Source organism: Psittacula echo (genome assembly GCF_963264785.1).
Source record: "Psittacula echo genome assembly, chromosome: 1".
Lineage (NCBI taxonomy): Eukaryota > Metazoa > Chordata > Aves > Psittaciformes > Psittacidae > Psittacula > Psittacula echo.
The window spans coordinates 143,682,115-143,754,203 of record NC_137735.1 but is presented as its reverse complement, the minus strand read 5'-3'; the positions used below and the strand labels follow the sequence as shown (position 1 = coordinate 143,754,203).

General features: G+C 38.2%; 2 protein-coding genes across 2 annotated transcripts in view; both read left to right on the top strand.

Annotated features, from left to right (window-relative positions):
• Nucleotides 1-739, top strand: part of MLC1 (modulator of VRAC current 1) — a gene marked incomplete at both ends in the record, with an annotated part of 17,770 nt that extends 17,031 nt beyond the window's left edge. The window contains one exon of the mRNA XM_080631464.1: nt 665-739. Within this exon, the coding sequence (XP_080487590.1) occupies nt 665-739 (75 nt within the window). The remainder of the gene's footprint in view (nt 1-664) is intronic.
• A 20,483-nt stretch (nt 740-21,222) lies between these two features.
• On the top strand, nt 21,223-65,498 carry IL17REL (interleukin 17 receptor E like; the record flags this gene model as incomplete). The annotated part of the gene is made up of 17 exons (XM_080636849.1): nt 21,223-21,579; nt 39,594-39,621; nt 45,283-45,432; nt 46,224-46,333; nt 47,758-47,872; nt 49,506-49,550; nt 50,483-50,622; nt 50,796-50,867; nt 53,108-53,162; nt 54,157-54,320; nt 56,602-56,649; nt 57,360-57,417; nt 57,750-57,895; nt 60,432-60,491; nt 61,463-61,520; nt 63,842-63,896; nt 65,471-65,498. The coding sequence occupies exons 1-17, from the start codon at nt 21,478-21,480 to the stop codon at nt 65,496-65,498; spliced, it is 1,434 nt and encodes a 477-aa protein (XP_080492975.1). The 5' UTR covers nt 21,223-21,477.
• Nucleotides 65,499-72,089: the final 6,591 nt, after the last annotated feature.

Genomic DNA, 72,089 nt, shown 5'->3' with positions numbered 1-72,089 from the left:
GCACTCCTGCAAGTCACAGTTTGGAATGTAGGGCATGGCACAGCTAAATAGATTTATTTTGGGGATTATTTCTGAAAATATTGCTAGTTTGTGAATCACTGAGAAATTGGGTGTGAGTTAAATGCTAAAAGGAGCATTTTGTCCAGGATAGCAACACATTTTTGCTTACATTTAGTATTTAAACACATGAATAATGTTACAGATGAAGTTGTCAGACCTGCTGGCTTCTCAGTAGTCTGTGTTCTTAGGCAAGACCTTAGCTTGCTTGCATGTATGTAGGTAAATCTTGCTTCAGTTGCACTGTAGGGAGTACTTCTGACTTTAGGTTTAGAGATTTATGTGCTAGTGCTTTCAGACGCATTTTGGCAAAAAATTTGAAAAAATGGCTCAAGTTACATGTTTAAAATAGGTATTTGGCCAAGTTTATTTGACCCAAATGTCTCATGTATAATGCAATGTATCCTATTAAATTCTGTATCATAAATGTGTGCTATGTAATATACAAAATTATGCAATTTACAATGCATAGAATAATCTAACAGCTCTGTAACTATTCATGTTTACTTTCCTCTAGCTTCTCTCAGATATGTATTTGCTTGAACTTTGTTTTTTAACCAAAGCACTATTTCACGTTTCCATTTGTCTGAAATTTGTTTACTTTCAGGTTTCCAGTAATACCTTAAAGGATTTTGATAAAGACAAAGCCTGGAAAGCAGTTGTGGTGCAGATGGCTCAGTAGTTTGGATTCTGCAAACAGACTATACAGTACAACTCAGTACAGTAAAACAACTGTTTGAATTAAGGCTTATAAACTTCTCAGTATATTATCAGCAATATAGTTGCAGCAGTAGGAACCAAGGAATAATACAGTAAATAATGTGTCTCTCTAATAATTTTTAAATATATTGATAATATTTTTAACACATCTGTCTTCTGTTAGTATCTGTATTCTAGTGTTGCTTTACAAGATACCTTTAGAAAAAAGATAATGAGTCATGGATTTATGCTGGTGGCAAAGTAAAATATGGCAATATGTAGTAGGCTTCATATGTTTGCAGGAGATTGTTATAACTGCAGTTATGCAGTCAGTGTAACTGATAAATGCTTTTGTAAAGTTATGAGTACATTCATGATTGATATTTTTGCTTATACTTCACTTTTGTAGGAGTTGTAAAGTTGTTTTGCATCTCATTGCTTTTATATAAATAAAAGTCTTTATTATGTGGAAATTCAAGACTGTGGGTTGACATTTGAATAGGAGAGGTGAAAGCAGAATATTCTCTCCCATTAAGCTTCCATTTCTGGACTGCTAAAGGGGGAAGGGGCTTTTACTGAGAGCACAAGCCACAACATCTGCTAGCCAAAAAACACCCAGAAAAACAAACAGAAGCAATCAGCCAAATAGCAGGAGATAATACTGATATTGAAAGAGTATTTTCATATATTAAAATGTATTTTTTGGTATGTTACTTTTAATTTATTTATTTTCCTAACTATCTTTAAAACTGACATAACCTAACTGCCCTTAAACAAGGGATATCCCTCATACAGACTGCCTTTTCCTCCTAGTTGAATTATATGTGTGATCACGTAGAATTTGAGAGCTGTAGAAATTTCCATGTTGATAGCCTTTTTCGTGTAACTAAGGAAATAGCTGCTGACAAGTTGGTGGTTTTCTTCATTGTTTTTCTGTTTTTATCCTTTTATTGATGGTTTATGAGAGATTCTAGACATTCGATTTCATTATTTTTTAATTAACCCAAATAATTTTTTCAGAGCATGCTGCAGAACTTCCCTCTTTGCTTTTAGGAAGGGGAAGTAGAGAGAAAGATACGTGCAGTGCAGAGCCTTCAGGTACATTATCATGTTTCTTTTGGTTTTGGGAAAGCTGACAATTATTATGACATATTAATACATAGAGAATACTCTTTCGAGTTTAGAGCAGACTTCTTAAAAGTATGTGTACCATTCCCCTCCAGCAGCTGAAAGTGGAGATTTTTACGAGGCTAATGAGCTGATCTGACTCAGTGCTGAAAGGGGTTGTCTTGTTTGACCTCTTCCCTTGTGCTAGCCATGGCTCCTGTCTGATTAAACTTGCAGAAAATATATCAATTAAAAACAAAAAATAGTTTCGTGCTGATTGAGCCAATTTAGCACACTGCAAACTCATAGTAGCCCTCTTTAAGATCTTGGATGTGACTTCATACCCTCTGGAGGTAGAATTGGACTTCTGCCTCACTGGAGGTAGACTGACAGTGCATTTGTCTTTTGTTAGTACTAATTTTCTCCCTTCCCATCATATCCTTTGCCTATTTTTTGCCTTGGTCATATGCCTCTTCTCTTCTCCATTCCCTGTTTGAAAACATTCCCTGGCACATGATCTTGCCAGGACTTACAACTTTAGACTGACCATATAATCAGTTGATTTGTGTGTAGATCACTGTCAATTATTGTTGGAGTTAGGAGTTTCTCAAATAAAAAAATTGCATGTTTTGTGATCTAGGTCTTGTGTTTCTGAAGAGAATCCATGATCAAACTAATGAAATCTAAATCAGTTTCAGAAACTGGAGTGATCAGGCTTCCCTGGCAACCCAGTGGGGTTATAATGATTTCCTGTTATTTTTCAAACGTTAGAAGTGCTTTTATTTGTTACTGAGTGGGAAGTTCCACAGGGAGAAACTGATAGGAGAAAAAGTTAGTGTCATCCATTTTATAAATAGTAGTATCTTACATAAAGTATCTTCAAAAGATGAGGTTTTATGTTTTCTCCCTCACCTCATGTTACCTGTTTAATGTTAGTATGGGATATTTCACAATAAACTGTTTTTCTGTCCCTATATTTATATAATATATATTTATATAATATATATAAATATATTTATATTACCTTATATATATAGGGAAAACAGCCAAGGAATGAAAGAACAGTGATAGAGTTGAATGTGTTATAATGAATCAGATCCATGCAAAAGGAAAATCATGCTGGCTAGCTTTAAGCAGTGAAGAAAGAAGTGCTCATGAAGACAGTTTATATTGGCCAATTACTTTCTAATCAGTGTTTTGTTAATATCAAGTTATGACCATCAAATATAAGCAAAGATTACTTTTTATACTTCCTTTTTTCAGGAAGGAGAGGTCTACAGGTCTAAAATATCCTTATGTAGTGCTTACTGGAGTTTTCCTGGGAGTAGTTTTTTAACATTTATTTTCCACTTAACCTTTCTGTTTCATTTGTTCAAAAGCCATACCCTCTTTGGTTAACAGTTTATAATGATTCTTTTCTGTCCGGTAGAGATGACCTGTTTCTGGAGAAAAATCTTTTAAAATCTGATATAGCTCCTTGTTGTGTTTTAACCCCAGTCAGTGGCTCAGCCCCATGCAGCCACTCGCTTACTCTCCCCTTGTGGGATGGGGGAGAGAATTGGAAGAGTAAAAGTGAGAAAACTCATGGGTTGAGATGAAGACAGTTTAATAGGTAAAGCAAAAGCTGCACACATAAGCAAAGCAAAACAAGGAATTAATTCACCACTTCTCATCACAGGCAGGTGTTCAGCCATCTCCAGGACAGCAGGGCTTCATCATATGTGATGGTTACTTGGGAAAACAAATGGCATCACTCCCACCGTCACCCCTTTCTCCTTCCCTCAGCTTCATATGCTGAGCATGACACCATATGGTGTGGGATATCCTTTGGGTCAGTTGGGGTCAGCTTTTTCAGCTGTGTTCCCTCCCAGCTCCTTGTGCACCCCCAGATTGCTCACTGGTGGGGTGGTGTGAGGAGTGGAAAAGGCCTTGGCTCTCTGTAAGCACAGCTCAGCAGCAACAAAAACATCCCTGTGATATCAGCACTGTTTCCAGCACAAATCCAAAACACAGCCCATAGCAGCTACTATGAAGAAAATTACCTCAGGCAAAACCAGAACACTTCTAATCCAGGAAGCACCTTTTATATAGATGCTTGGTAGTGACCATTTCCTTAAACAGAGTGTGGAGTGTTTAACACTTTTCTCCTGTGCTTATTGTGAACCATGGAGATTGACATCCAGATACTAAGAGTTTGTAGGGTTCCTCAACATCTGTATGTTCTGGAAAGAGAATATAAGAGTTTGAAAACACTCTGTGCATAGAATGATTTGCTGGTTTGTATTGCATGGTTCTGTTCTTTGTGCCACCAGACTTTGGGCATCCAGAAGGAACCTGGAAATGTGTGGCTGTATTACCAGCTGTGCTTTCCAGCATCTACAAGAGGCCAAGTGCATCTCCAGGGAGTGAGTTGCTAGAGGTTGCCCCAACATTGCATTTTTTCAGTAGTGCCACCAAAGGGGAGACGCTGATGGAGCGACTCCTACCTCTGTACCTCTACGCTGTCTGTGTAGGGTGTAGCCCACCTTTTTCACTGGCCCCTGTTGACAGAGAAGGGATCATGAGTGCTTCTTGGTTGTTCCCAGGCTCACTTTTTCACAAATAACTAGGATTAATATCAACTATTCTGGAGCTTGTTTTTCTAGACAGAGGCCTTGACTCACCCAGGCTCAGTTTTGAGGATTGTGTACTCTTTGCCAGCAGCCCTGGTTTAAATTATTATGTTCTGCTGCTCCTTTGCCCATTTTTTTTTTCTTTATTCTTCTCTTTTTTTTTTTTTTCCTTTAATAATGCATAGAGTTTTCAGCAACCTAACTTGGAATTAGATAATCTTTAAAGGTCCCTTCTAACCTAAACCATTCTGCAATTGTATGATTCTAATTTTAGGAAAAGAAAATCTTTAGCAGCTGTGGGTTGTACCCAATAATTCATAAAAGTTTATGGAAAAATTGTGGAGAAAAAGCTTCCTTGTACAAGAGGCTGGAGGATGGAAAGGGTGCCCTGCATTGTAGTTGTGAAGATCTTGGGAAGAATGGTAGGGTTTCTCAACAACTTCTCTAATGTGGGTGAGAAAATCTTATAGCAGTGATTAACACAAAGTGTTTAAGTATAGTTTGCTTGTTTGGCATTTCTAACTAAAAGGACTTGATGATGTGGGGCTGTTGAGAAATTCCAATGGTCCTGCTTGGAAAACAGAAGGTACAAGTGACAGAAGGAACAGAAGAGAGAGGATGTAATCTAGCTCCTTGTCACCATCGTATGGTAGCTGCTGGGAAGCAATATTACATGTGTGATGTGATTTCACCTGTTTGGGAAGGTGTCTTGGTAGGTCAGTGGTAATGAATAAGTATTGGTTTAAACACCTGCCTCTCTCAGATTTTTCACTACTTGTTCTGTGCAAAGAAATTAATCTGTATACTGTTCTGCAGGACTGAACACTGTATACACAGAGTATATCAATTCCAGCTTGATCTCAAAGTAAAACCACACAACTTGAGCCTCAAATGTTAAAAAACTCAGTCTCTTCCTTCAGTATAACTTTTTGTATTTCAATTTGGAAAGAAAGAGTCTGAAGGAAAAGGAAATATGGAGTATCTTTCAGAGCAAAATATTGCGAGTTTTAACTGTAGGCAAATGTATATGGGGCAGCATACCTCTGAGTAGCAACTGAAGTCATAGCTTGTGTGTTTCTTCCAGAGCTGCAGAATGTGATTTTTGCCCTCTCTAAATGATGTGATGTGTTTGGGATGCTTGCTTCAGGTGATGGTAGTTCCTTCCACAGTAGTGATCATTTTCTCTGCCCTCAAGCACCTGAGGAGTTACAAACCAGTCTGGCCAAGGCTTTAGCATCAGCATTCCATCTCTGTGGTGAGAGTAGCCTGATTTCTCATATTCAGGGCAGCAAAATCAGTTTTGTCTGTGCTCAGAGATACTTTGAATTAACCTGGTACACAAAGCTGCTAATGCACAATGTCTTAGGAACTGTTAGTTTCTTGCCTATTTCTTAATCCTCCGGGTTGCCCTTATTGTGTTCTCAAATTTCCCTGGTAGACTTTAAAATGATAACATTGATATGTGACTGTGGGATTTTATTTTTATTTTTTAAGGAAACAAAAATATCTTGTGGTAAGAAGCAACTTGTGTTAGCAATTCAGATTACATTCACGCCTTGATGGTAAGATTATATACCTATTGTTTTTCTATTTTGAAGTGTATCTTTGTTACCTGTAATATTTGTCATAACAACTATTTCTTTAATTTTCTCCCTGTCAGAAAATGTTGTTTGTTTTGGGTTTTTTTTTGCTATTACAGTTACAACAGGCCAAATTTTGCTGAGAACAAGACACACAACAGGTATTTACCTGAAGGCTGGCAGAAAGTGGTGCCAGTAAATACTTGTTTATGCTGGAAAGAACTTGGCAGTGTATCAGTTCAACATATCATTTTGAAGTAAATCAGGCATGTATAAATGTGAAAAGGATCTGCAGCCCTTCTTGAATCAGGTGTTGTATATCAGATTGAATTGCATGGGTAAGTACAGAGCTAGTAATGATGAACAAATTCGCAGCCATTAAGCAGTTAAGATGATCATTTGTACCCCTGAAATCAACATCTGTGGGTCATGGCTTGTCTTATTACATACTTGCAGAAGCCAGTGTCATGCTCCCTATTGTCCACAATGAGGGATGGAAATTCTGTGCATATTTTCTAGAAGTGAAGCTTCATTGTGTCTGGAGAGCAGGTGAAGCAATGAGTTCTTCTGGTGGTACAGACAATGTATAGGCAATACAGTGGGCTATATTATATTTAAAAGATTAGCTTGAGGTTATTTCATAGTCACAATGTGTAAACATGAACTGCTGCTCAGGTGCAGGTTTTAAGTGAACTTAAGAACTTTTGAGGAGGATAGAAGAGAGATGGTTTGAGGGCTTAAGGTGTGTTTGGGCCTACACTTAGCCCAGATATTTAACCACTTTCCATGACTGGCTTTGTTAAAGTAGTATGAGTGCTTGATGAGTGGGATATTTTTTTATGGAGCACTCTAATGTTGTATGGCTCAAAGACTGGTGACATTTACATGTGGTTTAGATTTGGGCTGTCTTTATAAGTGTGTACCTATATATAAATAATCTGCACATTTGCATCTACCAGCGTGAACACGTCTTCTGCAAGCATTGACTGTTGCGTGCCCCATATATCAAAGCTCTATGTTATAAAGACAGTCTAATACTCCAGAGAAAAACATGTTCTTCTGACTAAGTGATTACAGTAGTTCATCCTTTCTGTGAGTTTATACAGAAATAGTGTGTAAAACTCTTCCCAGTCTAATATTTCCAAGGGTTTGAATCTATATGATGATAATACAAGTTCTGTTTTTGTATAACTCTAGAATTATAAGAAATGAAGATGTCTCTTTGTTCTTGGCTGTAAGAAAGGGTGCTGTAACTGCCATACTTGCATTATAACCAGATGTTGAATTGTTATGGAAAAACTGATTCCTTCACAGCTAAAGGAAGCAGGTTGCTGAAATCACATGGTTTCCAAGTTGCAGATGGCAATTACAGGTGCTGCGGATTTACATAGGAAAGGATCCAATTTCTTTGTAAACTTGATCACCAGTGAGATAAGAAGTTGAAGGTCCTTTACTATGCAGGGCCCCAGTCATCAGTCAGATCTTTACATCAGTATGGAGCCTGTGCACATAAAATTATTAATAAGGTCTATGTGAAACTTCACATTTTGCTAAGCTTATGACGTATTCAAAATTAATCTTTGGAAAGAGGAGACAGATGGAAAGTTATCTGATTGTCCTTCTTTGTAGCTGTAATTGTCAAAGGCACAAGGGTTTTTCAGATATTTATGTCAGCTTTTTTGTATTCTAACATGAATGTAAATATTGCAGAGATGTCCCGAATGCTTCTAAATTAGATTCTCACTTACATGTTTTTGCACAAAGCCAAGTATGTTAATATGTACGATGAGATTTCAGGTAGCTTTTTTAGATTTGGCTTCAGAATTAAAAGTTGGCTCTATTGTTGGCTTCTGATAGAAGACAGTAATTCAGGTGCTTGAGAAGTAACTTGCAATTTTAATATTTCAATAACGGTTTAACAATGGCAGAGGAGTAAGGACAAGAGAAAGAGGGCAACCATAAACAGTGGAATTCTAGGGGTTAGATCTTGGCTTGCTGTAAATCTTTTCTTGGCTTAAGACCTGTGTTTGTTTTTTTTTTTTTTTTTTTTTTTTTTTTTTTTTTTTTTTTTGAGAAAGCATGGTAACATTCATGCAAAGGGCTTGGACTGATTCTCCTGCAGTGCATAAAGGGCAGCTGGGTGGCAGGAGGCTGAGGCCTCCCACCTCTGTGCTGCAGTACAGCTTTTTCCCATATTGTCAAACTTGCTGGGTTACTTTCATTGTAGTACCCAGGTTTGGAAATTAAGTTCTGTTCTCTAGGTGATGAATGGAAGAAAAGGACCTCCAGAGGGCTTCAGATTCTATCTTCCTCTTTTCACTAGGGAGAGAGTCAAAGGAGATCAGTTGCTTACTGAGGCTGTAGTTTTGTGAGATGGTTTGAACTGAGTTATGTGCTGAACTAAAATTTAAAGCCATATTTTACTTGATGTCCTCTCCTTCCCCAGTGTCCATTCCCAGCCCTGCACCATTGCTGTTTGTTTGCCCTGAGTCAATTTAGGTATTAATTTCATTTCAGACTAGATTTAACTCACTAATGCAGCAAATAGATTGTTTTTTCTCCTTGGAATAATTAAATTAATTCATTTATAATTAAATGAGTGCCAGAGTCTTTGCAATGGCAGAAGGAAGAGAGAAATTTTGAATTGGAAGGATGAAAGACCCAGGAAGGAGGGAGAGAGAAGTAAGCTTCCTTATCTCTCCAATGCTTAGTTCCAGCCATGCATTCCTGTAGGCTTGTAGGCTCTTGTGTATCTGAGCTAACTTTCTGGCCAACCCAAAGGAAGCTGTTCAGTTCATTGGGATGGATTAATTTTTTAATAGGTCAACAAATCTAATCACGTTAGCAGGTAGTCTGACAAACAGGGCTGAGATTGAAGGAAGCAGGACTGCCTGTTGTGGCACCAAGCAGCTAGAATTGGCTCATCTGTATGATTGTATCATAAAAGCATGAAATGAGATCCTTTTTACACTGGTATGCTCAAGCAAATCCTCCTACCCTCTTTCCCTGTTCTTAGGGTATTTACATGGAATATGAAAAGTGGGTAAGTCTTTCCATCCTTTAACTGTTTAACCAGGAGTATTTTTATATACCTATAACTTAATGCAGGAAGGTACTGAACACTTGCCCGTATCTACTAAAGTGCCTTTGCATGTGTCATATATAACATGCTTAGCTCTACTGAAGTAATTAAAACATGCCATTAAAACAGGTCCTAAAATACTGTGTTGAGTTGGGGTCAGAAGACTCAACGCCTTGCAACATCAAGTACAATCAGACACTTTCTGATGTTTCACTGTGTATCTTCACATCTTTGAGAAGATACGTATAAGCAAAATCTATTGGTTTAGATATGCTGGTAAATCCAGAGTAATGCTTTTATCATGATATTGGAAAAAACCAAAAATGTTAATCCTTAAAATACCTTATTTACCTCAGAAGCTTTCAGAAAGGTGAGGTAGATTCCTTTGTCATACAGCTATCTACTCCAGCATTTCAGCATAACTTACTTAACTAAAGAGTTTGGCTTTAAAGAGGCAACATTTTCTTTCTATTGCATGAGGGAAAAGAATGAAATTTTCTAGCTTTTGAAAGCAACCTTCTTGTATTAAGTTGCACAAGTTCCATGACTGTTGTAATTTTTACAGTGCCTTTGAGATGGATCAGCCTGTGGGTCTTGGTCATAGCCTGTCAGTTATTTGAAAAGTGCATGCATGTCTTTTTTGTTACTTTTCTAATAGCTATGCTGCTCATGTGTACTAAAGCTGAAGATAGCTTCAGCCTCTGAACACAACACCTTCCTTTTTATGTTTTCAGGCTAAGAGTCTCCCTGCCACAGAAGGGTATTGCTCCCATGACAGATGCTTCAAGCACAGCAAAGAATTACAGGGGAAACAAGTATTTTGAATTTATAATTGAGTATCTAATTTAAAATAGTCTTACTTTACTGATATAATGTGCTAAGGAAGATCCATGATACTTGACTGTGAATAAACAGTTTACAAGCAGTTATGAGGTCAAAGAGTTTGAAGGGGCATGTAATGCACTGTACACTTAATTTACAGAGTATGCTCTTTTGCTTAGCCTTCTCCAGAGCTCCATTGATCAGCCAACTGATTGGTAAAGCAGCTGAAGCTTTTTAAACCTTGGCCTGTGTCAACACTGCTGGTTTTGCACACTAAAAGCTTAGGGGAAACATATTGTTGCTAAATTTTTACTGTTGTTAAAGTGGAAAATGGCCACAGTGCATGGGATGATCTTAGGAAGTGTATACAGTCTCTAAAAAAAATTTCTCCTTATTTTTTCTTCCACCCAGAATAATGGGTTGTTTCACTGGACTTTCCTCAGAGTCCAATTTTTGCTTTTCATTAGGGGTATTATTGTTAAGTATAAACCCAAAGAGACTATGCAACAGTTCAGAAAGTATGGGCACATATTTACTTTCTTCCAAATGTGTAAGACCACACATATAGAACTTTTAAAGTGAACATTGAAAGTCTTTAAGTGGCATGTGAATAGCATTCTGTCTCTTAAAATGTATTTCAAATCAATGAATGATTGATGACATAAGGAGAGGAACTTGGCAGGGTTTTAATTTTAGAGCTTGATCTAGTTCAGAGAAATGCCTTAGAGTAAGGAGGCTGGTGCCAGTCCACTGCCCAAACTGAATGTCTTTTTCTGTACTAGATTGAGGGTTAGTCAAAGGATTGATTTACCAATGTTTAATTTCCAGAGGGCAAGGAGGCAGTGGAATTCCTTTACAGTTATTAATGGATTGATTAGATTTAGTGAAACAGAACTTACAATGGTGTGATTTATTTTAGGGGACTTCGGAATACAGCAGCTTCTGTATTCTTTTTCAAGTGAGCTGTTTAAATGCCAGCAGTAGAATACCACAGGAGGCCAAAGAAAAAAATCAACAAGAGAGATGTAGACACAGATAAAGGTATTTCTTAAGTAATGTTGTATTTTTTTTTTTGTTTTTTAAGGGGCAAATACTGTTGTGGGGTTTGGTTTGTTTTTTTTTTTTTTTTTTCCCCATAGATGTAACCAAAATGGTTGCGATTTGAATTAATTGTTGTGGCAGCCTCTTACACAGTTGTACATGTTTACTTGTAATATAACAGTGTAAATGTAGTGGTGAAGGAATAAGTTGGTGGTTATTATTATTCTTATTACTTTATTACACTTTTCTAAGCATAGTAAGAGTACCAAGTTCCTATTGTAATTCAAATATAACTTTTAAGACAGAAAGGCTAACCATACGGTGGAGATGACTCAATATCCTTTTGAATCCAGAAAGAACAGTTTTGAGTAAAATGGGGTAGATTTTAATCTTGTGCAGTACTTCTTTAACACCTTGGGTGACCAAAGTCAGCAACAACCAAATTTCCTTCAGCCCCAATCACCACAAAATTACGTATGCAGGTACAAGAAAATGCAAACAGGGTTGTTCTCAACAGTAAAAGGGATTGAAAAAAAGCAAGGATACAGAAAACTTTTAATTTCTCTGGAAAAAGTATGGAGGATACAGCATTACATTCAGGTTAAGAACAGCACATTCTGGAAATTGCTTTAAAGTCTAAGAAATGTTTTATTGCTGTTGTAGTTTCAGTTTAATATGGAGCACTTAAGTCAATTTTATATGTTAGAGAACGTTCCTTTGACACTTCTTGTGAAACTTGACAAATTCCTTCTTCCAGTGTTATGCAGGTCTCATGACAATGACTTCAAGTGAATTAGTTATTTGGGAATGCCGTACTGTACAGTTCAGCCCAAAAATGTTTGTTACAATGAAATAATATTTTGTGTGTGTGTGTGCTTTTCAATCTTACTGAGGATGTTATCAATTTTACTACATTTTTGGTACTTGTTCTATGTTTAATTTACTTAAAAGTAGAATTTAGTTGTATTCAGTTTGTATAGCTGTGCATACTGTATGTAGGCAGGAGTTGTTTTACTATTTTCACTACAGTTGTGTTTGAGGAGCTAAATAAAAGATTCGGGTCCTATTGTGCTGGGCTCACTGCCAGATCAATGCCAAGGGTAAATTTACCTACTAGGTGTCAGAAAAGATGCAACTGACAGGCAAATATGTCCAGAAGGATTTTAGGATTAATTAGCAATAGTTTACCAAGAAAGCTGATACTTTACAGGTTTTCTTTTTCTCTTACTTTCTGTTTATTGTATACTTATGTTCTTAAGTTTTTAGGTTTTCCATATTGTCTGATATGCATTTAGAAGTAGTTTATGAGACTGTACAGTATTTAATATTTTGACTCTGTCACTGATCTGTCTCTTTGTCTCCAGAGTGCTTTCAATCTTCTGACAATTAATGTTGCAGGTCTCAAGACATAAGGCTGTTCCCACCACTAATATTAATGTTACAGAATCAGAAATACCTAAGAGTCTTTTCAACTAGCTGCCAAAAGTAGTCAGTAATACCTTTAGGTTATGACAAAAAATGTCAATATGGAGAAATTAAAAGTGTTCATTTTCATGCACAAGGGTTCTCAACTAGAGAAAGTAAAGTAAAAGATGTGCAGACAAAATACTTTGGGCACACCGATTTCCCCAGCTGTCCTGTATAATCTACATGGGGTGTTCCAGATCCAGACCTTTTCCCACCTATTTGTAAAAGCAAAGCAGAAAAAACTGCAAGTTTCTGGAAAAAAAATCATGCATTTCTTCCCTTTCAAAGAATGCATTCCTTTAACTGACCTTTACATGAGTATTCTAAAATACCAGATATTCTAGTATCCATTTAGGAAATATTTAACTGTCATGAACAGTGTTTTTCTGAGTATAATGCTAATAACATAGGCTGAGTCTTAAACTGATTTGTGTAGTTTATTGTACATCTGTATCATATCCACTCTTTGTTTCTTTGCTATTTTAGCTGCCTCTAGTCTTTCCAGCTTTTTCTTTTAAGGCAGTTCTCCTAATACCAGCTGAAAGGTAGGTTTCCTCGATAGTCTAGGAAGAACTAGGTGACGATCCACCTAAAAGCCTTATTCTAGGAACATGTTTAATGCACTGTTTTGATCAGATCCTGGTTAAAAAGTGGCTGTGGCTGCTTTAAATAAAGTGCTGATGCCTGTGGTTTATGTACTAGCCTTAGGATCAGAGCATTTATTTGAGAGGATGAGTACTTCGAGCCGGTGTTCTCAGCTTAGAGGGGTTTTAAACTTGAATCTCCTGTCTCTGAACTGTCAGTTCACAGATGAATAGGCTGAAATAGCTGATTGATGTAAAAGTGGAAGCCACCACAGATTATATATGTATCTAGTGTTTGCTTTGATATAATTTGTGCATTTGTTTTAATTCAGTCACTGTTAATGCAAAATGCCCTGCTTAATTTTTCTTTCCAATGTTTAAGTGCCTTAAGGGACAATATAATTTCCTTTTAGAACTGTGGTATTTGAAAAGTGAACATAAAAGTCTCTTTGCAGTAATGGATTCTTGAGGTGTCAAGGGTTTTAAGCATGGCCTATTCTTAGTATTTCCCAATAGTCTAGCACTAGGCAGTTTTGCTCAGGATGCTTGCAATTCCAGACCCACTTCTCAACCTATGCACACTCTCCATGTACTACATAGGTAAACCTAGTATGTAAGTTGGCTTCAGATTCCTTTCTGAGGAGTGCCTGATTTGTAGCTTAAGCAGCTACAGCCATTTGAAGTCTAAGAGCACTTGCTTATACTTGAATGATGATGGCTTATATGTACTGTGCATCTCTATAGCAAGTATTTTCAAGCTGAATTTCAAGCAGAAGCCTACTGAAATAATGTTTTATGACTTCTTTTCTCCTCTCTGAAGGTAGATGGACTAATGAGCAGAATAAATGTATCTGGAAACATTTTCAAGTGGGAGAAAATGAGTAAATGCTGCAGCTCATTTTGTTCAGATATATTGTAAATACACAGATAAATAAAAATATTTATCTATGAATGCCTGCCCTAATCCCCAAAAGGTGGACAACAAGCTGGTAAGTGATAGAACTGTTTTCTTTCCATACATCTGAAGTCATTCAGAGAATTTTTGTCTTTGAAAAAAAATGGGGGGTTTGCTTACTTCTGGGTTTTGGTGACTTTTGTTTGTTTGTTTGTTTGCTTTTAATAAATAGAACTGTGCAAGACTTGAATAAAATGATGTTGAAGAAGATGGTTTGTCATTAACAAACTTGCAATATTTTAAACATAACCCTTAAAGATTTAGCAGCATTATTAGAGCAAAAACTGAGCATTGCTGACTGGCACCGAAGGTGATAGATCTGTGAGTCAGTAATCTGTAGCCAATTTTCTGTGTATGGAAAGCTCAGAATACAGGCAGTTGCATTTTTTGCAAGAGTTCAACCATCTTACTGGAGTGTCAGACCAGTGCTGCTGGGAGTGTGCAGAGGAAGAGCAGCACTGCCCCTTCAGCTGCAAGGGTTGCTCAGCTTGTCTTACCCAGCGTATGCTTGAGGCTGTTTCTATAAACAGATCTGGATGGAAAAGAATGGTAACAGTTCACAGATTCTTTGGGGGTGAAAAAACCCCAGCAACTGGAGATCTCTCAGTAAGTAAAAAACTGCAAGTAGATAATTGTATATATGCCAATTCAAACTACTGATTGTGCTATGTGTCTATTAAGGGATGTGTTATAAGAGGCTGCCCCTCCAGCAGCTCTGAGGATGGGGGTACCTCCTGCCTGGCTGCTGGAGCCCAGCCTGGGCTGTCCTGAGGCCCAGAGGTCTCTGTCCCAGGCTGATGGACACAACTGCTGCTTTTCTGTTTGCAGGTTCAACCAGCAGCAAGTCTGAGCATGTGTCCCAGAGACAAACATGCAGAGGACACTGACACAGCCATGAGGAGGCATTGCCTTCAACAGCACCTGCGTATAGTACCGCAGGACTTATGTAAGTGCAGACAGGCAAATCTCCTCATCCTCTTCAGCTCATCAAGATTGAAGCTCACTAGTGAAACCACACACCCTCACTCACTCTGTTCACAGGGACATTTGTGGATCTCTTGAGCATCAGCGTGGCTTCTCTGTCCACTACCCCTGCCCTGATCCCAAGTGGTCTTACCTGGTCCGTAGGTCTGCTACTTGCCAGCTGGTCCAGCTTGGTGTGTGCTAACACACACACACACTCATCTCACAGGTGTCCTGTGCTTGTGTTTCCTCTCAAATACCAGCATGGACCCCCTTGCCTGTCTGATACCTGTGGTGGGTCAGCTTTAGCTAAGGGCCAAACTCTAAGTGCTCACACTCCTCCAGCAGAACAGGGAGATAAAATAGCACCAGGAAGCATGTGGGTCACAATAGAGACAGAGAGGTTGCTTACCAGTTACTGTCACAGGAAAACAGACTTGGAGAAAATTCATTATTGCCAATTAAAATTGATTAAGGTAGTGAAAAACAAACCTTAAACCACCACCTTTGCTCCCTTTCTGTCCCAAGCTGAACTTCACTCTTTCCATCCTGATTCCTTTCCCCAGCCCTAAGTGATGTGGGGAGGATGGCAGCAGTGCAGTTGGTACACAATTATTCCTCTTTCTTCATCCCTCTTCAGGAGCTTCAGGGAAGTAGTTGCTCCCCCATGGTCCTCTCCACTGGCTGCTGTGGGTGGTCAGAGAAGTACATACGAGGAGGAACTCTTGGTTACTGAAAAACTCACTAGAAAAACTGGCTTTGGCAGGGAAGCAATATCACTGGACATAATACTACAGCTAGTAGTTCTACCTGGAAGGAAACCGTCTCTTAACCAAACATTGTGGCCTAATACAGTATACACTGATTTTAATAGTACATAAATAGGAATTAATCCCTAGGTGTCTGGTGCACCTGACCTGCCTCTGCTTAAAACCGTATTTTGAAAGTTGCATTTTCCACAGGAGCACAAATGCAGGATAATTGCAAAACGTGTAATCTCATCAACACTGGGTGTAGCTCTAAGTGCCTTCTCATAGTACAGCATAATCCAGGTGAAATAGGAGCCTTCTTGCGCCACACTGAGCATTTTGTTTGCCTCATGTACTGCAGACCTATGCATGAATAACATTTCCAGCCTCTACCTGCAGTTCTGTGTTAGGGTTAGGATTTTGACTGCTTCTATAGGTTGTAGGCAATGCTCCTAAGTTACTACTTACTGTAACGTTTGCCATCATTGCTGAATACTTGTCACTCTTGTAAGAAAGGAAAGGGGTGGGGGAAGAGAGTGAGGGTCCTCTTGGATCATGTAGTTGAAATAGGAAGCAATTGTTTTTAGACAATGAAGCTGTAACATGCTGGCAAAGCAGTACTGCGCAGCTCCTGCTTCACCAACCTGTCTTGTGGCTCTGTGGGATTTATATGCCCTGCTCATGCCCTCTGCTGAGTACCTGCCCTGTCCACGCAGGCTCACTCTGGACAGGAGATGTAGGCACACTCCTGGAAAAGCGCAGCTCCCAAGTAGTTCTGAATCATTGTGCATATCTGGTTGTGATGACAGTAGCACCCCACACAGCTCGGCTCCAGAGCTTGCCTAACATGACAAGAAGCTGTTAAGTTATAAACACTCAGCTGTCCTGGGGTTGATGTGAGTGGCCCTAAGGCAAGATGTCTGTTGCCTGGTGCAGGCAGCATGACTGGCACACTAAGTTAAAAGAGGAGCCATGGGACTGTGCTGGCCATGGTCCTTCATCTCAAGACAGCTCTAATAATAATAAGATATGTGTGTCTGTGTTGGTGAGACATGAAAGTATGTAGTGCTGTACCACAGGATACTCTTGCAAAATGTAGTGTGAATGTGGCTATTGTGCTCAAAAGGAGGCTGGGACTTCTCCAGTATGGATGGGACAGGGACATGCCTTCCAGCCTAGACACTGACACGTTAATCTCAACAAAGTCAGTGAATACATAGCCAAGGTAGAAATCTGTGTGGAGTTCTGTGCCTAAACTCCTATACAAGTGACAAAATCCATGTGTGACTGCTTGGGTATGTCTGGTGATACACATGTCCTAACTTTTATTTCCACATATGCTCCTTGAACTCACTTGAAAATAGCAGAATTATATTAGTGGTCTCTCTTGAAATGGGCCAAATATGTAGCCAATCATCAAAGTTGATGAAGCCAGAGAGCAATTAAGGAGAAGGGACCTGGACTGATGGTCCTGAGATGAGGCTTGGCCCAAGAGAAAATGGAGAATGTGAAGTACTGGATTTTACTCTGTACTCCAGGGTCTGCCTCTGCATTTTCTTAAAACAAACAAGCAAACAAAAAAGAGCAGCCAGGCTGCCATGCTAAAGTGTGCAAGATTTGGACTCAAACCTTCTTGGACGGAGAAATGTTTAGTTTTTGTCTTTTCTATATCCTTGACCAGTGCTCTAATAACGCTTTAGGGCACAAAGTGTCTATATTACCAAAGGGCAAAAGAAGGCACTTCCTATTAAGGGTTTTTTAAGGAGTCGTTATTCTTAAGATGGAGGGAACATTGTTAAAAGAAGGCTGGTATGTACTTTGCCATGATTTGTTCTTCTTGTAATAAATTTAAATGATAAAAACGTCAAGCACATGACAAATGTTGATCAAATATAGGTGAGGTGTGGTGAGGAACAAGGAATAAAAGAAATCTGTGATCAAAAATGGTTTTCATAATTATGATCAAGAATTAGAGTTACATTTGAGCAGGGAGCCCGGCAGCCAGTGCCCATACACATTTCATACACATTTCACGTGCATAGGTGCTCCTGTGTGTGTTTTTTCAAGAAGCATGGCATGGGTCCATTATACTGCCCTGCTTTTAGTGGGAATATTGCCATAATGGGGGTTCCATAACGTGACATAATAAGAGCAATGGATGAACACTGTAATTCCAGGACACAAATGATGTAGGAATGATAAAAAAGATTGTGCTAGTTTAGACATCTTTTTAAAAAAGTCTACTGTAACATAAAGCAAACAGCAATAAGGTTGTTGCCCGCTGAACTTAATAACAGGTATTACAGAAACTGTCCGGACTGAAACACTGTTTCTGCTTGAAAGAATGTACTGCTAGGGCAGTGCTACCAACCACTTTATTCAGAAGGTGACAGAGGTGTGCTAAGAAATACCAGAAACAGTAAGAGAGAAAAAAATGTAAAAAGTGATTAACATCAGTCATTTCTATGGAAACTCGAGAAGTGTTACCTCAGGGCTGGATGCAGAAACTTAATTTGTAAACACTACAAAGGACTGTTGCTTGGGGCAAGTAATCACAGACCCCAGAGGAAGAGAAAGAACACTTGTTTCCTTTCTGAGCAGCCACCCAAAAAGCTGCTCTTCAATAATGACAGAAGTTCAACATCCAAAAAAATGTGTTATGTTAATGCAGAATTAAAAAAGGAGCTATAGAAAATTAATATGTCTTCAAAAGGAAATTAAAAGGAGCTATTGAAAGGGTAGAAGCTTTCCAGGCACAAGGAGTGTTTTTAAAAGTAACAGTACATATATCATAGAATCATAGAATCATAGAATCATAGAATAGTTAGGGTTGGGAAGGACCTTGAGATCATCTAGTTCCAACCCCCCTTCCATGGGCAGGGACACCTCACACTAAACCATGTCACCCAAGGCCTCATCCAACCTGGCCTTGAACACCGCCAAGGATGGAGCATTCACAACCTCCCTGGGCAACCCATTCCAGTGCTTCACCACACTCTCAGTAAAGAATTTCTTCCTTACATCCAATATATAAGGTATCCCCCAAAATGCCATCTGTGAGAAAACATCCTTTTGCAGCCCTCAACAAGGTATTTTAAAGAAAGGTCAATACCAACCCTTTTTAACCAAAGATGAGAAGGAAGCCACCTAAAAAAAAATCTATAAAGCTGATTAGTAATGGAGATATGAAAGGACATCTTTTCTCAAGCAATCTAATGGCTGTGAGAGGCTGAACTGAAATCAGACTTGACCATCCACTGTCTCAAAGATGAGTGTGGGGAGCTGAGGTCCACTATGTCCAAGAGGGGTTTGAAGAGCTGAGGTAGGACTCCGCCATCCATTGCCTGAGAGACGGGTGCGAGGAGCTAAGACTCCACCATCAAGGATTGGTGTAGGGAATTGCTGCCCATTATGTCAAGAATTGCTGACAGACTTGCGCAGTTGAAGAGCTGGCTGCAAGACCAGCAAAACTGGATGCACGTGATCCACCAGGAATGTGCAGTACATGACAGTAAGAACAGAGGTACTCTTCCCAACACATAATAAAAGGGGAAAGAGGTAATCACCATTCTGGCCACCCACCTCTGATGAGGACTATGGACCCTGGGGGACACCCACCATCAAAGATGACGACTATGGACCCATGGTGGTGACTATCTCTCTGCACTCTGAATGCTTGCTTAATTTCCATCTTTTTTTCCGATCTTAGTGCTAGATTTTTTTATAATAATTTCCTTTTTTATAATAATTATCTTTCTATAATAATCATCTTTATATAATAAACTGATCAGTTATGGTACTTGACCTTGCTTGCATCTTAATTTCACTCTCGGGATCACAAATCAAATAAGTCAGACACTGGGTTTTATGCAGTCGGACTCTGGCAATGACACAGTAAAAAAATGAAGTGCTTGCCTGCTTGCAGTGGAGTTCATTACAGGAGAAGCTACTGAAGTGGGAGTTGGAGGAGTTGCCTCAGTTCTAAGTTTAAAACAAATAACCCAAAAGAATTAGACTAGTATCTGAAACAGTAGTCAAACAGTATTCTACAGGGACCCATAAATTGGAATGGAAATTGAGGTTGCAAAACTACAAACTGTGGAGTGTGCTGAAACTGGCTTGGTTGCAGTAGACATGCTGCTAAATGACCCACTAAGCGGAGTCAATGTCTTTTTGATAGAAGAACATCATGATTCTGATCATTCAGTCAACATCACTGTGCTATTGTGTAAAAGATCCTTGATCTGCTCACTCCTGAATATAGTGTGTGGGACCTGCTATCTCAGAAAACGGTATAGTAAAAACAAAGGGATATAATCTTAGAAAAAATTGAATTATGATATACTAGAAATCAATAAAAATGTGGCTGTTTTGGCAAAGGTAAGATGCGAGTGGATATTCTCTATTTTTTCTAAAGCATGAACAAGGGGGGAACCCAACTGAACTATTTGGAAGCAGTTTTAAAACCAAAACAAACCAAATAAACATAGTTTGGTTGTGTAACTTGTTGCCACAAAAGTTTTGAAAACTAGAAGGATAAATAGATGCAAAGAATTGTGGTATAAATTCATGTAAGAAAGGTCAATAAAAGCTATTAAAAACAGTAATGTGCACATGGCTTTCAGCTCAGGAAATCTGTAGGACCCAGGTCGTTGGAACTAGGTAGCATATAGGTTAAAATAATCCATGGAAGTAGCATAGTTAACTTCTTTCTTATTTTTCCTAAGCATCTGCTACTGTAATCCTGTTAGGCACAAGAGAGTGGGCTGGGCAGATCTTTGATCTGGTGTATTTGTTCAGTACTGTGTTTGATACTGCTCTTTTTCTTCCAAAAATGAAGTTTTACTGGAAAATTGACAAACTGAACTCACATGAAAGTATCTAAAATACAAGTACAGTAGATACATTGACAGAGTAGACACTGTCTTTTACCTGTTAAAAAAGAACATTGATGAAATCACATCCTAGCAGATGGTGTTAATTGTGTATTCCCTACTTCAACTGATGTAAAAGGTTTTGTGAGAGCACTGAGAACTTGGGTTCTGGTACTGTCCTACTAAATGATAGCTCTCTGAGTTGTGAGCAAGCCCTCCCTATGGAGTAATAACTCCCTAGTGCACCTATGGGCATAACACACCACATACAGTTGTGTGAACCAGAAAATGTGTTTTTCGAATACTTGTTCCTTGTGATGAGTAGTGGGACTATATAAGGCAGCACTCAGAAAGACATTCCTGGGCATTTTGTTGTATTAACAGCTATTGAAGTGCTGGGACTCGCCTGCACCCTGCTTTTAGAGCTGGTGATGTTGAGCTGCTTTGACAAAGCTGTTTTTATTTAATGCATCAGAAAACCAGGAAAAAAAGTAGATGTAAGAATGCATTTGGATTCCAGTGAACCTGCCTGGTACATCATTCTAGAAACAAAATTCCTGCTTACACACAGAATTTACAGAAAATAAATTTGTTAAAACTGGTATGAAGCTGACATGGTGAAATCCAGAAGGAAAATGCTTTGGCTGTGATTGTCAGAAATTCATGTTTCCCATTTTTCAAAATGGGACATGAGTTGAACGTGTTTTATATTTCCTACAACTAGCAATTTTCTTTCTTTGAAATGTGTTAGAGGGAGGAGCCCAGAAGTGCTGTGGGAGGGACTAAAATTCATACTAAAGTTTTAGCATGAGAGGGAGAATTGTCAGAGTAGAAGGTCTCTTCTGAGGTTTTGCTTTTTTATTTTTATTTTTTTTCCAATTTAGGATGATAAATATTCATGTTCAGATTCTTCTAACAGTTCTTTTTTGGAATTCTGATTGTCAGATTATTCCCAGGATTGAAGAATGTGGACTTTCATGTTCTCAGGTAATCTCTTACTTGTTCCTATTTGTTACCTATTAATTTAGTAGTTGTATGTTGCCAAAATAGTAGTGAGAAAAGCAAGAAAGAAAAATGGAAAACTAATTCAGCTGTCCTGAACATTCACTTTATATTTCTGTCATTCTGAATTAAGTGTCCAAAGTGGCAAAAATGATTGTTAGAAAGGGAGTAAGAGAATGTGTCTTGCACTATTTCCAACTGCTGTTGTTAGTACCCTCTAAATCTGTCCTTGTATTTGAAAAAATTTACTAAGTTCATATTCATTGCTTTGGAGAGTCAGTGTTTGCGAGAGCAGTGCTGCCAAAGAGATGAGAGAGGGAGGGATGGAAGGGTTCAGAAATTGCTAATTATGTTGGGAATATATAATACTGACTTTCCTGCGAGAAAAAAAGGATGAATTAAGCTTGAGAAAGAATAAAAACTGGGTTTAATTTTGTGGGATGAATGGAACTGCAGTGTTAAATAAATCGCTTATGTATGTGCATAAAGGGGAGTCTAAACCATATACCATCTCTTTAGTATATTGGAAATTCGTGTGTTTCCAACTATCCCCACAAAGGGGCAGTGTGGAGATATCCTACGTCTGTTGACATTCTGAAACAGTAAGAATAATCTGAAAGATATATAAATAATAATAATAAAAAAGAATAAAATAATAGGATACCTGACTTTCAGTCTTAGTTGAGAATGATAACTATCTACTTTCTACAGAGAAGTAGAATTGATGGCATGAAAGACAGTGGCTGTCTGTTCAGACTTCTTGAATATGCCAGTGTTTAGGAGAGGCAATGAGGCATCCTAAAGTGGTACTACACAGATATTAAGCTAGTACATGTTTCGGCAAGTTATTCTATATTTTATATGTTTATCCTAGAAAATATCATGAATAAAGATGCTTATAAAACACTAGGTTGAGGGACCCCTCCCTTGAAGTTGTTTAATATTCCCACATTTAAATTCTGTAGTGTCTATCCACTTAAATAATGTTTTCAGAATAATAAAGTATAGTCATAAGACGTTAATCTCTAGATGTGGCTGAGGACTTTTAGAGAATTTTTATGTACTTAACATTTATGAATGCAAACGTTCATTTTAAATAATTTATGCTCCTTGGTCCGCTGCATTGAGAGTTAAAATAGAGATGATTAACCATTCTAATTTATCCCTCCACAGAGTGTGTGACTGTCAGACTCAGCATGTGAAAAACAATACCAGCCTTTTTATGGTGGGGTTCTATCTAGAGGATAGGGTTGACCTCTGAGGACCTTAAACAGCATCTTTCCCTGTCATAGGCATGCATGTTAAGAAGACTGATTCATTGGATACCTAAGATATAGATTTGTCCTACAACTTATTAAATGAATGTTGGATAAATGAGAAAGGTGTTGTATTGTTTGGTTTTGGTGTGTTTTTTGTTTTGTTTTGTTTTTTTGGGCTTTTTTTTTTAGTTTTGTTTTAGATTTGTAGTTTTGTGGGGTTTTTTTTGTTTGTTTGTTTTGTCTTGTTTTGCTCTAGTTTACAGAGGAAATACATTGTTTCCACTATAACGGAATCAATTAATCATCTGTGATGTTAAAGACAGGATTCAGTCCATGTTCTCTATGTGATTTTTTTGCTAGTTGTATTCTGTGGAATCTTGAACACATTAATGACTTTTTAAAACAAAAATGTTTTCTCACTGGAAACAACAATGATCTCAACAGGATAAATTACTGCCAGCACAGCGTTTCAGTCTACTGCAGAGCATTTTAGCTACATGAAATTAGGAGTCTCAGTACTAGCTAGTTAGAGAAAACTCCTTCCTTTTGCTTTGGAAGAAACTTCAATTTCCCTACAGAACTGACCACTATTTGTGGCTTCCATCCCATTCTTACCTGTGTTACTTTAAAAGGGAGCTGTTTAACTTCCTCCATGATTTTGACTCAATGGTCTTTATAGGGGCACTTTAAAATTTGTCCTTGTCTATGTGCAGTATGTGTGCTGTCTTCAATGCCATGTTTTATAGCAATTTGCTTAATGTAATAGTGAGATACTGTAATTTTAAAACCACTGTAAGTTTTCTGTAGCTGCTATTGCTACAAATGAGTATTTACTATAGAAATTTTTTTTTCTTTATGAAGTTTTCTGATAAGTTTATGTAAGTGGATTTCTCTTCTGCAGAGTCAGCCCTGAGGTTGTGTGGCTCTTCATCAAGCAATAGGGGAATGAAAAGCTATTGATTTGAATTTTGCTACATTTTTCAGACTGTGGGTACTGTCAGAAGTTTTTGAGCAGCATTAATAACTAAAACCCTAGAGTTTGACCAGCAGATTAGATTTTAAGGTGGCTGTGTCTCCTGAATATTTGTAAGCAGTTTTGACCTCCTTGGCTACTCCACTTTGGTTATTCACTTTGAGTTGTTCACTCTAATAAGAGTAAAGCATTGGCTGCAAGAGGGAAATAGAGACACAACTGTTTTGAGGTATGTGACTTAAAAATCCTTCACTGAACTGCTTAGATTTTGGATCTTATTATAATTTTATGAATCATTCTTAGTTTACCATATGTATTCAGTAAGACATCTTTGCATTGCCTTATACAAGGCAACATCCAGGTTTCATTACTATACCACAAGCTGTACTTCTGTTCAGTACACAAAAGGAAAAAACAAAAGACCATTGGATGTTTATACAAGTAAATGAAAATTTAACCAGCATGAAAATATACAATTGTGGGTTGAGTTATGGCAAAGGAACAACCAAACTTTTATTATGCACTATGATTTATTTCTCCTTCCTTATTTTAATGGCTTGGCTTTAGAGCTTGTGTGGCATTCTGGTATTCAAAGGTTAAATACAATGGGTTTGGTCTCCAGGCCTCACCCAATAGCAAACAGAGTTATCAGCCAAGTTTCCCTGTAAAAGCATAGGGGAATCCCAGCCTGCAATTGAAATTGGGTTTGTGCCCTACTCATTTTACAATCGGCATTGTTTGCAGGCTGTACACAAAGAAACAGGCTTACACCAAATTTGACTCAACAGCTGGTAAAGATCAAGAGCACTACATTTAAAAAGCCTTCCAGAAGTCTATGAAATAGTATTTGTATTGTTTGCCATTAAATGTAGTGTTTCCAAAGTCCATGGATAAAGAAGGAAATCCAAAATGGAATCCGGGATTTCCTGCAATTATAAAGGTTATTGGCAGCAAATTCTTGATATCGCTGCTCCCTGTTCATGGTATTCACAGTTGATGTATGTGGTGTTTCTTTACCGGATATTTATACCAGAGATCAGTCTACTTTTGCTGAATACTACACACTGCAAAACCAGTGCAAAACCAGCCCTTAGGCCACCAACTCAGCTGGCATAGATTGGCATACTTTGGTATTATTACGGTAAGCAATTCATATTTTTACAGTGATCTCAAGCCACTAAAAAATGGACATGATAATCTAGGTGACATAATTCAGTTGTTCCCTAAAATATGTTTGGAAATCTATTTTCAGACATAGAAAATGTCTGACGAGACTGATCATAGACCTGGCTTCCTCAGAATGAGTGAGAGAGATACAGTGTGAAGTCCTGACATAGGATGATGATTCACCACCCACTTTTTTGTGCTTGCATTGATATAGTTGATGACCAGAGGAGATGCATAAAAATATAAAACATACCCTCTGCTAATATTTGCTGAGTATAATCCACAAGAACATGCGCTACATAGAAAGCTTGGGTTTTGCACCCCTGCCTGTCACTGACTCACTTGTGTGGCCCTGTTCAAGTAATTTCCTTTCTCCAGTTTTCACAAGTCCAAAATAGTGCTGACCTTCCTGTGTGATGTGTCTTAATTACGTGTTTTAATTAAGTGCTTTGAATACTGTGATTAAGTGTTAAGTACTCATTACTCAAAACAATCATATTGAGTCACTGTATTAGAGTAATATTAACCCATTTGCTTAGATATCCCTGCTTGCCTTCTCTGCTGATAGTCAGGAGAGCTGCACTTCAGTGAGTTAAGGTGACTTATCTCTTGAACTGTGTTTTACATTTGCTCTTAAGGTCAGAAATAGCTTGACAATGATATAAGACACTTAACTTCCATGTTTCCTGCTGTGTCCTATGCCATCCCATTTCCTCACCCCCTGAGAAGAAAACAGCCAGTGACAGATACAAGCAGGGACTTACAAAACACTCCAGTGTTCCTCATTATTAGAGCATCTACCAACACTTTCAGGAGTGGTGGAGATGGAGAAAGCCCTGCAAGTCCGAACTTGCAAAAAATGCAGCAGTAGCTCTTGTTTCTTTTCTTTCTCTCTTCTTCCTTCCTTGAGAACTCTGGAAAAAAGTTAGAAGGTTTGAAAGAGGTAATCCACTGGAGTAGCATGAGCTGAAGCACTACAAGAAAGTCATGAAAGCTGGGGTCACAAAATTAACAGATGTTGGAACTGGACCTGACAAGGTATCCTAAAGCTGAAACACAAGGCAGTGCTAGAAGCTTCACCGCCATCATATGTCACATAAATATGTGCAATCAGCATCCATAGCAGGAGGTAGATATTAAAAAAACAACAACCAAAAAAGGGATACATAAGCAGGCTCAGTATGAGATGGGAGCAGGTGACCTTTATTATTGGCTGTGAATGTTAGCTCACAGGTCTCTCTCCGCCCTAATCTTAGGGAGGGAAGATGTCTGTCAGCTCCTTTTGAGCCCAGCATACAGTGGTGAATATGGAGATCTGGGAGTAGGTGCTTTCCACAGCTGCAGAATATTGTTGTCTGACTGCTTTGCAGTTGGAAAGCTACTTGTAATTTGATGAAATCTAGGCTGACAAATCTTTTTTAGGAGTGGTAGTAACTATAATGAGACCATGTGGTGTGGCCTAGCTGGAATTCATGTAGTAAGGTCTAGAGTTAGCTTAATTTGTACATTTGCTAAAGCTGGCAATGCTGTACCTGTTACTTTGTCATGTTTGTTTATACTGTCCTGGTCTTCCTCCCTTGCCAGAATGCCTGTGCATGGGAGAGAACCAGGGATGGTAAAAAATGAGAAGGAACAAAAAGAGGGTTTAAAGACTTATTTCTAAGTATAGCTTTGGATACTCTTGTGGCTTTTTGGTTCAGCATTGAGAAGCTCACCTCATTCCCATATAGGTAGGTAATTTCATAGAATCATAGAATAGTTAGGGTTGGAAAGGACCTTAAGATCATCAAGTTCCAACCCCCCTGTGATGGGCAAGGACGCCTCACACTAAACCATGTCACCCAAGGCTCTGTCCAACCTGGCCTTGAACACCATCAGGGTTGGAGCATTCACAACCTCCCTGGGCAACCTATTCCAGTGCCTCACCACCCTCTCAGTAAAGAATTTCTTCCTTAGATCCAATCTAAACTTCCCCTGTTTAAGTTTTAACCCATTGCCCCTTGTCCTGTCACTACAGTCCCTGATGAAGAGTCCCTCCCCAGCATCCTTGTAGGCCCCCTTCAGATACTGGAAGGCTGCTATGAGGTCTCCACGCAGCCTTCTCTTCTCCAGGCTGAACAGCCTCAACTTTCTCAGCCTGTCTCCATACGGGACGTGCTCCAGTCCCCTGATCATCCTTGTGGCCCTCCTCTGGACTTGTTCCAATTTGGACCTAAGAAAGAAGCTTCCCCCTAGCTCTAACTAGAAATAATTTGTTTTCTAGGAGCCCTGAATTCCTGTGTGCTGTGGTTACCAGGCTGTTCAAATCAGGAACCGTTATTTGAAGTTCTGTGTGTTTTGTTACCATCATCCCCACAAGAGATGCCTAGGTTTTATATATCAACTCTGGCACAGATGTTTTCGTGTTAGTCTTCATACTCCCAGGAAAATATATTTGTTTGTGAAGCTTTTTTCATTTTTTTGGCATTTATTGGCTTGCTTTTCTTTTTTTTTTTGAAACCAGGGATTTATTTGCCATCTTAAAAATATAAAGCAGAGAATATATCCTAAACAGCAGCGTGTTGGTGACCAAGTTCCAGACCAGCTCTATGATATGGACGCATCACAATACTGACCCTGCTTTTACAGCTGCAGGAATTCAGTGGTCTAGAATTTTCTGAGGTCATGAATAAGCTGGAAAGTCACAGTAACTAACGATGATGAGGTCTGGAATGGATTGCTTGTGGAGCTTATAGAGATCTCCACACATGCTAAGAAAATCTCGGTTGCGTCTCAGATAAAGGTCATTCTTTCTAAGGCAGAAATGTAAAGTAGATGGCATCTGGAGTTCTTTCTAACCCTAATATCTCTGCTTTCATTCATAATTGTCTCTCTTGTGGGATATAAAGATGGTCTGTCAAGTCATATTTGGCTTATTCCTTCGGAACAGTCAACAGAGCCAAGGTTGCTCTTGCTCTACTGCATGTCCTGCCCTTTCAGCATGCAAAGTACTGAACTCACCATGAAAACTGTATGGGACATATAATCTCCTTCAGGAAGTGTCTATGCAAAAAAGATGAGAGTTTCAGTTTTACTTTGCAGATTATCTGTGGCTCTTGCAAGAAAATACGTCAACTTAGTTGCTTTGAGTATGTGTGGTAAATTTCAATCATTTCTGGAAAACTGATTGTCTTGCAGTTGCCTCTACTTGCCTGCATATTTTCAGAAAGTATGAATCATATAAACAACATTGTACAGTAACTAGATGTGCATTCGTTGTCTTTTCTTGGAAAAACTTTGAGGAAATAGAATTTATTGCACTTAACACATTTCACTGTCTCCAGTTTTGTTTTTCCCTTTCATCTCTACATATGCAAACTTCCTTGATCTTTTTCCCACTTCCTCATCTCCCTGACTTGCTGTTCTTCCTTCCGTGACTGCAGTGACAGTTTTCTCCATTACTTTACAAACGTCTATATCTTTCTATTATAATTTATCTCCTTTTTTTAAAAAAAATTTTTTTTGCTATTCTCATTATAGTATCATGCTTCATGCTTAGTTTTGGTACATAGTGTGTTAGTTTATCTATAATATGCCATTTTAAAGTGTGAGAGGACTAGAAAATAGGTAAGCAGGGTTTTTTTCCTCTTATCAGTTTCTTCCAGGAAGAGATACTTCTAGGAGCTTATAGGGATTACTAGAATTAGGAGCAGGGGTTAAAGGAGCTCTCCTGTCTCCACTAGCTGTATTTTCCCTCATTTTTAATATATTTAGATATAATAGAATAATTTTTACAGCATGGTCTCATCTGTGTTACCATTCAATGTAGATGAGGCCATTAGTGACATGGTTTAGGGGTGGACTTGACAGTCCTGGAGTAATGGTTGGACTTGATGATCTTAAAGGTCTTTTCCAATCTAGTTGATTCTATGATTCTATGATTATTTTCTCTTCCGCTTAGGGGGAAAACCACGTACTTTTTAGCTAAATGTGAGGCATAGGTGGTTTTCAGTGAGTAAGAGCTATCATTAAAAATGAGACATAGGGTGAAGCAATATATGAAGGTACTGAACACTGATGGGTTTATTAAGTTGAGGCAATGCCCTGGAATTATTGCTGCCTTTAGGGACAACAGCGTGATCAGGAGAGTCAGGTGAAACAACGCTGCTGTTGAACCACTGGTAGAATCCTGCCTCTTTGGAAGCCCTTCTTTTGGACCTCTGCCTTCTTTAGTTGGACTGTGCTAACTTTAGCATCTACAGTACCTGGAAGATACACAAGATAAAGCCAAATGTAATTATTCCATAATTTGGTCCTCAGCCCCCAACAATGTTAGAAGTTCACATTAAAAAAAGAAATAGACTGTGTAATGACTTTTTGAGTAATTATTTTTTATTTTTTATTTTATATTATTTATTCTTCCTTAGCATTTCCAAATGTATTCATAAGTGGCTTCTATATTGGTTATCTCAAACAGTAAATGCAGCTGGAATGCACAGTATAGATATTTTCAGTAGGGCTTTGGTATATGGCATTTTTTGAATGTGTTTTAGTCTTTTCATGTACACACACTACTAGCTCTTTCAGGGAAAGATGTTTTGGCTTTTGTGGCCCTTGATAGGAGAGGAAAGGCGTGTATAGAGGGATTCTGGTGTAAGATTTCTGATGTAGGATTAAGACTTTCAGTTGCCATAATAATACAAATATGAATAGTTAGGAAATAATCCGGTGAAAAAATTTCAAGTGTGCAGCCACAAAATAAATAAACAAATGTATGTTTTCACCTTTGTGTACTAAGCTTTTCCTCATTTTGCTGTGGCTAGAGTGTTTCTGTAACTCAAGCAAGCACAGTTAGAGCTAGTCAGGTGTCTTAGTCATTAAGTCTTTAATGGAAACAGTTCCTTAGCTGATACTGTGGCATCAGGAAGGAATGCAGCGGCCTCTCAGGATTGCCATCAGAAACTACTTTACCACTGCTTCTAGCATGGCCTGAGGTATCATTTGTACAGCTTTACAGCCTTACACAACCATGTAACAAGCTAAGGCTAGAATAAAACCAAAGGCAACATTTAAAATATTTCCCATCAAGAAAAGCTATAATCAGGGGTAGTTTCAAGGTTATTTAAGTTTGAAATTTTTCTGTTTAAGGAGAAGAGGAAGAAATACAATATGTATGAGAGCTACAAAAACCCAGAAACATGCTCCTGCATTTATCTCCATGCCTTTGAAGGGTGTCAGCCCTGACACATGGCCTCCAAAGTCTTGAAACTGTTATAATAAATTATTACCAAGTGTGCTTTGTTGTTCTAAATTTTGGTATTTGTGATCCATGCTGGCAGGGTTGGGATTAGCAAGTGAATTTTTGGTTTTAAGCCCTTCTGCTCCCAGCATTTCAGGATAGTATCTCTGCAACATTCACCCATTCTATGACCTTGCTCCTTTGCTATTGTTCCAGGTTATTAAATACAGGCTAAATGGAGACAATGAAAAGGCATCAGTGACTTGTCATAGCAGTATGAGAAACCTGCATGCTCACCATGGTGCTACTTCAAGTTAGGCAAGGGAAAAAGTTAAGCACTATGTTAATCTCACCTCTAGTCTCTACAGCCCAGGCACCTGAGTTAGGAGGCAGAGTTTGACATTCTTTCTTCAGAGTAGCTGCTGAGTCACTCTTCCGAAGTTTCAGCTTCTGGTTTTTGGGTGGTTTTTTGAAGACTGCTGAAAATAAAATGTAAGCGGCCTTTGAAGTAGGAAACAGATTTCCCATTTGAATGGTGAAGTCACTCAGCTTTAAAAATCACATCTTGCCTGTCCTTCTCTCAGACCATCTTTTTTCATTTCCTCTGTATGCAGTATCACTGCTTTGACAGGAGGCCTGGGAAACCGTCTCATTTACTGAGCAGTGTAGCAAGCAGACAATTTAGGGGTAGAACTGCTTCAGGTGAAGGAGCATGTTGAACATGGCTGTCCCTTGAGATAAGGACTTGGATGCTAGAGTATAAAAACTGGAATGTTCCCATATTCTACTTTCCTCTTCTAATATTTCCAGCTTGAAAGAAGCTCAGCTTAAGCTTTGTTAGTTCGACATCTGTTACAGTTAAATCTACTCCAGCCACTTGCTACTCTGGGGATGTGGGTGTCTCACAAGTGAGTGTATGCTATCCTAAAGAACTCTGGCATAAGCTAGATGTCATTCCAGCTTCATTCTGGTCATGTATCCATGAAGCTTTCAGATCAGAAAGGGAAGTGCCTAATAAGCTTATGCGTCTGTAAGTGTTACGTGGCAATTAGTAATTATGGATCATGGTGTTTGGCTGAGACTACCACTGTTTGCTTAAATCATGTTTCAGGTACCTAAGTAATCTTTTAGAGCTGGCTTACTTCACAGTATCACAGCATAGCTGAGGTTGGAAGGGACCATCAGGGATCATCTAGTCCAACCTCCCTGCTCAAGCAGGGTCACGTAGAGCACATTGCTCAGGATTGCATCCAGACAGCTCTTGAGCATCTCCAGGGAAGGAGACTCCACAACCTCTCTGGGCAACCTATTCCAATGCTCAGTCACCCTCACAGTGAAGTTCTTCCTCATGTTCAGGTGGAACTTCCTCTGTTTTACTTTGTGCCTCTTGCCCTATCACCTGGGATCACTGAGAAGAGTCTGGCACCATCCTCTTGACACCCTCCCTTCAAATACTTATGTCTATTGATCAGATCCCCCTGGAGCCTTCTCTTCTCTAGGCTGAGCAGATCCAGCTCCCTCAGCCTTTCCTCACGTGAAAGATGCTCCACACCCTTAGTCATTCTTCCCTTCAGTCCTCAAGCTGGGTTTTCTTGTAGCCTTTTCTGTGCTACAGAGACCATTATTCCATGCTACCCTCAAAGCATGGGGTAGCTGTAGTTGTCTGGAGAGCTTGAGGAATCAATGTCCTCCAGTTTTTCAAGAAACAGTAAAAAAAAAGGCTGACGTGATCTGGTGCTGGTGACAGTACTGCTTCTAGCAGGAGGCTGGACTTGGTGACCTCCAGAGACCCCCTACACCCTAGATTTCTTTGTTTCCATTTTATCATCCTCTGTGTGAGATCTCCAGTCATTCACTGAACTACCCATTAATGCTGTGTTAGAATGTCCCTGTCTCATTGTTAGACTAGAAGTGCTGATTTGGTAGATTAGTCTTCCTTTCAAGTAGCTGAGTAGTCTGAAATTTTTGACACTCTGTGCATGGGATAGTGCTGATTTATACCAGCTGAGGATATGTCATTCAAAGTACATTTTAATTTTACTTTGTCTATTGTATGAAATTCTGATTTGTTAACAACTTGTATGAATGTTTTAGGAAACATGACATCAAAATGATTGGCATATATATTTTTTTTCCTAAAATGTTGCTTCAAGCAAATTTTGCTTCTAGTCTTGTAGTTGAAGCATACAATAGAACAGGCAGCTTTTATTTCAGACTGTCCTATCCCTTTAGTCCAATGAATTTAAAAGCAAGTGGTTTCTATATACATCCTTTTTGTATCGTGTTATTTTTACATACAATTCACTTAAAAATATGAGGGGGGCATTCTTCCCAGTTGTGAGACCTCAAAGCAATATTATTGTGTCTGGACATTCACTTATAGGATAAATGCATATCTCTGCAAAGAGTTCTCAAAGATATAATTACTGTGCTGCCAACTCTTTCACTTGTTCTGCTCTGTAAGAGAGGTACAGCCATGCAGCCACAGTAAAGGTCAGAAGATATTATATGCTGCATGCAGTGCAGCTAAAGTACGTTACAGTCCAGTTAAAATACAGGAATAGGATTTCTCTGCTTCACTATAGTGCAGGAGGAAATAATACTGACTTGAAGACAGAAATCTCTGTTATACTTGCCTAGTAGCAGGTAAAGAAAAGGACAAAAATCTAAGGGGCCTGGGGGTCTTGTGCTGGTTGTGTTCCTACATTACTGAAATACTGCTAGGTGGTTATGGAAGTGCTGGCCTTGTGACAAGCAGCAGGTTTTGGAGGATAGGTCCATATATTTGCATGTGCATGTGAAACGGCAAATGGTGCAGGAGACAAAAATTGGTAAAAGGCTCTGCTTTAGACCATTGTGAAGCCTTACTGAAGATTGTCAGATAATCTTCAGTAGCCCCAATAATATCTTCCTTGTTGTCAGTTCACTGTTTAGTTGAGAGCTCATCAGCATGGCATTAGCACAAGCAGATATTACCTTGCTCTGTTGGACACAAGCCAGCTCTCATACAAAAAATGTGTGACCTTGTTGACACTGTACTGAGCTTGAGCATAAGATCCCACTTCTCAATAGTACTTAACCTCTCAGGTTCAGCACTGCACTAAAATCATGGGACCATTTTTGTTCGGCTTGGAACACACAGAGAGAGACTTGGAGCTGGATAATGCATACACATGATTCAGTGTTTTGTTTTTAGCGTTCTGTTAAAAAATCCAGCAGCATCCAGGCACTCCTGTAGAAGCAGTAGTTCAAAGTAGTCCAAAATAAAGCTTTGCTGTAAGTTCAGGTGCCTCTTCCTTTTCTGCATGGACAGCAGTCCAAATGTTTCCTTCTATGATTGCTTAGCTGATACCATTGCGTGCTGTTTGCGTGTATCTGATCACCACGTTGTCAGTAAAAGTTGAGGAACAACCCTGTGGTTTGCCAAAAATTAAGAAGGATCAAGAGTAAGATAGTTTTACCTTGGCAATGGAAGTAATGACACATGATATCAAAACAAATACAGATGCTCCTTTTGAGAAAAGGTCTTCTGGGGACACTGCATCAGCAGTACTATGAGTTTTTAACAGTTCTAATTTATCATATTATGTGTATTCATCGTTATAATTCATCTGTTTTTCAGTAAATATAGTTAAAATTTCTCTAAGCCTATTATTTTTCTTTTTCACCCATTTCCAGTAACATGTCTTTTTGTATGAATTCTTGACCACGATATAGTTAAAATTATTTTCTTTTAGTGGGACAGGAATCGTTATGTGATCCATGTGATTTTTCTTGCTGTAAAGAATTCTGTTTCCTTACATTTGAGAAGATAAATACAGTGGTACCATTTATAAGAATAGAATGAGAAAAGTCCTGTGAGGTCCCAGTCCCCACCAGCAACAAAGACATGTAAAGTGCAAAGCTATTGTCTCCTTTGCCCGTGCAAATAGCTCTGGAAAAAGCTAAAACATACTCTGTTTCCATTTGTGAAGTTCTCCCTAGATACACTTTTTGGGGCTGAATGTCTCTGTGAAAGAAACTACAGCCATTTTTGGTAGTCTGAGAAGCTTACGATACTGCTCTGAGTCCTCTCTGTTTCCATTCAAAGTTCTTGTGTTGCATAGAGCCATATAATTTTAACTGTGGCTGTCCACTGCTCAAAGACTTTTTTGTTTATGAAGGTGATTGAGATTACATCAGCATGTTCAAGTTTTTTCACTAAAGGTCATGAGAAACCATTTAGGACTCTTATGGCCCAGTATCTTTAGGCTTTTTCCCCCATGAAACAAATGGGGTGAGCAGATGGAGAAAAGAAGGCTGCTGCTGGATTGCTGACATAGAAAGGGGTAAGTAGCTCCGTTTCTGTACTGGAGGATAACTACTGATATGACATGGTTTTGGTGCTTCCAATTGAGACAAAGATTACCACTTTCTAACACATCAAATAAACCCTAGTGGAAAACTGTCTTTGGAACTGTGTCACTTGTGGTCACTCCGTTTGGACAAATGCATTAAAGTAGAAAATGCTGCTGAGAAAGGTGATGGTAAGAAGGAAAGCCTGTTTTGTTAGAGAGAAATAACGAGCTTGGGTTTTATAGTCTCAGAGAAAAAGATGAGAAAAGGTATATTACTGTTTGAAGATAAATGGAAAGTAAATTCCAGGGTGGAAATCATCTATTTAAGTGAAAAGATAATGGGCAAAATCAAAAGTCAGTGCAAGCTAGCCATTATTGTGTTTACATTAGAAATTAAGATTTGGTGCTGGCAGAGAACAGGGATTCTAGAATAGCATTGGCTATTGGAGCAGTGCACACAAAAGGCTGAATGATTTTAAAATGAAGCTTCACCACTTTTTGAAGGGGATTAGACCCAGTGATAGGGGACATCCTTTCTAATTCTGTCCTGAATAAGATGGATCTGTGCAGAACATCCCCTCTGGACTGGAAAGAAAAAAAGAACATGATTAAATTAATCATCTTTGTCAGCCTTTTGGCTACAATTTGAGCATCAGTTGTTGCAAGGCTACACTTTCCTTGTGTTGCAATAACACGTGCAGCCCCATGCTTACTCTTAATGGTGGCCAAAACCAGAAATTGCTGGAATAGAAGGAAACATCAGAATACAGTGTGTTCCTTTTTCTATGCCCTCTCTGTCAGTTGAAACTAAAGTAGAAATGTAGGTAATAGCTTTGCCACTGAGGATCTCTCAAAGGGGGAGGAAATCTTCATTCTTGTCCTGGGTTCAGCAGGAGCAGTAGTGGCTACTGCTGAACCCAGGACAACTCTACATACACTCACTTTAATGTAGACACCTTAATGGATAAATGTTAAGTGTCTGACAACCTTGCCCCAATTAAAGAACAAATTTTAAGGCATTTTCAGGAATAGTACTATTCCTTGTGGAGTTACGGAAGAGCTGCCATCAACTCTTCTATGGACCAGGTACAACGGTGCTAACAGGTAGACTGTGAAACTGAATTTGCCTCAGATTCTTTCCTACATGACAGAACATTCAGGGAAGGATTTCCACAATTCTGCACTTGATTCAGTGCCTGGAGATATGAGAGGAAATGGGCAAGAGGTCTAATCTTTGTTTCTTATCCATGGCAATTTTAATTTATGAAAATACTCTCTGCGCCCCCAAATCCAAGTCTTTCTCTGCTGATCTCACTTTCTTCTCTACAGTCTTTAAACAAAAGAATTTGATATTACAATTGGCTTAGACTGAGAAATTGCTGTGCTAGCTAAAAAGTTGGCACCACACCTTCTATTCAGAATGCTGCATGTTGGTGGTGGCTGTTCAGATAACCTCTAGCTACAGTTGAGTAATACCACAAATGGGGAAAACCCTAGAGAAATAGGAAAATCCCTAACTGTTTGTGCATTGTGTAAGTATATTTTGCTTAGGCTCTTTGCCAAAGTGGATAGGAATCAAAGATGCTCTTGGTATAGGAATAAAATGTGCTATTATGATCAGGATCTTATTTTTTTTGCATAAAAGACACCCACGGCATTTGTGAAAGAGGAAGAAAATTTCCATTCTGGTTTTAGTGTGTTATGTTTTTCTATTGCATTCATCACTGAAAATTCCTGAAAACAAAAGATATAGAAAGTGGGAGAGGAACTTGGTTAATTTATTTGAGTTCTTCTTCGAGACAAATGGTCTCTTTTGGCTATTTTGCAAAAGGATTCTAAAAGAAAATACTGCCTCCACCCCTCCCCCTTGGTATTGTACAATAAAAAGAAACACTTGTTAAAAAAGGAGGAATTTAGCTGTGACCAAATGCTCTCTGTAACTGGCAAGTGTTTGTGCAAACGTTTGATTCTTTATGTAAACCTTCTCAACAATGCCTCACCCAGAACAAAATCAAGTGCTTAAGAATGACAAAACATCTCCTTACCACAACAGAAATCACTGATGGATATGTTTCTTTTTTCCCATGGAGAAGATGAGAAAATTAATGCAAGATGGTACTGGGCAGTGATCAGATGGTAGGATTCATCTGAGCAATAGTATAAACCAGTAATTAATTGATAGACCAGAAGGTGCAGGTGGATTTCTGCATCATCCCACAGTCCCATGGAAGTGGGTGATTTTCTTTTTTTTCCATGTTTGTTACTTAAGACAATTTATTTACGTGTAAATTGCATTCTTCAGGTGTCATCACAGGGGCATCAAAGCACTGGCTTTTCAGTAAAAGGCTGAATCCTCTGAGTTTTATGAGATTTTTGATGTTTATTTCAGTGAGATCTTTATTTTTTTCTAATGTATTTTTGCACCATGATTGTAACCAGACAGAACGGTTGGAGAAGTTAATTTAAAGACGATGTTCAAAGAAATTTTAACTGGGAATTGGGAACTCTCTCAAGCCACCTAACCAAAATATTTTCAATAGTTTAGCTGCCAAATGGGAAGTTAAAAATACAGAACTAATTTGCTAAATTATCAACCTCATGAAAGATTAATTTCTTCCAGTAAGCAGTGGCTCAGCAGTGAGTTGATCCAACAGTTAGGTTTTCTCAGCAAGAAAGTTAGCTCCTTAGCCCCCTCAGTTGATTTTTTGCAGTCATTTTGTATATTTGTCTATTCCACACCCTAAGGCCATGGAGAACCTCAAGTTCAGAGGCTGAATTCAAATTGTCCTTCTGCATACTCCTGGAGGGTTCTATTAGAATGAATTCAAAATCAGGGCTTTGAAACAGTAGTTAAAATTCCAGTAGTTTTATATGAGCTGGCATGTTCTTTTTTTATTGGTTTAGTGTTGCACTGAATTATTCAGTGATCATTGTGCATTAGGAGAATCAGCAAACTATGAATAAAGTTCTTTTGTGAGGGGCAGAATTAATTAATATATGACAAATATTTCTATGAATATATTACTGCAGAAATGAGGTTGCATTAGTTACATTTTTCAGTCCTTCAGGGGGATTTGAGGAATTTCTGATACCACTGAAATAGAAGTACCCCAGTTTTAGAACAGTTATGCAAAGAAGTTTGATTTCCGTTACATAATCATAGAGTAATTTGTGTTGAAAGGGACCTTCTACTCCAACCTCCCTGCAATGAGCAGTGACATCTTCAACTAGATCAGGTTACTCAGAGTTGCCTCCAACCTGATCTTGAATGCTTCCAGGGATGGGGCATCTACCACCTCTCTGTGCAACCTGTGTTAGTGCTTTATTGTAAAAAATTTCTTCCTTATGTCTAAATTTCCCCTCTTTTAGTTTAAAACCGTTGCCCCTTGTCCTATCACAACAGGCCACACTTTTTTGTGTATTGATGTAGTATTGTGTAGAAGCAGCCAAAGTAATACCTTTAACAACATCACAAGTAATTTTTATAATCTCCAGTCTATGAAAATATATGACCATCTCTGTCTTTTTATAGTGAGTGGTTTAAAATGCTACCTTTAATGCATCTGCGCTTTTATGAGTCATAGTGACAAACTGCCAGTTGTAAAAGATGACTACTTACCTCCAGAAGTTACTATTAAAAATAAAAGTGCCAAAAGGACAGAGGAATGGGAACTGATACAGTTTAGATCCTGTTGACTGGTTTTCTGAAGGCCTTCTTTAAAAACAAGCTTATCTAGCTAAGAACTTAAAAGCAGCAATGAAGGACAGAAAACACTTCTTGGGTACTCTAGGCAGTTGCCACAATGTAGCTAACATGCTGTCATTTCTCACCTGAACAATATGATTTTGCTCCACAGCTGTGTTTATGAGGAGAACAGAATTACCTGTGGATGAGAATGCCTCATGGATGACCAAGCAATAGCTATTTTATGGTGTGCTAACGCTTACCTGGGTTGCAGTCTGTTTGTCTGCAACGTGGGAACTTCAGGATGTCCACTGAGAGACTTTTGCTGGCTCTAAACCTCAGAGGTTGTTGTCGTCTTATTGACTTAGTATGTTTTAAAAAGGATGAGAGCTGCCAGTCCCTTTGAGAGCAGAGGAGACAAGGGGGTGCCTGCTCCTTTTGTGTCTGTGACAAAAGTGTCTTTGTGAATGAGACACTTATTTTAGAGGGAAGCAGAAAGCTTTGCCCTGTACAAAGGAATGCTGGTATAAAAGTTCTACATCAAAAACTTGAATGCCAGAACAGCAGAAAACAGTATTTGCTGCCTAAGTAATAGCCTTTCTTTAGAATACCATGCATAATAGTCAAAATAAGATTTTTTATTTTTATATTCTACAGAATTTTAGTGTGTGGTTAAGTATTTATTTTTACTGGGGAAATGAATGTAATCTGTCTGAAAGATAGTTGGAAACTCACTAAAATATCACTGCCACGTTCACTTTGCCTCTTACAAAAACACTTTCCCACTTGAACACGCTAAGTGCTGTGCCTAATTTCATTTTCAGGATTCCAAGCCAGATAGTTCTCAGAAATAAAAATGAAAGTCTTATTTCTAAGCTTCATTTGCAATTACTGTAATACTTCCTTCCACTGGTCTAGTGTGATCTTCTGAAAAATCATATAATAGTCAGTAGTGTTCTAGATATCTTCCAGTAAAAAGTCGTTTGGTTTCTTTGCCCTGGTATGAAGCAGTCCATTGTAAAGAATAAGCTATTGGTCACTGTGAATGGCAGTACCTGATAAAATGACGTCTGTATTTGATTGAACTGTTAAACTTGTTAGAACAATTGCACCTCAGTAGAAATACTTGAAAATAAGGATATTACTGATCTTGTGTCCCCATATATATCAGGTTCTCATATGGAGTAGTGATGTGCATTTTCAATGTGTTTGAAAATCTTTGTTTAATCTTGAAAATTATTTCTGTTGTGGGCTGTATGTTTACTTGTTTAAGCTATGTTTGTATTTGTGTACAATGATTACGCAATATTTATTTTTATTGTCACCTCAGCTTTTATAATATTTTTGTTTCTGTTTGCAGGGGATTCATTGTAAAAGCAAACCTTCCAGTGAGTATGCCTAATTCACATTTTTACTACATTTGGTTGTGAAGGTAAAGATAATTTATTGCAGCTAATAAATCCACTTACTTGGTGACATCAAATCCCTGTCCTTCCAGGATGTTTGCCACCAGTTTGCTTCCATGAAACACTGAAAATCTGTAGGCTCTGATAAATAATAGGTTAATAATGACTGTGCATTGTTGCTTTATAATTTTCCTTACCATAGATGGTCATTGGGAGAATTTGCTTAGTCATTTCACGTGTTTTTATCGTTTCTACTTGTTGTTATTACCTGCAGTAATAATGCAGCTGCTTGAATTACTTGAACCTCCATGAATCTCTCCTCTAGTGTACATGGTCACTTGACAGGGAAGTATGAGGCAGGTGCCCTGTAGACTGTTCCCTCCTAGCTGGAGGCCCAACTCTGAGCTCTGCTTGTCTCCATGGTGCCACTCCTGGATCCATGTGGCAAAGTCCACAGGCAGGGAGAAGCCGCAATGTGGAGCTGCAAGTGTGTGAAATGCTGATGCTATGGCATGAGGTGTGAGTTGAATATCAGCTGCCGGGAGTCTTACTCTGAAAGCATGGCATTTATGGGACATGTGTTGAAGTGGGGAGAAAGGACATGGATGTGGAAGGGTGTAGTTAAAATCCCACCTGAAAAAAGTCTGTAGTCTTCTGCTGGCGAGCAGAGTGAACTGCTGGTGGCTGATTCAAGGATTGTGAATGAATCTCTTCAGGATTAGGCAGCTGAGCTCCTAGTTACACAAACTACATGGAAGGCTGGAGAAGAAACAGAGACACTGACCTTTGCTCTGCCTCGCTGAAGCATGCCTTCATGCCCTTGGGCAGCACAGGCTGAGGAATCCAAACCCTTCAACTTTGATCTCAAAGGGAAGGACACCTGCAATATTGTTGGTTATGAGTTAAAATCTATGCTGGGTGTTACACAAATTTAGATCTAGATAGTGAAGACTCATTACATGTACCACGAGGTGGTGATTCACCCATCTTAGGACAAGGTGCTTTATGTGCTGGGAGGGAGGTGAAAGGGGTTCTCCCTCTGTTGACTGCCAGAGGTGCTTAGATCACAGGCTGGTTGAGGTTGGAAGAGACCTCTGGAGGTCATCTGGTCCAAAAGCCCTGTTCAGGGTCACACAAATGCAGGATCATACAGATGATGCACATAAGCTTAAAATAGATGTTTAGCTGTTAGCTGGATATACACTTTGGGCACAGAAGAGTTCGTAAACTAAAGATCCTTATCTTTCAAGATGATGTACATGAAGCAGACCCGGTTGTGGGTTTTCAGTGCTGCCTGAAGATGACTTATCAGCTATCTTTAATACAAGTAACATGCAGGATGACTCAGCCTTATAGGGGTGATGAAAAGACATTTTTCTAGTCTTCATCCTTATTCACTTGTGCAACAGTGGGTGTATACTCATTTCCATATTTCCTTTTCGATAGTAATTCTTTTTATTTACTGAGATAAAATTACCTTAAAAGACCTTAACTGTATAATAGAACACCTTTTCAGTAGTCACTGCTTTTAGCTGCCACAAAAAGATGACTATTTCCTTGAATTCACAGCTCAGTGGTATTTGGCAGTAGCTTTGACTCTGCCTTCTCCCTCCTGCTCTTCTACACTATTAGTAGTCCCTAAGGGCTACTGTAGTATTTGAAATTCACTGCAATATATCCAGACATTGATATCAATGTATCTATGATTTTTAAAAAGCCTTACATTTGGTGTGATATGTCACTGTGCTGCCCAATATCCTTGAAAGTTTGAAATGTTTCTGAATGTACACCTGTGAAACTCTTCTAATTCACTGTGCATTGAAATCCATTGGGAAAGAGAGGCTGTCAGTCTGAGATCTAATCAATTTCATAATTGGTGTAAGTACTTTTAAGTAGTCAATTTTGATATTTATTAACTGAAGTGCACCATGTGGTTATCTTAGAAGAGGATATCTAGTTTGTTTATGAGTTTTGTTGAACCATCCTAATGCACAGATGCATCAGATACTGTAGTAAGTCATATGCAGATAGGTTAGAAATGCTACTATATTTTATACTCATGGAATGATGCTCCAATGAAGCAATTTTAGTGTCCTTTAGATATGCTCAGTTTTAGCACTGTCAGCATCCTAAGTAGTTCAGATTCTTACAATTCCTGTAGGGGAGAAATACAGAACAAAAAACAGTTAGGATTTTCTATTGGGTGTTGGCCTGGACTTGTTAATGTGTTTTCTCTGCATTTTTTTTTGCTGTTCTCCAATTTCATATTCTTGCCTGAGGCTTCAAATTATCCATCTAGTAATTTACGTATTCATTGCTCAGCTCTGGCTTCTGTTATCCAGGTATACATAAGGTGTGTTTTGCTGTCATGACAGTTCTGGGTTGATTGCTGCATCATCAGATAAAAAAATAATCTGCTGTGGTTGAGCTGATGGCGAAAGTACAAGGAAAGTGTCTACATGCTGAATAATAAGCCTTGGCTTCTTTATGCCTGGGCTTATATATGTCTATAATTAAGGAATCTTTTATTACAGCAACAATCCCTCTCTCATGTAGGGCTAATTACAGTTATAATTCATAAAGATAAAGTTTAGGCAAGGTTTATCTAGCAGATGGTTTGTATAGCAAGATGTATCTTTATGTCTTCTGGGGTGTAGATCAAACTACTCGTGAGAAAAGAAAAGAGGTGTATGTTCCAGAGGAAACTATCTAAGACGGGGGGATTAAACGATGACAAGGTTAGAGCTTACTGAAGTATTAGTCAGAAATGAGTGTCATACTGTGATGAATTATAGAATTAAAATTATTTTCTGACAGCTTTTGCTTGTATAATATATTTATTGTGATCTAAAACTAATATCCTCATGCATGATATGATCCATTTAAGTTATTAACAATGAGTTTTGCAGCATCTTTTGCAACTCTCAAAATGGATCATAATGGAAAAAATCCTAAGTGGAAGAATCATTTTATTTTATCCAGTGTATTGCTTATTTGTTCTGAGTTTGAAGGTAGAAACTGTGAACAAGGACAGTGTCCCTGCTTATGGACAGACAGTAGTCCCCAAAACTGTGTTTTGGCACCTGCCTGATACTGACCTAATGTCAGTAATGCACCTAGTCATGACTTAGAATTCTTCTGAGATAGTACCAAGTCTGAGACATCTGGTAATACCATACCTCAGGCAGTAATAACTAAGGACCAAATTCAATTAAGTCATGATAGGCTGTCTGAAAAATTAGTAGGATCAAATAATGTAGTTAGATTCACTCAAACAGAATACTTTGTAAAGAACTGTCAGCTATGACAACATATATATATACACATTGCTCTTCCGTTAAATTCTTTCTACACAGACACAGGAATTGGCTAGATTATAGTTCTGGATCAAGAAATTTACACCAGCGACCAAAGAACTAAGCAGAAACTGTCACTTCTGGATACCATTTGGTATTCACAACTGCATGTCATACAATGCAGTCAAGAAAGGATCTTTTTGAGGAAAGAGACAGAGCTAAAACTAATCATCACTTATCACATTATTAGTAATAATTATCAGGTAGTTCTGCAATATGCTAGCCTCCTAGTTAACTGTGGGTGGATTGATTGAGTGATGTACAGCAACTCTTCATCCTGAGGTACCTTCAGGATTATTACACCACCCATTCTTGGCACATGGAGTAGTGTTCACATTTGGCTGCTGTGCACTGTACTGTAAGGCTGCCTCATCTCTGTAGAAGCAGGTTTACAGATTCTTCAAAAGTCTATGTACTCCTCTGCTCTTAAAGCCTAATTTGTATGTTTTGAATGATCTGTGCTTTTTCTTTGGTTTGCACAAATTGTCTTCTCTTGTTGCCAAGATTACCTTGGATAATCAAGAGTTGACTCTACTGTCAGTTGAGGTAAAGTGTCATTGTTTTTCCATTCTTTGCCACTTGGTTCATATCAGTAATCCTGTTGCCTCCAAAAGATGCTTAATGGCTCAAAACCAAGATGATGGAGTGGAGATTCAGGTGTGAAGTGTTTGTTTTTTATGACATTTGATGTGCATCATGAAGGACTTATTTCTCCTGATACCAAGTGTGAGGGCACCTTAAGGCCCGACATGTTCAAGCCTTATGTCAGCCTATCTTCATATCCTGCATGTATCAGTATCTGATCCTTGACCTTAAGTCTTTAAATTTAGAGCACTTTCCTTCACTGGAGGGGTTGAACGGGTAAGTATGGATAAGCTTTGCTCTTTGTCCTCCTCCACACCCTACTTTTCCTCTGTGAGAACTGTGGATATGTCTTCCATGTGAGTCAACGGGCACCCATGCTTGACAACAACTCTTGGGTAGGCATTGAGGGATGCACCCTTTCCTGATGATTTAAGAGTGTTATCCTGTATTTTATGGTACGCATAGTGTTGTGGCACTGGTGTTTCATCCTATGCTTTTCACCATACTAGTTGAACTCCTCCTAGGAGTATGTTAAGCAGTGTAACTAACAAGAGTCAAGAGTTCTTTTTGTTCTTACAGCCTCTCCTTGGGGGGAGGAGAATGTGCAGTAAAATATTTTGTTTTACTTGGGTGGCTTTTAACTTCTATGCTATATACCGAAGTGGAAGGGTAAGAAATATTTCAAAGAAATTGCTATGAAGTAATTACAGCTAAACTGAGGTGTGCTGTATCGTATACACAAAACCCAGGGACAAACCCCAATTCACTGTCTATTTGTTCTGATAGTTTCTTGAATCTCTTAATTTTTGAGACTAAAACCAGTGTATGTGATATAGAGATGCCCAAGGAATGCATTTGGTATTAAATTTAAAGGCTGGACTTGATGATCTTAAAGGTCTTTTCCGACCTATTTGATTTTATGATTCTACAAATCCACTGTACCGACATAAATTCATAAATAAATACTTGATTTCTGTGCAGGGCAGTCTGAGAAATAAAAGCAGATAAAATATCTTTCACTGATGAGATTTGGGGCCTTAAAACTTTTTTTCATTTTTTTGGGGATTTCCATAGGAAAATAAAATGAGACATAGTAGTTATGTTCTGTGCCTACTGTTTGCACCTTGAAGAAAGCCTGGATAATATTTATCCTGCTCATGCTGTTCTGGCCTAAAGCAGAAGAAAATCTTGTAGGTGTGAGGGATTTTTCCAGGACTAGGAATACAATGGTGCCCTCTTGTGTGAAAGAGATATTTTAGCAGCATTAACTAAATCTAAAATTAAAATACTATCTATGAGAGTGCTAAAGATACAGGTAATGGTTCTGAAAAAAGTTTAAATGAACTATTAGCCTAGCCACGATCTAGCAGATATGATTATTTAAAATCACTATTAGTATAGGTGTGCTCTTCTAGCTTTAATTGTTAGAAGTGTGATTCCTTCCTCTTATGAGTTAACACTTCCCTAAGCCAGGAAATGTATTGTCAAACCCCATCTGTAATTTAGTTCTTTCCAATCCCCCCTGCATTGGTAGTGAAGCCAACTAGCAATGTTGTCCATGTGAAAGTGTTAAGTACTGGCTTTGCGGAAATCAGTGGTAGCTTTCCTATTGATTTCAGTAGAACTGGAGCTTCATCTTTGTTGCTTTCTCTGACTCAGGTATCCTGTGCACAATGAGATTTCTCTTTTTTTGCATTTGCAGGTGGTATTTTTAACAGCTTCTGCCATGATGCTCCTGCATCTTTACCTTCCATGGTACTGAAAAGCATGAAGATCTCAACAGTGATGAAATGCACCCAAGGAAGCCCATGCTCTCTTCATTTAAACATTAAAGGAACACTGAGTCTGGATGGTAGGAAGCAGATTTGCTACTGAATATTTCTGTTTATTTTTTGTTTATAGCTCTTCAGCGAAATTTTGTTCCATATTGCAATATTTGTGTCCAAGCTGTTTTCATGTAATTAGAAAGATATTTTTTGTGAAACCATTTTACTACAAACCAGGATAAAGCCGTGGCCCTTCTCAAGGGAATGAGAACTGAGATAGTGAATTAAAGACAACTGAATTTTTCCTTCCAACATAAAACACTTATCCTCTACCAGTGCCCCAGGCATACTGCTGCCCTTTTCTTTCTTGCTCTGACGTGTGCATGCACGCACACACACTAATTCTGTCTGCCCTGCTAACCCAGACCTGAGTGACTGCCCCAACAGAAGGAGAAAACAGGTTATGCGTCTGAAGTTACACTTCTGCTCTAAAATAAAGTGAACGCACTCAGACTTTTGGGGTACAGTCTATTTTTACTAACAACCCACCATTTGTGTGCTTAGTGTTTTTCTATTTAGATATTTCCTGGTGTGCTTCACTCAGAGTTAATAGGTTTGGTTTTGTTGGTTTTTTTTTTTTTTTTAATTTGCATGAGATTTTGCATAATTAAAGTTTCAATTTGTATCAATCTGTATTAAATCCTTGCTCCTACTCCCATTTGTGTGTTATACATAATGTCCCTTTTTTAACAAGATAAAATACATGTGCTTTTCACTTAAAAGGAAAGCTTACAATATGATGTATTTTAATTTATTTTTTCCTTTTCTTAAAGATGCTCAAATTATATTTTTGAAACCTATTCCTAACTCATTTCAGAGAATATCCGTGGGCTGGAAATCTGTTCTCTTTCACTGGACACACAGCAATCTCAGTGCATAAATGTGAGGTTTGCTAGGAAAAAAAGCAAGATGCTTAATGGAAAGAAGGTAGACTTCTTTATTTTGGGTTGATTTTCTTTTAAATGTTTATGAGACTTTGGGAAAATAAGGTTTTATATCTCCTATTTTCTGCTTTTGCTAATTTTGTGGAAAACTGCAATGAAATGTATGCTTCATCATTTTTAGATGAAACTCTAGCAAAATGTCCTTTTACAACCTATAAATTGATTCTCCACCATTTTTGTACTTCCTCCACTTACCTTTTTGCAAGAGAATCTTCCTCTGCAAAGCCTAATTTTAACATCAGCCTTGCTAGCTTTCCTTTTGCACCCACCAAATTGTGGGAAAACTTTTGTAACTCCAAATGATAGGAAGCACAATTCCACAGGGATTTTAAATGCATACATATGATTTATGTAAGTCCAACCATCTAAGTGGAATTTACACATCTAGAAGACAGCCATTGTGTCCTAAACTCATGGTAATAAATGCAACAACAGAGTACAATTTTTTACTAAATTAAACCCAGAAGTATTTGTTATTATAATTTGCAATTGGGGATAAAAAAATAAGAACCATCCTTGACCAACTGTTTAAAAGACAGTTACTGGTGGGTAACTGTTCTTAATCCCAAACAAAATATGTTACTTCATGTGCTTTGTAAGTGTTACATTGATTGCACATGTGAAATAAAGTTCTTGTCCCAAACTGCAATTGCAGTTTATGCTCTGTACCACTTGATGATCAGTCTTACAGGCAGTGCAGGGCCAGCACTGAACAACTGATAGCTTTCAAAGTAAGCTAAGTTTATAGGCAAGAATCAACCAACACATTTAATTGAATTTTCTTAGTTTCATCTCAGTGACTAGAATGGTGATATAAGATGCCTTTTCCCCTCCAAATGCCTTGTACCAAATAAGAATATACACAACGTGAAAACCTACATGGCATTTAATAGTTACTGCTCTCAGAATGACATGCTGTAACTGGACCTCAACTTTTGTTGCCTAAATTACTTTCTCTCTCACAAACTGTTACTGGAATGAATATATTTGCTGAAGTTGCCATTAAATTTTTAAACAGACTTCTTTTTCCTATCTTGCAAGTGTTTGTGCTTGTAAAATGCCTATAAATTGGAACTTTTGGCAGTGTGAAATAAGTTTTCGCTTTTGAAGTTCAACAAGCCTTGGATACCTGTGTTTCTATGCTTCTAGGATTAATTAATAGCTTGTAGATATTTGGATTTGTAGGAGTGAAGAAGACAGCAACATCTTGAATTAGAAATAATGATACCCTTTGAAATCTTGATTATTTTATACTCTTACTGCTACAATATCTGAGACTGCTTATTGCTCCTTGTAAATATAAATAAATATGATCAAAGAATATTACTTGCTTAGCCCTGATGACCAGTGGTTTTCATATATTCTGGAAGTCACACGCAAACTTGATTTTGTAAATGTTTTGAACAGGTACAGATACAATTCAATTGCATTGAAGTCAATGTAGCACAACACATCTATGTGACCATGAAAACAGTACCAAATTACTGTGAAGTCAAGCTGAGTCAGGAATACTATGTTGAAGGTAGGAAAACATCTTAAACCAGATGTTTTTCAAGAAACATCTTCTCAAATAAAAAAACTCAACATACCTCCCAAAAAACCCAAATGCAAAGCCAAATCACATTCTGGGATACACTGATCTAATTGATGGTAGCTCATGTATGCAAAGACCAGTCTTATTCTGCATTTTGATTTATTTTGTGCATATGAATTTCTGACATGCTATAAAAAAGATAGACCAGTGTTTATATCTAACAGTACATGGGAAACTTAACTACACTATGCGTTCATCCTAACCGGCCTTCTTGTAACTGGCATGTGCTCTTTCTCTCCCTGCCGGTTCAATTCTCTGTACTCTCTGAGCAGAATATGGAGCTTCTGCCCCTCTTCATAGTTAGGCCACAGGTGGTTTCAGAAACTGAGGAAAACTCAATAAGAAAGTGCAAAGAAATTTCTTTTACTTTCATTAGCTAGCTGTTCTGTCACTTGATTTCATGTAACTAGATAAGGATAGGTGTCACTTTGCCATGGTTTTGGGGTAAAGAGCCTACCATATGCATATAGAAATAGATTCAGCTCTGTGGTCTAACCAAGGTGCAGTGTGGCTAGTGGAGACTAAATGGTGGTGCAAAAAGTGAAATGAGACCCCATGTTTGATCCAGTGCCTGGGACTGTCCTGCCTTCCCATCTCCAGAGCCTGTGGGTTGGTATCTCTTGCCCTTTCCTGTTGGTAGAGTGTCATCCTTTCCACACAGTATCAGGCATATTTTAGCACTTTCACGCTTTCACAGGAGTAAAGCCTTTTTGCATTTAAAAAGCCTTTCATTTTCTTCATAAATCCTGTTTCACTGTTGAAGCAGATATGTACTTTGTGAATAAAGAGGGGGGAGAAATAAGGTTTTATAAAGATGAGTTTTAAGACGCTCTTCAGACAGTAAGGGTGAGTAAACAAACAAAAATAGGAAATATTTCCCTGGGAAAAGAGTTGTGTGGGAAATGAGAGCAAAGTGCTGCTCCGACCTAAGCAAGGAGAGATGAAAACAGTAGGCAGCATATTATGAGCTGATACAGTGTTCTTAAATCAAGATTTAATTTTTGGAGATACAAATATGAGGTATTGGTTCTGAAAGTATTGCCTGGCCTCTAATTCTCCCTGGGAGCTAAATAAGGTGTTTCTAAGCCTAGAGTACAGTCAGAATAGCAAAAATACGAAGTTGTTTATAATAGAGTAATGTTCTTGGTAAACAACAGGAGTAGCTTTCAAGGAAAGGATAACTGAAATAATAATAATAATAATAGTAGTAGTAACAACAGCAACTATTATTATTGTTATTAATTAAATTAATGTTAGGTACTAGGTAAAGAAGTGCAGTGTTATAATTTAGACTGCCACCTTAAACTGCTGCCGAGGTTTTCCAGTAGAAGCCCCCCACCAGGGAGATAGTTGCTTAAAGCAAGTTGTGATATAATCTCTGTGTGTGGCAAGGGTACTTTTCTTTTTTGGTGTTTATCTAGAAGTGGATGCAAATCTGCCTTTAAAAACAGGCATAAGAGATAGGTTTCTTGTTGGGAAGCTATTGGATAATTTGGCAGTTTGTTTACACAGTTATATAAATAAAGCAGCACTGAAGAAAACTCTAGCTTCTATTTTGCAGATTGCAGAAACAGTGATGTGGGAAAATATATTCCAGCTTGTTCAGGTGAGTTGATCTTTTATACAATTTTAAGCTGTGAGATATTTCTGGCTACCTATACAGAGAAATGTTTTCATAGCTGAACAAGCAAGGAAAAAAACCCAATGATTTACAACTACCATTACTTATAATTACCATGTAGTTGATAGGTAGTGTCCGAGAAGGCATGTTGCTTTATATTGACTTGGAAATGCTAGATAGCAGGTAAAGATATTGACAACCTATTTAATACTTAAACTTTTGGAAATCAGTTTGTGTCCTTTTCATTCTTTTCAGATTGCTAGTTTTATATTTTGTCTGTGGACAGATCTCATAAATAAATTTAAATTAATTTGCCAAACTGCTATCCTGATTTTGGCATACCCATGAATAAAAAACTCCCACCATCCCCCCCCATTGTATTTGTCTAACATAGTTGCACATATAGCCATGGTGGATGCACCATCCCTGGGGACATTCAAGGCCAGGCTGGATGTGATTCTGGGCAACCTGATCTAGGTGAAGATGTCCATGCTCATTTCAGGGGGGTTGGACTAGATGAACTTTGAAGATCCCTTCCAATCCAAACTTTTCTATGATTCCATGATATTCTCTATGTAATGGAATTGAAACCTTGGTATAATCAACTTTTGTAGTAGTTGTAGTGTATATATTTCAGGTATTTGTACATTCACTACATAAGATTTCAAGTGCTAAGGTTGGGGTACAATCAGTAGGTGTCCTGGCCTCTCAGTATTGCCAGCGCTAATTTTAAACAGAATAATATTGAAATTTATTCTCATGAAAATTATTGTATCTCAAAAAATAATATCTTTAGGAATATCAGAATATAAATTTATAAAATTCATTCTGTACCTTTTCTAAAGAAATAACAAAATAGGAATAATAAAGTAATAAAGAAACAGATGTGAATTTCATGCTTGAATTTTCTTTTTCAGCTGGAAAGTTTGATTATAATGTAGATAGAGCAAGGAAAATTATTTCAGTGAATGTATCCAACTTTATTAGAGATCAAGATTATTATGTTCGCCTGTGCCACAAATGGTTTACATGTGAGGATGTAGGAGCATTTGCTGTGGTGAGTTAAAGCTCAAAGCAATTTGTTGAACTGGTGGGAGGTGATTTGTACGTAGAAATGCTCTTTGAGGTCATAGTTATAGGAAATGGCTTTCTGTAGCTTTGTTTAGCTTTATCTAGCTTTATTAAAAGTAATTTACTGTTCTGGCTTCATGGCTGTCTTTTTAATTTCAGATAAAAGGGAAGGAATCATTAAAATCAGTTTCTCTGAAGTATTCTCAGCTACTCCCTTGTCTTTGCATTGAGGTAATGCAATCTGGAATTTACTATATACTCGTGTTTCTGATTAAAGAAATTTTATCTCTGATTTGTGCTAAGAAAGGAGGAAAAGTCTGTAAGATAAAGATTCTAGACCTAAGTTTTTTACAAAGGCTTGTCTAACTTTATGATTATGTAAATGAAGAATAGATTTTTTTAGGAAACACTAATTAAAACATGGAGATAAGAAAATGGGATACAATTTACATTAATTTATGGAAAGTATTGTGTAAGATTAATATGACTGGTTTTTTTCTGAGCAATGAAAAGAAAGAAAATTTAATCTGACTGAATTCCAGCATAGCATCTGATATAGTATTGCATGAGAAACTAAAAGAGGAACTTACGAAGCTGGGGGTGAGAACAAGATTTGTATGGTAGATAACACCTAGCTGGAGGGCTAACTTGACTGCTTCTGTTGAATGAGGCTGTGCTAGTAGGAAGGTTATTTAAGGACCACACTTAGAGCAGTTTTCATCAATGACATGGGCACAAAAAGTGGAAATGTGTTAATGAGATTTGCTGATAACACAGTTGAGAGGTGTAATCAAAATGGAAAAGGGTCGGGATAACTGGAAGAGACTGGAGATCTTTGTATGTGACAACTAAAGGAGGATGAAGTGTAATGTATGAAGTGCAAGTTCATGCACTTGTTCTAAGAAAAAGAACTCTTGTTGTAAGACGCAAGTCCTCATTTAGAAATAACAGTGGAGGAAAAAAGATCTGAGTGTAATAGTTCATTGCAGGATGATTAAACTAACATGCTTACATGATATAAACATGAACAAAGGTCTAATGAGGTTATTCCAAGCTAACAGGAAAGTATGGGCAAGGCCTTCTTTGAATACTGTATACGTTTCTTGTGTCTGTATTCAAGAAAGATTGATTCAAATGGAAGATGTACATAAAAAATCTAAAATGGTTAGGGAATGGAAAGACTGTCTTATAATAAAGATTCAAAGAACATGTTTGCATTAGCATAGTAAAACACATGAAAATAGAAAATACATTTGTGGTTTAAATGCATATCAGAAGGGTTACTTATACAGAAAAAGAACAGATTTTTAAGCTAAAGCCATTCTTGCCACAAGAATGGAGAAAACATCATTCCATGAATATATTCAAGATAGCTATAGACTTTTTTTACTTTTTATTTCTATTATTTATACTATTTTATTTATGAGAAGTGAGATTTTGGAATATCTTTCATAAAAAGTTCTAAAAAGTCACCAGCCCAATTTAAAATGATCTTGGTAAGATATAAAGATACCATGTGAACCTAAATTCTCAGTGAATTTTGGGATAGGATTTAAACATCATGGATTAAAATACCTAAATTTTGATGTCCAGTTGTAGATATCTACAATTGAATTAGATGTCCAGACTCTTTATTCAATGGAGATCTAGTTAATGTAGTCAGTTAACCAACCAAATGTTGATGGCTATTTTGAGATGTGATGATTAGCACTGTAGACTGCAGTGGCTAGATCTCCATTTGGTCATTGTAATAGTAATTTGGTCACTTCAGTCACAGGCAGATGTGTACACTTTAGGCACTTAAAATCACATACCTTAATATGCCAGTTGAACCACAGAGTCTTTTCCAAGCCTAGGGATTTTTTTATTCCACTCTGAAAGGTATGAGGTCACTGGAAAGATGTTATTCCTCTCAGGGTATACACAGAGAATTCCACAATACAATTGCTGAGCTAACAGGTGGGAACTGTGAGTAATAGGAACATTTGTACATTAATCTAAATAATTAGGGTATAATAACAGCCATGCATGTATACTTGCAGATTTAGTTAAAGCTTTAGTCCTCAGATTTTAAGGATACATCTTTTACCACTACAAAGGCAAGGAGGTCTGATATTGTGATTCCTGAATGTCTTTTGTTACCCCTGGAAAGTAATGACACTGTAAGAAACTTAATGAAAATCAAATGGAAGACTTTCTACAGGAAATTGGGCTAAATATATGACTTAGAAATAGTAAGAATATAGTGTTAGAAAGGATCCCCTTGGTTCATCAGCTCCAATTCCCGTAATGACAAACAATGAAATAGATATCTAGTGCAAACATTTCTTTTAAAAAAATACTTCCAAAGGTTTCTAATAAACACGGCATCTTTATCTTTGGTGGAAAGGTTTTCTGTCTCATTCTGACTGAAATGTTAAAAGCTGTTGTACCTGAGAACCTCTAGCTAATGACCACTTCTTGGGTTGTAGGGCTGGCTGGCAATTCCAGATGCAAGGAGGATACAACTTTGCCCTTTTGAAAATGGCAAGTACTATGTGATTACTTTTTATATGACTAGCTCCAGTGATATGTCACAATTTGAAATTCACTTAAAGTTAAAACCATACGTTGCAAAACTTCAAGGAAATCATCATATTGTTTTGTTTCACTATGGGTAGACTAAAGAACTTACACTCAGACCAAATTGTTCACCAAGTTTATGCCAATATAAACACTAAGTAACTTTCCAGTAATTTCCCACGTTTTCTAAATCACACACAAACTGTCCAGAAGGAGGAAAAGCCACTGAGGTCAGCTTTGCAATACTGCTATGAGAAGAGGACTTCAGGGAGAGATTTTCCTCTTTAGTAAGCCCAGTCTTCATTTCCAATTTATTTTATTGTGGAAGAATATACAGTTTATGACACTACCATTCCTTTATAGCAATGCAGTGCAGTTTGAATAAATAAATTTTCTCTATTTATGCAATAGGGAACACATACAGGAGTGCTCAAGCTCTGTCTGTAGCTACGTGTATGCCATGTAGTCAGATCTGGCTTAAAGGTCATCAAAGCAAAGCTTGTTGGCCATCTGCAGTGTGAAGTCCTAATCTCTATTCTTAGTAGCTGTTCAGCCTGAGAATGGGTCTCATGGGGCACAGGTTGTTTTTTTCCAGTTTTTCTTTTATTCCTACCTATTTCCTGTGCTTAGAATAGTTATGCTTTGCATGCACAGGAAATCTGGATCATGGATCCCATGATTCTTTTGTTTCTTCTGTATTCTGTGTCTTTTCCTTCCCCTCCAACTGCAGTCATTCTCTGATGCCATCTAATCAGGACTACAGGGATAACCGAAGTATAGGTTACAAAGCTTTATGTAGTCAGAGGAAGGACAACACTGCAGTTTTGATGGGTGAAAATACCAAGGAAATGGAAAAGCAATGGTTTTGGTTTTAAGCACATGCATCGGTACCAGATTTATGAACAATTCTGATTCATCTTTAGACATATTAAATAACATTTCTACTCTTTGTGCACAGATACAAAGGCGCTATGGGATAATATTGTTTATAACCCGGTGACACAAACCCTAGCTTGGGAACCAGCTTGTCCTGTGCTTGTCATGGTTAACCTATGCAGGTTAATGAAGTCTAATGACTACTGTGAAGATATACAAAACTCTTCCAGAAGTTCTCCTGAGAAAGTAAGAGCTGTGCATATTTCCTTAAACTGTGAGATTGAAAGCCATCACCAAAGGCATAATGTGAAGAGCTGGACTTTGGAAAAAAAGCAGTTGCAAATTCCTTTCTTCTTCTCTGATACTTAAAACTATTCGTAAACACAGTCTGTTCTTGTACACTAACCACATGATTTATTCAAAATGCTCACTGACTCACTACTAAGAAATAAAAAGTGGAGATGACTGTGGAGCTAGTAATGTTTGCTAAGTTCTTTGAGGTAAATTGGGTCTGCTTTTAATTTATAGTAAAGGCATGATTCATCTGCCCTGACATTTTTAAAAGATAGGTGTTCAAGTCTATGCTGTTCATGTCAAATGCCCTTTAAAGTAAGTGAAAGAGACATATTGAGAGAACAGTTCTTTTTATTTGAAGATAGGCATAAAAGAAAGATAAGAAGGATTTCCTTCTGAAGGTACCTCTTTCTTTTAACTGAGTCCATTGTGATTGGGTCAGATTTGGTTATTTAACATTTAGACACCTAAACTGTAAGTGAGATGAGGCTAAACATCATTAAATCTTACTGGAGACATAACGGTGCTTTGGTAAGGCACAATTGCTTTGTACGCTATTAAGATCTCTTTGAAGGGTCTTCCTCAGCCTTGTTCAATGTCTCGAAATTGTGCATATTGAAATTCTGGGTCCCTGAGTTCTTCCAGCACTTATGTTTTAAAATTGAAAAGGGTTTTTCTGACATATATCTTGCACTGCTTCATACTTCAATCTGAAGTCTCATGATGCTGATTTATGGATTTATGAGGTAGGTTGGTTAGAATTCTAGCTTTTGTCTTGAAAAGTAGGTTTCAGGCTTTGCTCTCCTTGTGGAGAGGAGCCAGAAAATTTGAGGTAACAACTGAAAAGGCAAATAAAATTCAATACAAATTCTTAATTTTTGAAACTTTATAAGTATTATTCTGATGACATGATCTGGGGGGATTGACTCAAGCCTGCTGAATGCTTTTTGATTAGGAACTCCTGGCCAAGTGTTTAGTGATTCTTCAGATTCAACATTTTATGGCTTTCAACAAAGCTTTGATCTTGCAGAGACAAATATATTTAATTTTACACATGTGAGTGGCCCCTGTGAGATTTGTCATCTGCTGACAACAATCACGACTCTTTGCTTGAAGAGGAGAAAAATAAAAAAGCCTAAAATGAGGTTTGGCTGGCATCATCTCCATTACCCGGAACACAATCCAATGTTAGTTTATTGCAGACAATGAGGGTACTTACTCATTGCTTTTACTGGCTGAATATTAATTCATGGACCGAATGAATTCCTTTTTTCCTCTAATTAATTCTGAAAGGTTTGATATTGAATTTGGTTCATTTATTGTACTGTAACCCTGAAAAAATTCTCTATAGTGTGCTGGAGATGGCTGCAGAGGTTACTCAGGTAGTGCTAGCTCCCCCAGTAAATCTACACAATGCTCCATCCTCTAATACTATGCCCAAAAGCTTAGGCCCAAAAGCTACACAAGTCTTCTAATTAGGATGGGGCTTTCTCTGTTGATGGCAATGCTGTCTCCATGTCTGAGTGGACTATTACAGAACTATCTTCTGTGACCATCTTGTAGGTATACACGAGGATATACATTATGTTCTTATCAAAAGAGCTACAGAAAAGAGGTGTTTGATCACAATGCCATGTGTTGTGCTCACTCACTTGAGCAACAGTGTTTATTAAGAAAGATCACTTACATGGGTAGTAATTGTTCATAGGAGACAAGGCTTTTTATGGTGAAGCCCTTGGTGGGTAAACAGTTGTTAGGAAAACAACATTTTGTAGGTTACTTAAGTGGATGTCTAGAATTCAGATTACTTTTAATGCTTTTCTGGAATAGGGATACAAAAAATTGATATATTTCTGAACTGAAGTGAAACAGCACTTAAGGGTGTATGTCTCAATGTTCTGCTGAGTTGTTGATGAGTGGTAAATAAGGGACTGAAACAAGGCTGTGTAATCAGAATTTTGCACAGGCACCACCATAGAATCAATTAATTGAGCTCTAATGGGTCAGACTGACTGTATAAAATGCTACATGTTACAGATAATAAGAAGTAAATTGTTAATCCAAAGTAGTGGTTGTTTCTATTCTTACTGTTTTATGTGTTTAATTTCCTGGGATGTTTATAGAGGAAACAAGCCAGTTCCTTTCTCAGTAATTGAACCATGAAAATTTTGGGCAACTGTTTTTGTGAAACTAGTTAATGAAACAAGCTAATGCCGACTGCTCTCTTTTCAAGCAGGTTAAATATTCTCGTGTGGACACTCACCCGAGGCTTTGTATGAAGGTAAAGGGATTTCTTTGTAAAACACCTATTAACTGCCCTTTTCCAGTCAGCTCTAAAAAAATGAGTTGCTAATATTCTTTAGGATCCATATTTTGCTTCATAGCTCTGCTGAATGGGAAATAAGAATGAAGGAAATGTGAAAGACTGGACTAAAAGGAGGTTCTTTGGAAGTGCACCAGCAATGATAGATAGGGGACAGGTCAGATTGTGTGCTCTGTTTTCTCTGCTTAAGAAAAGCAGGGAAAAAATGTTCTAGGTCAATGAAAACTCTGAAGTATGCACTAAACTTAATGTAAAAGGTTTTCCCCACATTTAGCGTGGGGTGTCCCTGCCCATGGCAGGGGGGTTGGAACTAGATGATCTTAAGCTCCTTTCCAACCCTAACTATTCTATGATTCTATGATACTTGTTAATAAAAATGATCGATACACTACATTTAGTGGAGTCACTTTTATTATTCTAGTTGAGTAAAAGATGCCACATAATGTTAAGTCAATGGAACTACATGTTTCTGTAAAATAAGCACGCGTATAAATACCTGAAGGACTGGGGGACCTAATTTAAATCAAGGGTTGGAAGATACCATAGGCAGAAAAGCTGTGAATTCACTTTCTCCAACTTTCTGGAATGCACTGATCTGTATGAATGAATCTGTAGCCAGAGACTGAAACTGAAAATTTAGTTTTCCTAACAGATTTCTCTGCTTTCAGTTTACAACCAAACAAGGCTCTTGGGTTAGATGTCCATTTGCTCATGGAGAATTTCCAGGTAAATATAGAATTTTTAATTATATAATATTAAATTGTGAAAAATATTTAAATCAGTCACTAGATATGAGCCTTCTCTAGTAAGCAATGAGATGTGTTCACAACACTGTAGCTTGTAAATTATGGTAAAGAGATTTGACAGCTTGTTACTTCTAGGTAACCCCAGTAGATCAAGTGTTTATTAGTATAAGAAGTAACTTGTAGGAATCAAAAAAATTACTTGCATATCACTTGATGACACTTAACAAACTAAAAAGGCTTTTATTTTAGATATAACAATTCAGAATATATGTCCTTGTACATCTAAAAGTAAGTCTTTTCCCCTAATATCAGCTTGGAAAATGAGAACTGCTACAGTTGCAGAACAAATACAAGTTTTCTTCACATCCCAAACCAAGGCACAATTCTCAGTACTTGTGTGTAACAGGACGCAGCTGGCCTCATGTGAATCTCTTGGGATGCACCATTCAGTCTCTGTGGTTTGTATATATTATTTCTTAAACACTCTAAGACTTTTCAACAGATCTAACTGCATTCATTTATTTATTATTCTGTTTATCGCTCTACAGCTTGAAAGCATTAATAAACCCATGTACATATTGGAACAATTACTGGAACTTTTTAAAAGTTGTAGTTCTAATTCTGATCTCACACTGAAGCAAGAAATAAATATCCTGAAGTCAAATGAATCACATCAAAGGAAGCGACTATTGAGCGGAACCTTAATATTCTTTTAACATCATTTTGTGGGGTAGTATTTGTATTATGTATATAGCAAATGTTAGTGTTAGTGTTTCATATGTGGGTCACTGGTACAGCTGACCTGGCAAATTTCACATCATGGAATGTAAGACTTGAGGCATAAATCCATGATGATCTTGAGCCACTCTAACTTCCACAGCTGCCAAAACAATCTCAACACTCAAAAAAAGGTAAGTTTTCAGCCAAATTAGCTTTTTGACCCAGCAGGCAGTGTGAGTACACAACTGCTTCTTCCAGCAAAGCTGGGGGAGAGAAGGAAAAGATTATGGGAGGGTGATTTCTGTTTCAGGCATAGCTAGTGATTCCTCTCTTGCAGCTAAGCCCGTATCACGCATTTTCAGTGCAGCATGTTGGCCTGCGCTTGCCTTTCTGCACAGCCTGCAAGAGTTACCTTGTTGGACTAACCTGTGATCTAGCAAGAGGTACATCTGGAATGTGGGGTCAAAGAGCAGAAGAATGGCCATAACATTATTTTTCAAATAGGAGAACATTAGCAGGATAGATCCTAGGAGCTACTAGGACCACTATGCTGAAAGGTATCCAGCTGGTTCAGGAGCCAGCTCCTTGGTAGTGTTATGTCCATCCCCAAATGTGTGCTCCTTCTGTCTGCTCCGCTGACTAGGTATATGAGATGTCGTATGATGGACTTTGAGAAAGTTGAGAAATCCAGATATTGTGATTTCCACTGTTATTCCTGACCGTGTGCATTGACTTCGCTCTGCTGTAGGGGGATGTGCTTTTAAAGAGAGAAGCATGTTGTAGCTCCTACACCTCTCCCCTTTTTAGGATACATACCAGCTGTACTTCTTCCTTGCCACTGTATGCAGGTATATGCTGCAGCTCTGACTTTTTGAAGTACCTCTGATGCTTTCAGTGTGCAGGGTGTACATACAAGGGGGTATATACGAAGCAGGCCTCTATGAATAAGGGCTTCTTAAACTGAAAAGGGTGGGCACTGACAGCTGAATTAATTTTCTAATGAATCAGTTTAGCTCTTACACCTCTGGTGCTGAATGCAACAGAGCAGCTGTTAAAAGCAAAGATTCCTAACTCGGTTTTGCTGCTCAAGCTGAGAACATACTTTAGTGGAACAATATAACTGCTTCTGCAGGAGATCCTAGAGCTGAATAATCATGGAGAAAAGCCTGGGAAGAAACAGCTATCTAAATCAGCAGACCACAGAGGGCATTGTGGTGCTATCAAGAGCCTGTCCTAGTGGGGCAAGGTATTTGGGGAAATGCTGTATTACTGGCAGAGATGGAGATCTGTATGGTAGAAGAGCTGTCCAACACTGTGTTCAGTGAACACTTATAGTGGCACTGAACTGGCTTCTTTCATATGAAATCTGTGGAGTTTAGGGTTTTAAAGGTTTCCTGTGTGAATTTTTAAGTGAGACCAGTAAGTCACAGCTAGGTTTTGAAGTGTGTGTTTTGTGAAGGGCACTGATGCATTTAAAAATGCTGTTTTCTTCCCTCTGGTACAAGCTGTTATATCCTCAGCTACTGTGGCAGAATGGAAGCCCAATAAATTACACACATTTTCTGCCTCAACACCATGAGCAATGTACACAAAGTTTTCATCAAGATTTAGCTCTCTGCTCTGAGAAACCAAGGTTCATTCTGCACAATCCCTGTGAATTTGTGCTTGAAAAGAACATATTCATCTAATTTGACCCCAGTTATTTTTGGAGTTTGCCATGCTAAAAAGAGCAGTGTAGGATTCATAGTTATTAGTGGAGTACACTAGCATTATTTTGAGGACAAACCAGAAACAATCAAACGTCAAGTTTCAGGACAGTCATGTAGGACAGTTTTACCCCAAGGCTGAGCTTGTTCTTAGCATACAATGTGATAGGAAGTCCAGAAGAACTGTAAAGAAAGAGTCATTCCTTCAACTCATGTACACCAGGGAAAAGAAATGAAGATGGTCATTGGCTAACATGGTGTGAGCAGATACGGCAGGGAGGATGTCCTGCTTTTTGGTGCTTCATAAAATGTAGGAACATTAGCTCTCTTCCTGTGCTGCCCAAATTGTGCTTGGCAAAGCTACACCAATACTTATGGTCATTGAGATCCGGGGATATCTCTGAAAATAAATGACCTTCCATAGTGAATATACACTTTATTAATTTTCTGACAGGATAGAATGTGTAGTATTACTGGCAAACAAATCAAAATGCTGGAGAGACATAATATATTTTCATTGTTCCAGGGTATAGAAAATAATAGCTTTCAATTCTTTTCTTTTCATTAGGGAGATTCTATATCAATTGCTATGTCACGGGAAATGTGTGGGTCAACATTTTGCATTCAGGTATGTGTCCTGATTTTGCCTGGTACTCTGTACAAAATAAAGCATCAAAAAAAGGAAAACCAGCAGGCACTCTCACTGCTTTCCCCTCCCAGCCAAATCTGAGTACTGTGAAAACAGAGCTGGCAAAGAGCATTATTTATAGCTTGATGTGCTGTCACCACCTCTTGTTGAGATGACTTTAATTAACAGAGAAGTTGCTCTCCATGATCTTGCTACTTTGTCAGTGGCATATAAAGGGATACCAACAGGAAATTGCTAATCCTGTCTTTATACATTCCTTTGTAATAAAAAGTTGCAAAGTATCAAAAGATCCAAGTAAATCATAGATGAGTTTTTCAAAGATTGACATTAGCTGGAGAAGGTTAGGCATACAGCAAACAGCATGGTAAGTGCATCATAGCACGCGAGAATTATTGCTCCTAAAAGCAGAGCTGAGCAAATAATTTTTGACATTTTTGCACATTGTTTCTGTAGCTGCACTTTATTAAGACAATGTTAATAGAAAACGAGCATGAATCTGGTAGGTTTACTTGTCTCTGGAGTTAATGTTCTCAACAGACACCAGGACAAGCCATTGTCAGCTTCACTTTCTGGTGCTAAGAAGAAAGGGACAGGTGAAAGTGAGATTGGCAAGAGCCTTCTGGGTAATGACAGTTCTTCTTTCCCTAGTGAAAATCAGATTTGGTGGTAAAACTGATGTTTACTTATATAAATAGTTTATTTTGTAAATAAGACATTATCTGTCACAATAAAGCCCCCATCCAAGAAAAAAAATCTGATTAGCTTTATCGTTAGAAACCTGAAAGTGATTGCAAGTCACTAAATATACAACAGACCATCAATCTCCATATGCATATATTTAAAGTGTAGTCATTTGTGTAAACTAATAAAGCAACCTCATTTTGTCAACACAAGTGTTTAGTAGCAGTGCTGCTGAAAACGGAATAAACCTCAGTTCTTTCCTTTAAAAGGGCTGGAGGACAGATGTAGATTATTCAGTTCCACTGCAGATCTGTGATATCCACTGCGGTAAGTATGAATGATAACAAAAGAAAAATTAGGTCTCAACTGTATAGAAGAGATCACTCCATGTGAAGCGCATTTTCATTGGGAAAGCAAAGTGTGATTCACCTGACTGAATGCAGAAGTCTGCATGTGAGCTGGATATGCTCAGCTTTCCTCATAGATAATGGACTCATACCTCAACTAGCATTTAATTAGCTAGGGCAAGGACAACTTGTGTGGCTGGCTGTTTTCTCTGCTTCCTGGGTGAATTTTCCATCACATGCCAAATTCTGCATGCCACATCTATATTTACCTTGCTGTCGGTACATGAGGTAATTAGTTAAAAACAATCCTTGGCAAGCAGGCACACAGTGCTGTCATTGTAGTGATTCTAGCAGAGCCCTACTGTTAATTCCCCACCTCTGCAAATGGGACAGTAGTACTTCTTTCATTGCAGTACAGTGAGGATATTGTTATGATTTGAGCTCATGAAATCAGAATATTCCAAAATCTCCAAGCCCTGGAAGAAAAGCCCTGGAAGCCCTGCAAGTGTAGAAGTTAGTGAGTTCAGGGTGAACTAAGGCTGTGGGGTTTATGGTGAGGAGGAGTGGACTGGCAAATTTAAAGCCAAAAGGTCTATAAGGACTTAAGCTGAGAGAAGACTCAATTTGAACATTGCCAAATTGCCTCAAACCCACCCACCCAAACTTCTCTTCCCAGTTCATTGTAAACATAGTGATTCCTATGACAGATGTTCTTTGTTGTCTAAAAATACCTGCCAGTTAACTATAGCTTCAGATTTGGAAGCCTGACACTAAAAAGGAGGGTGCTTGAATTTGTAGTCTTGAATTGAAGGTGTAGCTGCCTGTGCAAGCACTTGCATAATGCAAGTTCTGGTTTCTTCTCCACTTAAAAACTTGTAACAAGCCTGCTCAAGGTGAATCAACTAAATAATCAGTGTGTTGTGATTCATGTAATCTGGATGCATTTTCCTTATTCATGTTTTCCTTTTAACAAATTGAAGGGTATGACAAAGACATGTAAAATACTGAAAGGGTTCAGAGACGGCAGTCTGGGAATGCCCTTCTACCTTACAGTAGTAGAGAATGGGTCTGTGAATTAAATGAAAATGGTGGAATACTAAAAACTGACTAAAGAACTTTTGGGTCACAGTATTTTCTTTAACTGTGGAATTTTTTGTCACAAGTTTTGTTCTGATCAAGAATTTGTGGGGATACAGAAAAAGGATGAGAAACTGCATATCAAGAATATCAGAATATGTGATCACTATGTTTGTTGTATAGAGGATATTAGCCTCATGCTTCATGAATTCTGCATGCTTTATATTTTTGGGATAATGTGGTCCATCTCTGTCAGCTGAGCAGGATAGGGTTCCCAAAACATCCCTCTGAGGCAGACTGGTACAAACAAGTGTTAGAGATGGGACAAAACTAGGTGGGTCTAACTCACTGTTGTAATTGTGTAAGACTTTTAATGTAACAGTAATAGCATTACTACTACGAACTTTTGCATACTTAAATGTTTATTTCCTTAACAAAGATATTTTCTCAAGCACTAGGTTTTTCAAATCAGGAGATGATGAAACTTCCTTAAGAGACGATGTCCCCAAGGGCGATAATTCTTACCCTGGGATGCTGTTGTGTTTGAACCTAAGATGTTAAGAAAAAACAATCCATGTAAATTTGAAGAGAATATTAAACCCAAGATTAGTCCATAATTTGTGACAATTTGGATTATACAAAATGTCAAAATAAATGAGAAATAATCTTATAATGGCATAGTAAAAATAGTGCAAATATGTCACTGTTAAAAATACCAAGCAGCACATGCTGTTATTAACATATATTTTGTTACTCAAACCCAAGATTCCAGTGACAGTGGTATCTATTTTAAAAAGATCAGCATACTTAACCATCATGAAGGCTACTTTCTTTCCAGCTGCGAGTTTTCTGACATGTAGTATGCATTATACTGAATTGCACTGCATTTTTCTACCAGTAGTTGTGCTTTGGAATTAGAATGGCTTGGTGTTACTTGCTTTACAGAGGATGGAAATGGGAAAATACATGTTTAATTTTTATTTTTTTTTTACAGCACTGGCTTAGAGGCAAAACTTTGTGTTCTTTTTAAGTGTTATTTTCCTTTGGCCATTTTTCTGGATTCCGTTTAATGTAGCCAAACATTTTGAGTCATTATTTCACCTATTAAAAAGTAAACTTATCTATTCTGAATGGAATGATAACCCAAATCAGTTAGTGTGAGAATAAATATGTGAATCATACTAAAACCAAAATGGCAACTGACATTTGAACTTGTTTCTTCAGGTTTCCGTGGTCAAACATATAGTGATGGAAACCCAGCAAAGGCCATGGCACACAGGTATCCATCCGATGTATAGTTTAAAACACCTTTGTGAGTTGTTTGAGTTGTTAGTCCTGAACACACATAATTGACCTCTCTAAAGAACAGAAGCAATGCCTGAGAGAATTTTGTACTAGCAAATTTTGTCTGAGTGAATTTAGTACTATCACTCCCCTTTCCTTGTCCTCACTAAAGACCTCTCCTGCTCCCATGGTATTTCTCTTGCTGTCTTTGTATTGCACCACAGTGCAGTCTGGCATCAGAGGTAGCTGCCTTGCTGACAAAGAGAGAGAGCAAGGGGAGACAAATAACCAGTGGAAGTAAGAAGTCTCTAAATTAAGAAGACAACCTTCAAGAGCCCTGGAACAATCTCAGATTTGCTGAGGATGACATTGTCATGGTTTAACCCCAGCAGCAGTTGCTGGGGGTTGTAGTGAGCTGCTCACTCACTGCTCTCCTCCCTGGTGGGATGGGGAGAAGAATCAGAAAAAGATAAAACCTGTGGGCTGAGATAAGAACAGTTTAATGTTTGAAATAAAGGAAAATATAATACTCATAATAACAAAGAAGAAAAGGAGTGTGTATGAGAGAGGAATAAAACCCAAAGAAAACAGAAAAAATCCAAGTGATGCACAATACAACTGCTCACAACCCAGTGACTGATGCCCAGCCTGTTCCTAAGCAGCAAATGGTCCATCCAAGCCAACTCTCCCCAGTTTATATACTGGGCATGACATGCTGTGTTATGGAACACCCCTTTGGCTAGTTTGGGTCAGGTGTCCTGTCTCTGCTCTGTTCTGGCTTCTTGTGCCCCTCCTCACTGTCACAGCGTGAGAGATTGAAAAGTCCTGGATCAGGGTAAGTGCTACTGAGCAACAACTAAAAAATCAGTGTGTTATCAGTGTTATTCTCAGACTAAAGCCAAAAACACAGCACTGCACCAGCCATTAGGAAGAAAATTAACTCTATCCCAGCTGAAACCAGGACAGAGATTCACATAACTAGCATCTGCCCCCTAGTTTCTCTCTACATTTGCAGGTAGATTAGTCCCCTCTGTGCTCTCACTCATTAGACATGTCTGCTCAGCTATTCCAGTGCTTCTTTTCACTCCCACAGCCCTTTGAAAAACACCTATTCCCAGATTGTAAAAAAAGTCTATGGGTGTATGATTTGGTAGACCCTGAGCTCTTTAATCCTTTTAGGATACACTTTTGGAGACAACCTCGAACAGTGGGAGCAACCTAGAACTCCAAAGAGAGTAGAGATGCTCTGAAAATTCATTGTTCAAAGGTGGGAAAAAGATGCAGCTTTGCAGAAGTTATGCAAGTCATGAGGCTGAGAAGTTGCTACCATCTTTGCTTTGAGGCAGTCTTTGGCCTTTCCCTTGTCAGGAGATACCATTCAGAATAAAGTATCCTGGATTTGTTAATTTGTTCATATGAGTGCTGTTTGGACTGTGACAGGCAACTCAACAAGCTGTAGACAAATGGTTACATGTATTATTTAAGTCCAGCGATGTATGAATGCAATGAACTCTCTCACACTTAAGAGAAAAAAAAGCCAATGTTCTTTCCTCCTCTGTTTTTCCCTAGAATGAAGAGTGTGCATTCCTTGCATTGAATTTAACAACACATTTTGAAGGTCCTTAGTATGTTCTCAACATCAAGTTGTATTTTGGTGTAACTTGCAAGTCTTTTCTAAATGGTCATCTCTCATGATGGTAGTTTCTACTAATTACTGTGAGATTATTGTTGTGAGAGAAGCACATAGCAAGTTAGACTTATTCTAACATTCCAAAAGAATGTGAATTATGATTCCTTATTTCCTAACATTTAAAACCAAAAAATGTCTTAGATCACTTAGAGAATCAGGTTCACATTTTCCTTCTAAATTAATATTATACATACAATATTCTATAAATGAGTATTGTCATAGTGCCTTGTGTACCTATAGAACAAGTATTTCAGATTTTCTTATTTGTAACCTTTGTTTTTAAACCATAAGCAAAAGTGTTTGAGAAATTAAGAATGGAGGAAGTTTTCTCAGCTTTGTTACATTATCATTCTTTGCAATTTCCTTTGTTTTCTGATGCCATTCTGATGATCTCACCATGACAGACCATATTCCTTAAATATATCTAACAACTGCTTTCTGTGTTTGCATTTGTATTTGACTTGAAGATAACTTTCTTATTTGTCTGAAGAGGTACATGTCTTTGGTTTGATAGCTATTTAAAACTGTCATGTGGAAATCCAGCCTAGAAAGAAACAGTTTAGTTGAAATAATTGAAGTATTTTTTTTTCCATTATATCAGTATTTATATTCAATTATTCAAAATAATATTACACACTGTACTGATTATCTAATGTTTGGCCTTTATTTCCCTAAATACTCCCTTCAAACATCCTTACTTCCTGTTGTGCAACAAAGAAAGGAAGAAAGTCAACTAAAAGATGATTATTAACAAATCCTGAAACCATGTGGAATTGCTCATGTGGGATCAGGAATATGGGTGGGGAGTGAGGGTCTGGAACAAGGAGTTGATCAATAAAAAAATACTTTCCATCTGAGTGTGTTTTTTTGTTTCAAGATTTTCAAAGAGCAATTTATAGGAGACAAATATGGTGTAAGAGACATACGTGTTGTGTTGAAACACAAGGTTTTTGAGGTGACCTGAAGAGAAAGAATCATGCTTCACACCTTTGATATCAAAGCTTCATTGTGTAGACTACACATGTATTAGATACATTCTTATTCCAGTGGTGCTACAGCTCCAAAAGCAGAGGAGGCAAGGCAGATTTCCCGAAGCATTTACTTACTTGCTTTGGCTGTCAAGCAGAAGCACTGATCTATTCAGACATCTACTTTTCCTTCAGTACCCTCCAGACTGCATCCAGAAACAAGACATTCAGCCATTCAACTGAGAAATCATCATAATATTACTCTCTTCACTTTCCTCCAGTGGAAAAGTCTTTTCTGCAGGAAAAGTTGATTTGTACAGTATGCTTTTTTTTGAAGCGAAGTCTGAAGATCAACTTTTGAGTATGTCTTCAGATTGACAATGAGTTAAAATGATAGAGTTGCGGCAGGATTTGAAAACCTAAGTATAGTTAAGACAAAAAACCACCTCCAATGACAAGCTTGTATGAGGTCCTGAAGCAACAATAGCTGTACTGAAGCTGAATGCTTTCAATGATAAGATCCTGTTTCAGCTGCACAGATGCTGAATATCTTGCAGCACGTCTTCTCTTGTTGGCTGCAGTGCTGGAAATACCAAAGAGAATATGACTAGCCATGGTCCTAATGACTTTTGTGTTGTTTTAAATGAAAGCTTGAATGGTGATTATAGCAGATATATCACTTAAATTAGCTGTCTGAAAGTAAAGTGTTCTTTCAAAGGCAGTACTTAGGTTTCCATAATGGCCACTGGAGAGACACAGATACTTTTCAAGCATATTTCATTCTGCTTGGATACTTGTTTTTGAAGGAGCATGGACAATATAGTCTAAGTGCTTACCATTAAGACATTTCTGCTTATGGCAATGTTTGCAAATAATCCCTAATAGAATTTCCATACTTTGGCTCAGGTCTGCTTATTTGCATTTAGGTAGTGAGAAAAATTGTTGCTAGCTTTTCTGATTGACTTCCAAGCTGATCTTTAAGAGTCCTGTTTCTAATACACTACTTCAGATACAAAATTCCTACTCTACCTGAGACCAACTCTTCCCACTCTCTCAAACAGTGACTGGACCACCTTATACATCTAACGCACTAGAAGGAGTTCCACTCACATGGTGCCATAGTGCCTTTTCTAGAAAAGTTAGAGTTTGGCATTACTAAGCTACCCAACACTATTGTCCCTGTGACATTACAGCTGCAAAAATAAAGGCATTTGTTTGTTTTTTTTCCACAGGGCATTTTAAACATTGGTAGGTCAATCCTGAAAGAAGGTCTGAGAACCTCTCCCAACTCTAAAAGTATTCATTTCACTCTGCTGACCACTGAAATGTTTTCTTTTCTCACCCTAACTACACAGTTTTCCAATATTGACTGATGCACAAGTAAATGTACTGTAATAACAGCCAAATGCAAAAATCCCCTATGTGATTGCCTGTAGACCTGGCTAATTCTGTAGAGCCTTCAATCTTTTCTTGAAGAAAATTCCCCTCTTGCTTATTGTGGACAAAGTCCAATCACACTCTTTTGAGGTAACCCACAGTTATTTGGTTTTCATTTCATATGTACATTCTTAGTATTATCACAGAGCACCAGTTCTTCTGAGATACTATCAGAATATCATTGAAATATAGCAAAAGCACTGATAGATGCTTTGTAGCAATCTCTTCAAAAGACTTTCAGTGCTGTCTAGTGCATTGCACAAACCTGAAACTAACATTTAAAGTCACCACATAAAGCAGTTTTCCTCCTCTTATTTAGGGGCTTATTTTCACTTGCTACACCAACACAGGGTTTGGTGTGGGAAATCAGACTGATGCTGCTGCAGTATTTTGGATGTCTTTATTCAGGTTAGCTGTAAGGAAGAAGCTCTTTACTGTGAGGGTGGTGAGGCACTGGAATGGGTTGCCCAAGGAGGTTGTGAATGCTCCATCCTTGGCGGTGTTCAAGGCCAGGCTGGACAGAGCCTTGGGCAACATGGTCTTGTGTGAGGCGTTGTCAGGGTCTGACTGGAGAAAACCCCAGTGTCAGACCCGTTTCCTTCATGATCCCAAGAGTGAAATTAAGATGCCAATGAGGTCAAGTACTGTAATCAATCAGTTGGTTTATTACAAAAAACCAATTATTATAAAAAAGGAAATTATTGTAAAAGAAAGAGATAGCAATGGGACAAATCAGAAGAAAGATAGAAATGAAGCAAGAATTCAGAGTGCAGAGAGAGATAGATAGTCACCACCGTGGATATAGCGGTGTGCCCAGGATCCGTAGTCATTGTCAGAGGTGGTGGAAGTCTTTCAGGGTCTGTAGTCAGTATCAGAGCAGAGTATCCCCGAGAGTCCGTAATAGTCGTCGGAGGTGGGTGTCCTTGTGGAGGGTGTCCTCGTGCAAGTGTCCTCCTGGAGATGTCCCTTTGAAGGTGAGCTCATGGTGATGTCTTTTTCTTTCTTTTATACTGAGTTGGGGGTGGGGGAGTACCTCTGTTCTTAACATCATATATTACACATCCCTGGTGGGCCAGTTTCCCTGGTCTAGGGGACAGCTCTTCAACTGCACATGTCTGCAGCAATTCTTGGCAAAATGGACAGCAATTTTCCTCACATCAGTCCTCGAGATAATGGATGGAAGAGTCTTAGCTCTTCCCGCCCATCTCTCAGGCAATGATAGTGGAGTCCCACTTCAGCTCCTCACACCCTTCTCCCAGGCAATAGACATTGGAGTCTTATCTCAACTCTTCCCACCTATCTCTGAGACAATGGTCAGTGGAATCCCATTTCAGCTTCTCACATCAATTTTTGAGACAATGGACAGTGGAGTCTGATTTCAGATCAGTCTCTCACAGGCGTCCCTGCCCATGGCAGGGGAGTCGGAACTATTTGATCTTAAGGTCTTTTCCAACCCAAACCATTCTATGATTATATGATTTGCAGTCATGGATACATGTCCTCGATAGCAAGTTATAGTCAAGTGGCATGCTTGAATCACCACATCCTAATGAGTAGCTGTGTATTCACTAAGCCATAGTAACAGCCACAGCAGGTTTAGTCCAGTGCTCTGCATGCTGTGTTCCTGAGTCCTTTCTCTTCTGGGTTTATGATAAACTACTTCAGAGAAATAAATAGGAAGAGAAATGATGACTTGTTTGGAAGGGTTAGTTTACTGCTGATTTCATGCCTTGAACTACAAAGTCAGACATATGTGAGCCAACACATTGTGCTAAATGACTTCTTAATATATACCTGATACAACAAAACCAGGACGGTTTATCTACTGAAAAGCAGATGATAATTTCTTTAGACTGCATCTTTCAACAGATGGAATTTGTAAGATGTATTTCCTGCCATTGACTACATTTTGACTCATGAAACCTAAATCATCGTCCTTTAAAGCTGTGTAAGTTCCTATCTAACTTCTAATGGTCCAGTTTTCAAAATCAGCTTGGGATGGGATCATGGTCCACATTGCTGTCTCCGCATGAGTGCTGGAAGGTTTCGGATGTTTTCATATTGTAGACAATATAGTTAAAAAACTCTTGTTTTTGACTCAATAGCCATGTAAATGTGTCTATGGGCTTCTTCCCTATGGGGCTTCACATTTTGCTGGGTCCTCAGCAAGTCATCTTATGCCTCAGCTTCTAAGTGCAGAGCATGAGTTAGAGAAGGTGTGGAAAAAGCCTGTAACATTTTTTTTTTAAGTTCTTCAACAGTAACAGTCCGAAAGTCCTAACAGTGGGGAGGGACAACAAAGGTGTGATTCAAACAGTGGAGAAACACTGAGTTACACAACAGCCATATACAATCTTTTTATGATCATTTTACCCCTTGAAAGTACTGGAACTTGACAGAGCTGATTCTCTCATTTTTTTGCATTCCTGTCAGTTCCCCTTTATTTTTAGAAGTAGAATTCTCACTTTAGTTATTTAAGATAATGAATCTCTTCTTCTCTTGCAGTGTTGGATTTCGTGGCAGTCAGCTTCCTCTATGGTGGCTTTTCCTCTCTTGTTCTCTATTCAAATTCTTTGTGAAATCAGAATATCTTCCTTCATCTACTTACTGATTCTTTATCTGGAAGACCTTGGCCAGCTGTGTGTCTTCAGACTAGGCTGTTCTCAGCTTACCCTGGAAGACATGATTCTCTGTATGTCTGCAGATACCAGCATCATAAAAACCCTTAAATGTTCTGCTTCTTCCATTGATGTATTCTTTATCTACCCAGTTTCTTTTCTGTGCCCTACCCAGGTTACACTGATGAACCTTACAACTATGAGTGGCTGAATATCTCAGAATATTTCTAGACCATGCAAGATTTTTTCTGTCTGTGCTCTACAATGGCTTTGTATCTGAGTTCTGAAAGTCACTTAACTGTATTTGTGTGGGAATATGCTTAATCTAGTAAGATTTACTGAAAGGCAAAATAGATAATTTTGATCATAGCACTAGTGCGATTTCCAGATTGAGGATAACTTTCTCTGGCCAAGCCAGAGCACAGAGAGCAATCTGCAATCTGTCTTCACCTTGCTATATGAACAAAACTTCAGCCTCTTTTTCTGGATTTATGTTCTGCAGTGTTCTTTGAGTTGCATTTACCAAATCTGCTCTTTCTGTCTTGGCTTATTTAAGGTATGAGACTGAGCTGAGACAAATGAGTTACCTCATTTGGGATCCCTTCCTTCAGAGGTTTTTTATGATTCAAGCTGAGGTTTCCTTCCTGTGTTCCTTCAAGTTTTTGTAAGTTAATGATGAGCAGACAACTGTCATAAATATCTAGCCTGACTCAAATCCTTTGGCCTGTTTTCAGGTAGCTGACTTCTACGGTGCTTTGTACCCTAAAGTTTCATCTTAGAGAAACACTTCCAGCTCTTTAAGGGTGTGCTACAGATCACCTTTATTTGGAAGCTCCAAGGTGCTCAGACTTCATCTGCTTCTACTGCTGGGAGAATGTTCACAAAACAGCTAGCTATTGCTGGCCATCTTATCAGACACCATCCCACTTCCCAGAAGTGCTGCAACAGGACTTCCCAGTAAAAGGACTGCAGTGAAAACTGCACCCAAATCCAACCAACGTTTTATTTCTGCTTGACTTTATGTCCTTCAACTGTTGCTGCAAAACCTTCAGATGCCATCTTACTGCATTGTCTTTTAATTTTTTTTGCTAATTTTCATTCCTGGGAGCTGCTCCACTGCAGCAACATCTGTCTTCCACATGAAAATGAGCTCACAAGTTCTTGAATTGGATACATTGGGGGGGGGGGGAGGGGGTTGGAAATTAGGCCTTTGTGGCATGCCCAAAATCCAACAAAGGCCAGGGACAAATCAAGAACCTATGCCTTCACAGCTGAAGCATGTGTTAGCCCCTCACTGATGAGCATGAAATCTTCTGACTTTTCTTCTGTAAGCAGAATTCTTGAAGTTCAGAAAACTTTGTTCTTCTGTCTTTCTCTACATCACAAATGGATTTGGAGATCTTTTCTTGCATGAATGAAATTATTAATGGGTTTGTCTTTTTCTCTCTTGTCCTCCTATGTTTTCTTGCATCTCA